Here is a 72,089-nt window from a genome sequence, read left to right as displayed (position 1 = left end):
CCAGCTACGTGCCTGTTCCCCATTTGTCTTATCTCCTCCCTCTACACTACCTGTTCCCACTAAACTCTGCACAGTGAGCAGCAGACTCCTCTGCATATTGTTGATCTCCCTCAATGTTTCGATTTGCTTCTCGAGATCTCCAATCTGATCTTCCAGAAAAAACACTTGCACACAACCGTCACAGAGGCATTGACCCTGGACGGGTACATCCAGGCATCCATACATGCAACAAGATGTGCATTGAGTCAAACCACCAATCTTGCTAACACGCATTTCCCCAGATACAGAACAATAAAACAATTACCTTGTTAGTTTAAACCCCTTGTTAGTTTCAACTCCTGGTTTCTGCTTTCAAGCAATGTGAGCAGGCTCAGTGAGTTAGGGGTAGCCTTTATGGGAATACAATCCCACACAGGTGCAATTAATGAACACTCCCCCAATCAATCAAGCAGCAGCACAAAAGAGGGGGGAAAAACATAACACAGCAAAAAAAAAGTAAAAAAGTAAAAAAAACTCTGCTAATAAAAACAGATTAAACAAAAATAAAATACCAACCACTCTCCACAGTATACAAACCACTCCAAGTAACTCCTGGTTTTCTAACTCCTACATGAAAGAGTCTACTTAATAGAGTCTGCTTTCAAGCAATGTGAGCTTCATATAGATTGAAGTAAGTTGTTTTGGTGCCTGCAGTGTCCCTTTGTTTTAAAATAACAATTAGGTATTAACAATAAATAAACATGGTCAAATAAAGCACGTATGAATAATGATAATCCACTGTCAGCTTTTGGAATGCTGTCTCCTAATTTTACAACAGGATACACAGCCGTATTGCTGTATGTAGACAAAATGCCAACATATTGTGATTTAAAAAGTTCCTAGAACCAAAAAAAAGTGTTTTTGCATAAAACATTTGTTTTGGTTAAAGTAACCATTTCTGAGGTGGTCTGCTCCCAACAAACATTAAAATAAATAAATAAATAAAATGTAAAAAAAAGCTAAAACTTCTGTTCCATCGCAAAGTTTAAGTTCTCCCCTCACACTAATTCTTCTTGGTTAAAGGAAAACTCCAGTGCCAGGAAAACAATCCATTTTCCTGGCACTGCAGGTTCCCTCTCCCTCCCACCACCCAATCCCCAGTTACTGAAGGGGTGAAAACCCCTTCAGTCACTTACCTGAGGCAGCGATGATGTCCCTCGTTGCTGCCTCCTCCTCCGCACCGCTCCTCCTACTGACTCCGTCGGCCGGTGGGTGAGACTGATCCCGCCCAACGGCCGAGGAGACCTACTGCAATGCCGCCCATGCGCATTAGGTCTCCCCATAGGAAAGCATTGAAAAAGATTTTCAATGCTTTCCTATGGGGAATTGAGCGACGCTGGAGGTCAAACATAGATCCTGGCTGCTGCAAAGTACACGGATATGCTCATACCACAGTCACTATAAACAGCAAAACAAAGACTGACAGAACTGTCAACTAGACTGACGCAGATACACTAGAGAAGCTGGGGCTAAGAGAATCAATGCCCTCTTTACCAAAGAGCATTCAAGGTGTATGCACAGCTACACTAGGCAATTTTTTTTAAAATAAATTCTTTATTTTTGACATGCATCATAAGAATAACATTGATACAAGTTGGTGTCTCATCAAGCATCATGTTAGGTAACCTTTGCCTACTTAGTAGGCTGTAAACCCAACAGGCTAAAAAATTCCTCAGGGTCGTCAGGCGAGGAGAGGTAGCATTGGTTGCCAGGATGGGTGGCTGTAAGGCCTCTGCGGGGCCCCCATTCTGGCATTCCCCTGTCTTGGAGTACTGCTGTAACCACAGCAGGGCCGGACTGGGGATACAAAGCAGCCCTGGAAAAATATCTATGCCAGCCCCATAAGTCATTGCGCCATATATTGTCGCATGTAATATGTAAAGCTATGTCTTGCCACCCCAGATGATTAAATAATATATATATATATATATATATATATATATATATATATATATATATATATTGTCAGGGTATTTATATCGGCAGACATTTTGTGCTATGATAGAAATACAAAGTGTATATTCTGAAGTCAATCTAAATAGACCAGACTCCATTTTGTATCTTCAAGTTAACAAAGAGACACAAAATTTCTATCCTTTCTCTAAAACTGACCGCTTTGCCCGAGCTGAATGGAATGTGTAACATAAGCAAACCAAGTGATAACAGACCGTCTAGGTACTAATGGAATATAATAAATTCTAAAAACCCAGACCTGGGTGACAGAGGATTAAATAATTAAATTTTACTTTCGATATTGTACAACGTCCCATTATAGTTTAACCCCTTAAGGACACATGACATGTGTGACATGTCATGATTCCCTTTTATTCCAGAAGTTTGGTCGTTAAGGGGTTAAGGTGAAACTTAGTTCACAAACTATCAATTTTAGGAATTATAGCAGAATTTGCAGACGCATAGTCTGAATAAATCCTCTTGATCTGACAGAAAATATAAGTTATAGGCCACATATAGATAACGTAAATGACGTCAAAAATAGCCACCAGGAAAAGTTAACTCTTTCCTGGATAGGTATGTGTAGTGGAACAATACTGCCATCTAGAGTCCAAATACGAGAATGGTTACCTAGAAGGCAACCACACCCCACATTTGTGATTGGCTATCACTTAGAGGAATTTCCCCTTTAAAAAGTTAAGACAAGGGAAGAGTCGGGAATTCAAAGATTGAAGAGAGAGACATTACAACACTCTCGGGAGATTCAGGGAGATTCAGAGAGATCCAGGCAGAATCGGACACTCAGAAAATCAAGACACTCCATGCAGAGAAAGAGACCCATGACACTTAGCTACCTGAGAACATCTGATGAGAAAATATCTACTTAACTGGTAAATATACAGGCATTTAATTAATTAATTTAAATTAATTAAATTAATAGCATGATATATGACTGGATAAATCATGATTAGATTTCATATTTAGAAATCTTAATTATTAAAGAATATATATATGGTTATAGCATCCTATCTGCAGCTGGGATTAATATAGCCATTAATGTATTGGTGTGATTAATATCACGTTAGCATATCATGACCATTTATCCAGCTGTATTGATTGGCTCTAAAATAAGATAAAATATCTATTTAGACAAATTAATTAAAATATCAGCTTATGTAACATAGTAAGATTTCTCATTGGATGCAAGGAAATGATTAAAGACTATGACTATTTAAATATTATTTTTATTTAAAATCACACAAGAGTAGATCTTAAATCCCTAGAAGAGGTCTAGCCAGCATTGCAAGGGTTATTTCTAAACTGCCAGCAGAAAGTCTTTATGGCTTTATTGCTTTACGCTACACGCTGAAGAATTCTCTGTCTCCCAGTGAAACTTTCACATTCTCTCTGTGAAGCCTATCGTAAATCAATCTTGACACCTAATGCTTTAGATTTTAAACTACGTCTTGGTCATTAGGAAATGTTTGTTTTAAATTACCATATTGTATTGCATATTCATGTTATACTCGAATTCCATTGATTATTATCACGCATGTTACTTATATTATTATCATTTGAATATAAAAATAAATAAATTATCTATTTTTATAACAATTTGTGATTTTAATTACCGGTATATATATTGCCTTTTCTAATATAAAATATTGGTCCTTTCAGAGTAAAACGTTTAATTATACAGTAAGCATACTCAAATGCGGACACAGACAATCTCACTTACACACACCAGCTCATTGATACACAGCCTCATAGACAAACAATCTTACTGATATACATAAGCTCATTGACATAAAAACACAAGCTCACTCACTAGCGGCACACACACACACACACGCAAGCAAGCTCACTCACTAGCACTTCCTAGTGACACCTCTAGTGACAGACACTCAGACGGTCACTAGAGGTGCTCCCTGTGTCAGTGCGGATTGGCTGAGATTATCAAGCTTGATGATCTCAGCCATAGAGGCAGGGCCAATCGAAGGGAGACCAGCACGACGTGGGGGAAAAAAAGGTGCGTAAAAACACATACACCATGACAGACACAGACACAGACACACACATATACCATGACAGACACACACACCATGACAGACAGACACACACACCTTGACACACACATTCCATGACAGACATACACACATACCATGACAGACACACACCATGACACAGACAGACACATACACACACACCATGAAACAGACAGACACACACACATCTTGACACACACACCATGACACAGACAGACAGTGACAAAGACACACACACACCGTGACACAGACAGACACACACATACACCCCATGACACAGACACACATACACCGTGACACAGACAGACACACACACCATGACACACACAGCATAACACAGACACACACAGCATGACAGACACACACACAGCATGACACAGACACACACATATACTCACACTGATAGACTGGCACACATAATTGTGCTACCTGTGGGCAGACAGCTGGGTGTGCTGGCGGCCGCAGGGGGAGCTCTGATGGTGGCCGCCGGGGATGCTGGCTGTTCTGTCTCTGCTCCCCCGCCCTTGCACGCTAATTAATGAAACCAGGGGCCGGAATATGACATCATATGCTGGCCCCGGTTTCAATAAGTAGCGGGTGAAGGCGGGGGAGCAGAGACAGAAAAGCCAGCTCCCCCTGCAGCCGCCATCAGAGCTCCCTTGCGGCCGCCAGCACACCCAGCTGTCTGCCCGGCCCCAGGTGCCAACGGCCCACCAGGAAATTTCCCGGTATCCTGGTGTGCCAGTCTGGCCCTGAACCACAGAGGAGCCTTTGTGCCATTGCACTGTTTGAAAGAGTAAGTCCCTGTAGATTATGAGCTTGAAGTTTTTATATTCGGCCCTTGTTCAGGCCTTTTGCAGTATCGACATTTTGTATGTTATACAAATGAATTGTGTCACCACATCCCGGGGAGAGTAAACTGGGACTGCAATGGCCCTACATATTCTGTATACCCGATCCACCGCAGTAGCTTCCGTCATCTGGGGCAGCAAGTCATTTGGTGCAATACTCTACGTCATTCTCCTGATCCTCACATTTCTATTTCTCTGCTGGAGGAGAAGGGACTCCACCGACAACTCCAGACCCGCAATCCTATCCAGGACCTTACTCTGCTGGTCGGGTGAAAACCCTGAAGGTGGATGGTGCTGGTGTGGGACAGACTCCAGGGTAAATATTCACTTGGATAGATCTCCCTCCTTTTGTTGGAGGCCTCCCAACTCAACTTGGAACATCTTCTTAAAGTCCTGGAACAAAGACTTGATATACCCATTAGTAGATGGGGTAGCATCATCATCCGAACCTTTGGTTTCATAGGAGGAGGGCCTTGGATTCGATACAGGCTGTCCCTCCTTGTAGTCATCTGAGTATTTTGATTCAGAGCATTCCTTGGCCGCCATTTTAGGTAAAGCCTGTGAGGACCTTCGTATCAGGAAGGACTTCATAGCAGCATGTTTAGCGGGCTGATTAGGAACAATTTTCTTGTGTCTCTGGCCCATAGTAATTGTGGAAGTAGGTGTGAGCCAAATGAAATTGTTTGGGTGCAAAAGGACATAAAATGATTATAATATTGTCGGCTGTTAGCAAGCACCATGCGTCCTTCTGCTAGCTCAGTCAGCTCCGCCCCTGAAATAAAGCAGTTTTACTGCAGATAGAGATGGACTTAGACAAAGTTTAAAGTTCACAGCAGTTTCAGAAAATAGTGGATAGCTGCCTATCCCCTCCAGACTATCTTCTTGTAATTTCTCTATCATCTACATAGTCAATTTTTTTCCTGGGACAGACTTTAACAAATGTCTGGATTGTTGCGGGAAAGAGCTATATCATCACTAGATTCATCAACACCACCACCAAGATAAGAGTTTGAGGACATTACTTGGGTACTCTACACTACTTTACCTCTTCAGTAAAGAGTGACACTGGTGGTGCCAACAAAGTTTCTTCTGAGCTCTCATTTAGTTGCTTCTTGGGTAGGAGGGGGGTAGAAGAAATAGGCAACACAGGAAATGTCAACAATACCACTGATCCCATCCTCCAAGCACCAAAAAGCACATAAACTGTAATGCTTGAACTAGCTACGGAACAATGTGATGCAGTGCCAGTGGAACAAGCAGAAGACGTTTTTGTATCATGTAAAAGCTATGGAAAATCCAATTGCCTTCTGGCTGGTGAAGTGGATGTAATGGACATGCTGCTAATCCCACTGTCCTGATGCTGAATACTGCTAATAGTGGTGGTGGTGATGGAGGCAGCAGTGGAAGAGGTGTCAGTTTAGCAGTCCTCATGACAGAGAAAGAAGTATTCAGACTCTATGGCACTACTGCTAATAGTGCATTGGGAACAGGACTTTATTCCCTATCCTTCCTTAATTTCTTCTTACGCTTATAAAGTAAAATTGATGACTGTGGGTTTGTTTTTCTGTTCAAATATTTTTTATTGATAATACATTTTCAATGACAATGACAGTATAATATAACATTCGTATCATACAATGAACAATAATGTTAAAACTGTGACTGTGGATTTGTTTTTCTGATGACAATAAATTAGGTATATGAATAAATATGTATTGTGTAAACTAACAAAACTTTATTCAGCATAGCTAAGTGTTTGTGGTTCAAAACGGGTTGGTGCTTGGTGAAGCAAACCTGCACAGTGCTGGCCACTACACTTCACCCCCCAAAATATTTTTTTTCTCCAAACAGTTAATGGAAAAAAACAAACAAAAACTTTTATCAACTGTACATTAATAACCTAGTTTCACTTAAGGATCAGTGGCAAAATGTTAATCTCCTATCTCCCAAACACGTGCCCTTGGCATTACCTAGCAATCAATCTAGATAAAGCAGTAAGCTAAGCCTACATACAGTAGCAAGCTACATTTGGCATGTTTTCCTCAAACAGTTTGTCAGCTTCTAACTTTTTCCTTCCAGCTCTGCCACCTGGTGCCAATGGTGAGGGGGCGGTGGAACCAAATGAAAGGAGGTGAAAGCAAATGTGAGAGAGCGGAGCCTAGCGCTGCACATCTTGCCGTTCCACCTCATTGCACCCACAGTTGTTTCAATTGCCCCTAGATACAGCAGAAGCCAAGCCTGTGTCCCACTCCCACAAAGACAAAAGTTAAAACACTCAGAGTTATTCACCAAAGTGAGAAATCAAAGTGCATTTCAAAGTTAGGGCCAGGGTAGCCAAAGTGAAAGCATAACAAACTTTTAAATTTTCCATTTTTTCCCATGGTATTTTGACCTTAAATGTAAAATTTACTTTGAATTCACTTTACAGTCTAACTTTAGTTAATAATCCTGATTGTATCACTGCTTGTTTGAATACCTCAGTAGCTGCTGTCAAAGTGTCTGTAAAAATCTGCTTGAAAATATATATTGTTTTACTGCTTCTCCTTTTTTCTCTCTATTGGTCAGCTATCACTTGGTCTATGAATGAAATCAAATTTTTTTTTTCAATGTTTAGTTTTTATTGTTTTTTCACAACGTAATGAATATGACAATGGGGTACAAAAGGGAAAACGGGGCGGGTATTAGTTACATTCTGTTCAATACCATTACATGTTCATTCAGTTCAATCGTTTTATACAATCGTTTTATACACTGTTTTATACAATGGTTAGACCAAACATTTCGTGTTGTACAGTGGAATACGTGTCTAGGTATTAACAGTTGTTTAGATAGTTATGCATATGACATGGACGTTGTCCTCAGTCGTTATCCTCGTTTACTGCTAGAGCTCTGATGGATAATAGATGTAACTTGGTTATTTGAGGTGGGGGGGAACGGGGAGAGGAGGGGAACTGGTATACTTAGGCAGCGACCCTGAATATTCTTTGTGCAGCGGGGGGTAAGAGGAAGAGCACGTAAGAGCTCACTCGTACCCTGGCTTATAGGATAGTATTACTCGAGTGTGTGTTCTGAGATGTATGGCACATTACATTGTAGTGTGACGTGTTTACCGTGTTTTAGTGTGGCTTAATCACTCTCTATCGTGCGTGTTTGAGTTTTTTCACTTTTGTGCGATGCATCTGCCAACTCGCCCATCTTTTAGCGTGTGTCTCTGTTTGGCCTTTCAACCTGTACACCATACACTCATATTCAGAAATAGCATCAATTCTGTTCCACACTTCTAGAGGGGAAGGAGTATGCTTGCTTTTCCAGTGACTGGCTATACTGTTCTTCGTTGCTGTCAGCAGGTGCATAATGACCCATCTGTTGTTGTCTAAAAGCAATTCTGGGGAAAGATGGAGTAAATAGCATTTTGGCGTAAACGGTATTTTGCGTGGTGTTAACAGTTTGATAGCTTGTTCTATCGCTTGCCAAAGTTCCCTCAGTAGTGGGCAATCCCAGAATATGTGCCTCATATTTCCCATGTGGAGATCGCATCTCCAGCACGTGTCAGGTACCGATGGGTAAATGTTCGCCAACTTGGTAGGTACGAAGTACCACCTCATCAGTATCTTACAGTACGCCTCCCAATGGGTCAGGCTATGGGACACCTTTCTCGTAGTCTGAATCATTTGTAACCATATTGGAGTGGAGACACTGATGTTTAGTTCTGATTCCCATTGTTCTATGTATTTGTGTTTGTGGAATGGGTCAGCATTGTTCAGTGCTGTGTAACATAGGGATAGTGGTTTTAGTTGCGGTCTTTTCCCTATGCAGTATAGCCCAAAATTAGTTAGTTGTGACTCATCGCATTGGCGTGTTTGTAGGGATTGGAGAATATGCTTGGTTCTGATGTATGTGAAGACGTCCCTAGGGTGGAGTTCAAATTCCCGTTGAAGGAATGGGAATGGCTTGATACCTTCCCTTGAGTATAGTTTGATACTGAAATTATTCCCTGTTGCCTCCATGGTTCTATATTGATATCTACTGATAGTTCTGAAATTGTGTGTATCGGGGCAAAGTACATGATGTTGTCCGTGCCTGTGAGCGAACATGCCCATTTCCTCCAGCTATCTATTAAGAATCTTGTACTGGCCAGGGGTTTGTGTTCGTTTGGGTCCCATGGTTTGTATGATCTTAGCATAGAGTTTACTGTGTACGGTCAAATGCAGGCATTTTCTAGGGGGGGTCCAGATTTGGGGGGTAGTGCGTGATAGTGCGTCTAGCCCTAGTGCCAGGACTGCCGCTCTGTAGTAAGCTTTAACGTTTGGGGTACCTAGACCGCCTTTGTTTGGAGCCATGTGAGGCGTCTGGCTATTCTTGTTTTTTTTTTTCATATATATGCATTGAACATGTTCTGGAATCTTTGAAGTAGTTTGTCGCCTAATGGTATGGGTATGGTGCGGAATAAGTATAGGATATGGGGTAGTGCCATTATTTTAACAGTATTAACTCTCCCTAGCCATGATATTTCAAGGTTTTGCCATGCATCCAACTGTGCTTGGAGCTTGTAGGTTAAAGGGATATATGGTTTTCTTGAGGCAACTGGTTGTGTGATTTGGTCAGATTGATTCCTAAGTATTTCAAGGAGGTTTTCCTCCAATCAAAGGGGTGGTGCACCTTAAGAGACTGTAGCACAGTTGAGGTGATGTTTATGGGTAGTGCTTGTGTTTTTTTAAGATTGTTTTTGTAATATGATGCTTGTCCGTATTGTAGAAGAAGTGTCATCAGGTTTGGGATGGAGGAAGCAGGGTTTGTGAGGAAGAGACGTACGTCATCCGTGAAGAGAGCTATTTTGTGGGTCCCTGCAGGAGTGGATAGACCCTCTATTCCCTGGTGTTGTTTAATGTGTAGTATAAGAGGTTCCAGACATAGTATAAACAAAAGTGGGGATAATGGGCAGCCTTGGCGTGTGCCGTTGCCAGGGCCGGCCTTAGGGGTGTGCGAGCTGTGCGGCCGCACAGGGCGCCATGGAGCAGGGGGCGCCGTGGATTTAAAAAAAAAAAAAAAAAAAAAAAAATTTTTTTTTTTTACATTTGCAGCGGGGGCGGAGCTTACCGTGCGGCGGGGGCGGAGCTAAAAGCGCCGGAAAACTGCTGCAGGGGAAGCAGGAAGGAGTCCCTGCTTCCCCACCAAACAGTCACCAGGAGCTGCACTGCCTCCACAATGAACTCCACAGGTAACTGTGGGATTGTCAGGTGAGTGTGACTCTCTGCCTGTGTTTATTACTGTCTGTGTGTGTATGACTGTCTGCCTGTGTGTGTCTGTGTGTATGACTGTCTGCCTGTGTGTGTGTGTCTGTGTATGACTGTCTGCCTGTGTGTGTCTGTGTGTGTGTGTATGACTGTCTGCCTCTGTGTGTGTCTGTGTGTATGACTGTCTGCCTCTGTGTGTGTCTGTGTGTATTACTGTCTGCCTCTGTGTGTGTCTGTGTGTATTACTGTCTGCCTCTGTGTGTGTCTGTGTGTATTACTGTCTGTGTCTGTGTGTATGACTGACTGTCTGCCTGTGTGTGTCTGTGTGTGTGAGACTGTCTGCCTGTGTGTGTGTGTGTGTGTATATGACTGTCTGCCACTGTGTGTCTGTGTGTATTACTGTCTGCCTCTGTGTGTGTGTCTGTGTGTATGACTGTCTGCCTCTGTGTGTATGACTGTCTGCCTCTGTGTGTATGACTGTCTACCTCTGTGTGTGTGATTGTGTGTATGACTGCCTCTGTGTGTATGGCTGTCTGCCTGTGTGTGTCTGTGTGTATGACTGTCTGCGTGTTTGTCTGTGTGTATGACTGTCTGCGTGTGTGTGTGTGTGTGTGTGTATGACTGTGTGTGTCTGTGTGTATGACTGTCTGCCTCTGTGTGTGTCTGTGTGTATTACTGTCTGTGTCTGTGTGTATGACTGACTGTCTGCCTGTGTGTGTCTGTGTGTGTGTGTGAGACTGTCTGCCTTTGTGTGTCTGTGTGTGTGTGTATGACTGTCTGCCTGTGTGTGTGTGTGGATGTCTTCCTGTGTGTGTGTATGGCCGTCTGACTCTGTGTGTGTGTGTGTGTGTGTGTCACATACAACCAATACACGCATATCACACACTGTTAATACACCCATTACAAATATCACACATAGCATACATATCACACACAGTCATCACACCTACTATCACATACACAGACAACACAAACATTACAGCATACATGGATGACGGGGGGAGGGGGGGCGCTGTGAAGATTTTTCGCACAGGGCGTCAAAATGCCTAAGGCCGGCCCTGGCCGTTGCTAATGTGGAATTTATCTGATATGAATCCGGAGTTGAAGATCCTTGCCGACGGGGACTGGTACAAGGCCATAATTCCCCTCAGGGTTTGTGTTGAGAGTCCCATTTTAAGCAGTGTAGCTTTCATGTATGCCCAGTTCAGGCGGTCAAAAGCCTTCTCGGCATCGAGCGCCAGAACTGTTCCCACTTGTTGGCTGGTTTTTGACCAGTTGATTAAATTTATAAAGTGTCTGGTGTTGTCACCTGCCTGCCTCCCCGGGACAAATCCCGCTTGTTCTATTGATACTAAGTCTTTGAGATGGATTTTCAGTCTTAGCGCCCAGAGTTTCGCATATAGCTTGATGTCTGCATTTAGTAATGATATAGAGTGTAAGTTTTCGCATTGTATGGGTGGCTTGCCGGGTTTGGGCAGAGTGACGACATGTGCTTCCAACATTTCCATTGGGAGGGTGCCCAACATTTTTATGGTGTTAAACAGGTTGGTGAGATGTGGTGTTAGGAGCGGTTCTAGTTTATGATAATAGTAATTAGATAGTTCGTCTGGGCCTGGAGCTTTGTGTTTGGGCAGGGAAAGGATGGCCTTGCGAATTTCATCATTTGTAAACGGGGCGTCTAATTGTGTGCTTGCTTGAGATGATAATTGTGGCAGAGATATATCTTTCAAGAAATCATCTATATCTCTGATGGTTGGTTGTGGCAGTGTGGAGTCGTTTTGAAGATTGTATAGTCGGTCATAGTACTCCGCTAGTTCATTGACAATCTCCAGCGGATTGTATAGCTTGCCTTTTGTGGGAGATACAATGTAGGGAATTTTGGATTGCAATTGTTTAGTTTTTAGTTTGTTGGCTAACATTTTACCTGCTTTATTCCCCTGTGTGTAATATTTGAGTTTGAGTGATCGCATTCACCTTTCGGTAGTTATAAGGTCGAATGCGTGTAATTCCTTCTGCACCCCATTGATGCATGCAGTTAAGGATTTGCGTGGGTTGGATTTGTTTTGTGTTTCTAAGTGTTTTAGTTCTTGTTGCAGGGATCTATGGGTGTCAATTGTGTGTTTTTTGCGTTTTGAGCCTTCCCTAATGAATATGCCTCTCATGACTGCCTTGTGTGCGACCCAAATGGTTTGGATTGGGGTGGAATCAGTCGTGTTGTGCATGAAATATTCGGACGCCTCCTTGGTTACATTATCTAGCACTTGTGGGTTGTCTAAGAGACTTTCATTTAGTCTCCACTTCCCTCTACCTCTAGCTTGGTGTAGGGAGCAGAATGTGATTGTCAGTGGAGCGTGGTCTGACCAGCTCCTCTGGCCTATGTGCACTTCCTCTATGTTCATCAGTGTGGCTTTGTCTACCAGACATAAGTCAATTCTGGAGTACGTTCTATGTACCTGCGAGAAATAAGTGTAGTCCCTCTCTCGCGGGTATGTAGATCTCCAAGCAACATATAGGTTGTTGGCGAAGAGTGTTTTGCTTAATTCGCTACAATTGGAGACTGTGTGTGAGGTTGGGGGTGTGTTTTGTTCCCTTTGTATGTCTAGTGTCTGGTCCAGGGTACTGTTGAAGTCTCCACATATGATTGTGTGGCCTATTCGGATTTTGTCTATTAGTTTCATGGATTTGCGTATAAATGCGATCTGGGCCTCATTTGGGGCGTAGAGGGAGACGATTGTGACTAGCATGCCATTTAGGTTACCTGCTAGAATTAGCAGTCTACCCGTCGTGTCCGTATGTCTCTTTGTTTCCTGAAATACCCAGTCTTTGTGGAATAGGATGGCAACAAATCCCCTTGGATTTGTGAGGTGAGTATGCATGGAATACCTGGGGGTAATAGGTGGAGCGTATTTGGGGAGGGTTGCAGATACAGAAGTGTGTCTCCTGGAGACATATGATAGCGGCTTTTGATTTGTGCATAGCTTGGACAGCCAGATGTCTTTTGTGCGGGCTATTGAGGCCTTTTACATTGAGGGAGTAAATTTTGAATGTGGCTACCGCCATATTGTTATGTGTGAGGGATGATGCTCATGTAACATATGCCCACTGTTCTCGCATGTTATGTTAGGGGTGTCGCAATCCAACCCAGCATAGGGTTCTCGGGTTGGTGTGTACTTATCTGGGTTTGTTATACAATGCCTGCTTGGCGTTCGTTTCTCGTGTTGGCGGTTTTTGTGCTCTCTCGAGTGTTGCGTGAGTGGTAATTTGGGGTAACCACGTGTCGAGTAAACCTCATGTGTTCAGGGGCTGGTGTTGTGCATATACCTTCAAAGAACAACATAAAACATATCAGTACAAACTGCAAAAACGGGGTTAAACTTAAGGGGAAGGAACTAAAGTCGACCTGCCTAATGCGCAGGGACAGAATCTGCCTCTTGTAGGAGAATGTCATCTCTCTGGGTTTGGGCAGTGGGGGGTGGCAGTCCCCGCCAACATTTAGCCTCTATTGGTAGATTAGCCTTTCGAGCCTTCCTATTGTAAAGGAGCTCAAGTGCGCTATATGGGGTGTCCGAAAATAAGTTCTCAGTACCATTAGGCCTTCCAAGTTGCCTAGATGTCTATCAACAGTGGCATACAATCAAACTATTTGGTAGTCGTTATTCCACGTCCTTGATAGTGCTAGTGGTAGGGTTTTAAGGAAAAACGGTTGTGTGAAAGATGATGCTCCCCTACACAGTGTAATATTACGTCTAGACTGGTTAACATCATACAGTATTATAACGTGCCCATATTAACAATTGAATACATAACATTTTACAGTGGTGGTTTAAAGTTATTACTTGTAGGCTTTGCTAGTATTGCCGATGCAGAGTAAGGTCTTATACATGTAAACACAATAGCTAAGTAAATGGCAGCGCTGACATGGTTATTGCCACATGAGGCTTAACAAACCACCATTGCGCTGTAAACAGATCTCGACTAACCCTGCACAATATGGTAAGCGTTCAGTTGGTACCTCTGTTATGGGAGCTATGGGGTGAGGCTTAGTGCATCGTTGTTATGTTGTACATTAATATTACAGTTTTTGCTAGCATTGTATGGTAAAACATTGTGTTTACAGCCCTATTGATACTTAAGTGATCGAAGCCACTCTGGTACTGCATGGTAGTTTCAGATTATTAGTCCTCGTGATGTGTTGGCGGTCTCGAAGGTGATCCCACCATAGTCCATTTTTCTCTCATTTTCTTTGGGTGTGGCTTCTGCGGGGAGTTTTGGCCCAGGTTGTGATGAAGGCCCCATTCTTTGATTTTCGCCATTCCAACTTCTGGCTCTAAGATTACTTCTGTTTTTCCTTTGTGCCATACTAGTAGAGTTTGGTCGGGTATCCCCATCTGTAGGATATTTGGTGGTTGCGCAGGGTCTTGGTTATGTTAATAAACTCCCTTCTTCTTGCCATGGTTGCTGCAGACAAGTCGGCATACACGCTGATATTTTGGTACGGGTCTGGTAGTTGGTCCAGTTTTCTTGTCGCGGTTAATATTGCTTCCTTAGCTTTATAATAGTGGAAACGCACTATCACATCTCGTGGTGTGTCAGCTGTGAGTCTAGCTAGCCTGGGTAGCCTATGTACCCTGTCCAATGTCCAAGAGGTAGCCTCGAGGTGTGGAACCAGAATGGCGCATAAGGCCTGTAGGTACTGTGGGAGGGCCTCTGCGGATACTGAGTCTAGTATGCCTCGGAATCGCAGATTGTTCCTGCGAGATCTATCTTCCATATCTGCCACCTTTAATTTTAGGGCGGCCTGTTCGTCTTCTAATCTCTGCAGTTGGTCTACCACATCGTTATGGGCTGAGCAGATTTCTTCCGTTTTGGATTCTAAACGGCTTGTGCGCTCACCCAGTTCTTGGATGTCTTTTCGGATTTCTTTGTGATTTGTTTGAAGTCTGATCTCAGAGATTCTTTTAAGACTTGCAGCATGGTATGTAAGCTTTGATTAGTGACAAGAGCTTCTCCCTGGGGGATTTGCACTGTCTCCTCGTCTGTGAGGCTGCTCGGGTCTGGGGATTGCACGGCTATATCGTCGCCATCTTGTTTTTGCCGCGGGCGATCTTTTTTGTTGGGACGGATCGATTCCGCCAGTTTGAGCTGCTTGGAGGTTGCCATGAGGGTTAGGATGGATAGTGCTCCCAGTGGAGGTATATTTTGTGCTTGGTAGGCTCTTTATTTGTTGCTTTAGGCTCGGCGGTTCACGGAGCTCGCTCGTCTTGCAACTACTCCATGTGGTCGTTGGCCACGCCCCCCGAAATCAACATTTAGTGGCTGTCCCATTAACACTGATCATTATTTTTTGTTACCTCTTGATTGGGCCAAAAATGCAGCCCCCATGAGTGGGAAGACCTCTTTTCCATAATGCCATAAGCTGCTTATTAGCTCCACAAAACAAGAACACAAACAAAAAATAAACAGCCTCTTCTCCATTCCATCAGACCTTTTCCTGGTGACACTAAAGGCACTGCAACACAAGTACTGTTCATTCTTGCACAAGTTGGTTTCTCTGAGATTCTAGTATGTGGCGGCTCGGAAATCTAAATTTCAGCCAATCACCCAGTTAGTCCGAATTTGGCCTAATCTTGGAGTTTAGTGGAATTGTAACTTCTCAATTGTCTGAGCACCTGCAGAGGGTCCATGCTTTGAGTGTTGGCATTAGTCTCTGCTTTGGTCAAACTGATCCAAAGGAAAATCAACAGATGTCACTGAAAAATTGTGCCATAAACACTATAGTGAGCTGTAGTGGTTCTAGTGCTGAAATTTAGGGTTCCAAATTTACATTTTTTTCTTATTTCAGAGAGTTTACAATTTAGATAAGTAGTTTGTAAAAATTAAATGCAATGTGACTTCTAATACCATAGATCAGTGATTCCAGGCCTCAAGGCACATCATCTTGTCCAGGTTCTGTCACTTCCTCATTGAAACAGAATTGTGAATTGCTTAAATCCTGGACATTGGTGTGCCTTGAGGCCTGGGTTGGGAATCACTGCCATACATGTTTTATAGTTGTTAGATTTAATGCTAGAGGCACAAGTGACATATCAGTCTTCGCAGGTCAGTGAATTCATTATGAATGAGATAGGTCCTGGCAGCCATTACGTGGGCTACCAATATATAAAGGTATAATTGCTGGCTAAAATAAGACGTTGAAACATTTAAATCATGTTTGTTGGGAATTTTGACGGCTTTATAAAATACCAAGTTAGTTGAAATGTCATACCCTTCACTGAAGTTTAAACATTTTGTGTAATTTTTGCAAATCTCTTTGAACCAAACCCAGATTAAAAAAAAAAAAAAAACATCATATCTGTTGACTATATCCCAACGCACTATATGTAGAGTAAAAACATTAATAGCCAAATATAAGTACAAATCGAATAGGATTTTTTTTAAACTACAGATCAACCATCTAGTAATACTAATAAAAACATCTGTGTATGATCATATTTTAACTAAAATATTGTGAATCTGAAAAACTACACTTTGTCAGAATTCATTCGAGAACTCACTTTTTCAAGACAGATATTGCTGTGATGGCTGCCAAATTGATTTGAGCATCGTTCATGAAGAGTGGGTTGCTGCAGGTACCCACGTCTAGTACAGACTACTATGCTCCTTTGTGAACAGCCCTAAAGCCATGAATTTTATGTGATCTTTGTAAAGGCTAACATCTGTCTGCTGTCATTTTACTAGGATTGATGACAGGCACGAAAAAGAGGAATAGTAGATTTTTAAACAACTAGAGAAGTGGTTCCCAACATTGCTAAGGGTAGCAGTACAGATCCGTTAACCTTTTCAGTTCCAGAGAATCTGAAATACATTAAAATACTGACCATCAAACAACCTTCTAGAACTCAAATTTGACAGTTTGACAACAGTATAGGAAACAAAAACCATAAGTATGTCAATTATTAATGTTGCAATATGGTTGAAATACCTACTTTGTATATTAAACCAGTACGTATTATGGAAAATATATTAAGGTACGTCTAATGCTGTAAATGGCATATAATGAAGCTAAGTGAAATTGTTACTTTTATAATTTGATTAAAATCAGGGGAAAAAAATGACGATAAAGAATAAACTTTTTAGTACTGTCTGAAACAGCGATGATTAATCTTTGCACAGATGTTGGTCAAATATGATTCCCTTGTTCCTAAGTAATTAACTGTAATACTTTACATTAAATGTGTATATGATTATTAAAGTGATGTTAGTTACAGGAACTGTTTCAGTAACTCAGAAGCATTTATCATTTAAATTCAAGTACACAATTTAAAACAAGAAGAATAAATAAATAATTTAAATTAAGACTATAATTTATATATATTTAATATATATATATTTCTAATGAACATACTTTGCTTTTGCACCATATATGAAACATGGACATCTACAAAACACACGTACAGTATTGCTTCTGCTTCACATACATACTTTACTGTGTGAAATAAAAGCATTTAAGCAGCATATAGGTTACCGGAGGAGCTAGAGTCACACATATGACCAATCAGGAAGTACATTGAGTACTTTATAAATAGGCAACACCAGCATTGGAAAAAAAGGTTATTTAATGGGATACTATAGAAACCATAACAACTTTAGCTTAAGGAAGCAATGTTGGTGTATAGTTCATGCCCTTGCAGTCTCACTGCTCAATTCTCTGCCATTTAGGAGTTAAATCCCTTTGTTTAGACAGCCCTAGTCACACCTCCCTGCATGTGACTTGCACCACCTTCCTAAACACTTTTTGTTAAGAGACATCTAATGTTTACATTTCCTTTATTGCATATATTTTTTATATACTGCTCTGTTAATAGCCTGCCACAGCCTGCAGGAGCCTCCTGTATGTAATTTAAGTTCAAGTTACAGAGCAGGAGATACAAACTTCTAAAGCAAGTTAACATCTGATTGTAAATAAAACCATTTTTTTCATGCAGGCTGTTCCAATCACAGCCAGGGGAGGAGTGGCTAGGGCTGCAAAAACAGAAACAAAAGTGATTTTTTTTTTTTTTAATTCTTTATTTTTGATGTGCAAAAGCTTGACAGACATGTTTAATTTGCCACGATAATAGTTACAGGCATTTCAAAAGACATATTTCTGTGGCAATTAAGAAAAGGTGCACATTTTTTTTTTTTCTTTCAAGAGTAATAAACAAGCAGAAACACGGTATGTCAGATAATGAGATGGTAGTAAGCACAAGTTAAACATATCGAGAAGACTAGCGATAACAGTGGTTAAAATAAGTGCATCTATGAACATGTTAAATTATATCTATTTCTGTAGCTTAGTAGCCGCTGGGTGTTATTCAAAAAATGAAGGCAGATTTTAAGTTGTCATTGTCGTAATGTGCTCAACGTGAACTTGCTAACTAAAGAGAGGCAAAACAGGCAGAACCGTTTCACACAAGGACACACAATTCAAGAGATTATATTGTTTAGGTACTGGTAACCGGCTTGGCTAGACATTAAGACTATCATATCAAGTAAAAACGAAATAATATACAGAAACACTCTAAGCATCACCAGTGAGTAAAAGCAGGGTAGCGTTCGTTTCTGTATGGTTACACACTGAGTCTCTTGCCTATAATTGGTGGCCATAGGGTCATCACATTGGGGACAGTTAGCCCGACATCCATCTGATGTTGCTTAGAGTTCAATGGCCTTGTGGTATGCTGCAGCATGTCTCAACCTGCACCGCGTCCGGTGTGGCTGCAGGGAAGGGTGTGCTGCCCGTCTGCCGAGGGATTAGCCGATTCCTTTAGGTGAGGCTTGCACTGATGGCGTCTTGTAGTGCGGTAGTTCGTGCTGTCGGACCCCTCCGGTGCCTTCTGTGTGGTCGAGACCGCTCCGGTCGATCCTATCTCCCCGAGTGGGGGTTCTGGAGCTGGTGAGCGCCATCCGGAGAGGGGCACCAGTGCTCTGCTGCGCGGTTCCCTGGATTGTGGCTGGAGCGTGTAGGGGCTGAGGTGCAGCGTATCGGGCGCCAGCTCCCACTCCAGGTGAGGCTATTTCGTGTGCGGTTTGGCTAGCGGTCCCGCTCTCAGGAGTGTGGGGGCAAGCACCGGAGTCTGGGCTACAGGGCTTCCTCGCCTGCTTGTGGGAAGGCTGGTGCGTGTGCAGCCCGGTGATTTTTCTGGGCGACTGTGGCGGGTATCTGTAATGGCGGCGTCTGCTTGCAGGGCGAATCCACGTGGCTACTATTTTCACCGCTCGGTGGAAGGCTGTCCCGCGGTTATGCAGGATGGTCCATAGGCCCGCACAGAGTCTATCGAAGTCCCCCAAGGGGTCCGTGGGTGGTTGGGCTTGCGTGCTCCACTTCTTGGGCCCTTGCTGGGCGGCCATCTTAGGCTGCTCTACAGTAGCTTGGTGCATCCGTGTGAGCCGCGTCTCGGGTAGCCGAGCCCCGGTATAGTGTTGAGGGACCACTGGTGCTGCAGTAGTGATCCCAGCGGGGACCGGGATATCCCCCACCGGTCCAAAGGGGGGGTGACAGGGCGCCCAGAAGGTCTATTCAGGGTGTTCGGCACCCGGCTGGAGATCGGCCGCCTCTCCTAGGCCGGAGGCCTGCTGCCCCGGTAGGTAACTCGTCAGATTTGCGTCTATGCTGGTTCCTGCGGAGATATTTGGGCTGCTTAATGTCTCCTCTTGATTGCTAGTGGTCTGTGCTTGGTTTAGAGCTTTTTTGCAGGTTTTTATTCCCGTTATTTTAGTTTTTCACGCTTTTCTTGCAGGAGCTCCAAGCAAACACGTCTGGCCTGCTTGAGAGTCAGGCCCCGCCCCCCGAAACAAAAGTGATTTAACTCCTAAATAGCAGAAAATAAAGCAGTGAGACTGTAGGGTACTAAAACTGCTTCATTAAGCTATATTTGTTTTTTGTTTTTTGAATTCTTTTTTTTTAGTGGACATGAGGTATTCAGAGCAAAACATAAGAAATAGATAGACTGGTATACACATGCTGTCAACGTAGTAGTAAGAGGTACATATGTTGAACTGTGGATTTTTGTTTGAATGCTTAGTTGTGGCTCAGTCAGTAATAAGTAAGCAACAGTTATAGAGAATTCAAAATGCATAACATTAGTTTAATAATAATAATAATAATAATATAGAAAGAAAATCACAACTATGGGTTAGTTTGTGGAGTATATTTCTTCCAGTAAGAGACTGACATAACTGACACTTGCTGTTATCTATACATTAAAACACACTCCTAGTCTAAGTCACCCATAGGCATGGGGGGAAGGAGGGACCTGCTAACAGTGAGCTCTTCGGTCATAAGATGGTGGGGTATCTTTCCTGTCCCATGAATGTACAGGGATTGTAAAAATCTGGTATGGATGGGGGGAGGGGGTAAACTTTTAAGTCATAGAGATCCCGTACAAGGCTGGTAAGAGACAGACCAGTCTGCGTTCAGACTGTGGGGTAGGATTCCGATGTGGATGGTCTGGGTACAAATTCAGTAGCTGCCAGTAGCTTCCATTGATGAGGGGGTTTGGGTGCCATGGTTAGGTTGTCCCTACCAAGGGAGTCCCCGGTGAGACCCATGCGTTGTAGGACTGCTGTGGCTTCCTGGAAGTCTTGGACTGTAGTCATGTCTCTGTGGATGATAAACAGGGAACGGGAGAGGCACCAGCTGTAATGAATTTTGTGTTGTTGTAGGAGAGAAGTGAGTAGTTGCAATTCTACTTGCAACGCCAACTAGCACTAACAGATTTTACCATCTCCAGCATTTCTTGCAATTCAGTAAATGCATGGAGTTAGCAAACAGATCGATAAACAAAATTTCCTTTGTAAAGTCTTACTATAGTGAAAAGCATTTTCACAGTATATACAGTCCTGACAAAAAAACTGTTTAGGCGATATACATTTATTGTTGAACTTACTTTCTGGATCATGGCACTAAGGTAAGTGTTGCTAATAAATACTTATATTTGGACAAGTTGTATCTATGCTCTTCATGTTGCTCCAGCAATTGTACACTTTATTGGAACATCAAGAAGTTACGTTAAATAGCCCTTGCACAGTTGTAGACCGTACCATCATATGAGACTTTAGAATCTATACAAAGTAAAATATACATATCTTTCTTTAGGTCTGTTCACACAGACATTCTGTCTAAGGACATTGTGTCTATTGGTTTAATATTCTTTTTAATTTTATATATCATCTCTTCTAATTCCCTTATCACGTAGTTAGGTTTATATAAGCATGTTTTTCACTATTATTATCTTTTATTTTTTCTATTATTAAAAGATATGTTTTAAACTATCCCAGCATAGGACAGTATTTCTCTCCTTCTCTATTTATATTCCTTAATCAGGGTTAACCCCTTCACTGTCCTAACGATTTATTCTATACCAAGCTTCCACTTTTTAATTCTGACATTCTTGTGCCATTGGATTCTAAAAGGGATTGGATCTAGATCTGCAAGTTTTATGGTGGTTTATGTGTACTTGGCACCTCAGGCCAAAAGTTACTATTTTCCCTTTGACTTGCACAATTTTTAACTAAGCAGTTGAACACGTTTCTACCATTCTATAATGCTGCCTTCTGTATCTTTCCAGGTGGAGTTTAGAAGGACTTTTGTTACATTTACTATATCTGACAATAATAGTAATGGTATTTCTGTTTTTGTGCTAATATGCCACACCTTCACTGAAATATTTAAGAGAAGGGTTGCTACTTTGTCAACTTTCTTACTGCATTTTTTTTTTTTTAAATTCAAGTATAAATTAAATATTCCAACTGCGTGAGCTTACATTATTTAAATTCATGTATGAACAAATGTTGGGCAAATTTCCATATGGTATGTTATGGGACATTAAAGGATTATTTGGTTAAGTATCTAGCTTTCGTAACAAAAACAAAGTAAACAAAGAACCAACCAAAAAAAAACGGTAATGGTAAAGGATGGCATGATGGCATGAAGGATTTAATTGAAGGGAGAGAACAGGGATCTTTTAGAAAAAAACAATAAAGAGGTTTCATATTTGGAAGCAACAACTAAAAGGTGTCTAATCTATATGATTCAACAGTAAGATTTGCAGGGGGAAATATCTGATTCCTCGCCTCTTGTTCATTATATTTTGCCTAAAAATTCCCCAGGCAGATTTATTGAAACAAAACAGACAGCAACGTTTCGACCCACCAAGAGGTATTTTCCAAGCTTGAAAAAGACCTCTTGGTGGGTCGAAACGTTGCTGTCTGTTTTGTTTCAATAAATCTCCCTGCGGTTTTCACACTTTGAGTGCCTGGGAATCTTTCTTGCTGCCTTAACGTGTTGGGATTGCTTGTCCTGTTCCAGAGCACCCGTGGCCGCTGGGAGTGAGTGTGGTTCCTGTGATCAATTTTGCTAAAAATTCCCCAGAACATTTTTCATAGCTTAGCATGAAATGGGTGATGTGTGGCTTTGTCCCAAGCATCTAAATGGGTATGTAGATAAGTTATTTGACAGTGCAGAGGCCTCCCCCTTACAGCTCTGTGTACTCTACAATCATGTTAGAGCAAAATAAATATCATATCCTAAAATTCAGCATCATTGTCAGGCTGTGAGTCTCTGTAAAGTGGTTGTTCTAGGTCCAAGCTAGTAAACTGCACAGATTTAGACACATTGCATTCATACTCCATCATACACAGGCTCATACCCTCAACCAGTAATACAAAGTACCCCTGGATATACAAAGAACTCTATAATATGTGCTGGTTATCCAGGAAAGGGAAACTGTCAGATATCCCCATCTGACTCTTTGCTGGACATGCTAACAGGGCTCCATGCACCTACAAGTTTTCAGCTTGCAGGTAACTTGACTCTTGTCATTCACATATATTTTATGAACTATTGTAAATATACTTTGCTTAAATTGAAATAACGTATCTCTTTAAAATTAAGTCAACATAAAGTGAACCATTACGATTATTTTAAAGTAGAAATTAACATACATTTACTATATCAGATTACTTCTATGTGAGGGTGTAAACATATTGTGATATTTTTAGAGATCATACATCTCACTTGTTACCTTTATCAGTATATAAGCCTACTGTACATAATTAATTCCAATTTTTATGACTACATTTGACAACATTATAACAAGACAAAGCATTTTTAATTCGTAAACTCTATCCGATCATTTTGTTTTTTTTCATTTAACTTACAATAGTAAGGTACATTTAATAAGCATTTGCAGAACTTTGGGAAGATTTTATTTTCTAAAAATCTTTTGATAAAAAAAGTAATATATCATGTAAACATTAAAAAGACCTATTAAATGTTCTTTTAATGCCTGGCCTGTGGCTACTGGAGCAACTGTTTTACATCCTTCAGATGAACTTGGTGTAATCCTCATTGACCTAGCAAGCTGTTTTTCTCTGATGACAAGCAAGGATCACGTCCCATTATGACTGCGGCAAGATTGTCTTGTTAGGCAAAGGGCTAAGGTGGGATTTTTTTTAATGACAATGAAATCATCTCATAAGACTGACTATTCAGGTTTCCCGTCCTATCTTTGCCTTACTTAGTTACTAAATCAGTCCGTCAAACAAATGATACCAATTCAATTTCAACATTCTGTGCAGACCCACAGTCCAAACTTGTAGGTGATTTTGAGGGCATTATGTTAACATTATAATTGGTCATTTGAATTCTAGTGACTATGGTTTAATTGCCTGCAGGTTACTGAAATTTCTCAACAGGTAAATGTTCTTTGACATCTGCCACGCTTTCATATTCCTTTCTAGTTTAGCATGGATAAAAATGAAATTTAAAACTATACCAGCAATGAATCAGAGACTTAGGCATTTACCTAACGGCATAGAACTAATGAAAACGAATAGGGACATAATTCAGAGCATCAACATAGCAAAAGAGACTGAAAATGAATAGATGTGCACTATATAAGTGATTCTATTCATCAACGTTTCAGTTTTTTTGTTTTACATTTACACAACTTTCTTTGGATAAAAAACACAGATGAAATAAAAACTTTGTTTCCGTAACTATAAATAAAAAATTGCCATTGAAAACATTTGCTCTGGGCACAACTTTAAATCTACGTGCAAAACTATTTGAACTGTGTCAATGTTATTTACTAAGGGGTGAATTTAAAGTGCATTTCAAATGTAAAGCCAATAAAGCCGAATTGAAGAAATTCTCTGAGTCAGGTATGTTTCCAGCTTGGCTAATTTGGTTTGAAATTTAAAATTAATATTGAATTCTGTTTGAATTCTCGATTTAGTCTACAGGTGTTTGTCTACATAATTTGAAATCCCGCATTGCAAGGTTAAATCATCCTTACATTATTCACTGTAATGCACGGTTTGACTGTCACCATACAGCATGGGATCCCTAAGGGAAGTCCCAGGATATGACTAGCCTTGTCTGCTAAATGCAACTGCTGCCATTTTATTTAAGCCCTTTCTTGAGCAGAATTAATGGTGGCAGGTTTATTATGAAGTCTCCAGAACCCCTCGATAATATAATTTACTTTTCTATAAAACACAATTTACTGTTATGTATCCACTATCTTTCTTCAAAGCTTCGAGATACATAAATGCAACATGTTATCATCATCATTATTATTATTACAAACAACATAGAAAACATTTGTGAGAAAAAAAAATATTCCGCCATTGCAATCTCCCCTTTCATCACGAGTGTCTCCCAATTCCTCTCAGAGTCTCTGTCCAGTCAAACACATACTCTACTAAGCTGTCCATCGTTTTGTTACCCCTACTATGAATCAAACTTTTGACTCTCAGGTGCAATTTGGGGATTTGTCAACAAATGTGTGTCACGCTATCTCACTTTTGTAACCTGCTATATACCCTGGTATCTCAATAAACAGCTATTCTTTGAGTTTCTGTCAGTTTGCCCTTTTACCTAAAGACCCAGTCCAATATTCATGTTTCATCTTAACACTGTGACTATGTGACCATTATCTGTCAAACTGTTAAAATGTGTATTTCTCCCTTCCACCCTAAGTGACTTAGACACATATCATTCACTATGACAATCTGTTAGTTTCTGTTTGTGTTTATTTACGAGATAAAACAATAGCCAGTGATAAAGTAAGTATTGTAACATGTATTTAAGGAACATGCCTTAATCCAGAAGCAGTCAGTTGGAGAACAAGGTACAAAAATAAGGACTTCATGTTCTGGGATTAAAAGATCAATATCCAAGCATACAGTACAAAGGTATTTCATGTTATGTATGTTGACATATATGTAGATACCTTTGAAAGGTTTTATTAACAGTGTCTGCTAATGGCATTTGGAGAGAACATATAGGAGGAAAATGCTCAACAAACCAAAAAACTATGGCTCCAATAAAACAGCACACAAATAAAGGTTAGGGTGATAGAGTTAAGGATACATATTCTGCACCAGCCCCAGCCTCTTCCTATCTAACCATCCCCAGTTTGCTCTCAGTGGACCACATGGAAACCACCATCTTGCACCCAAACAGTACAGAAACAGAAGCGTGATTAAAATTTGTATTAATTTATTTCTGTAATTCTGCATTTGTGATTCAGCGTGTGAATATGTATATGTCGGGGGGAGGAGGTGTGGCATGGTGCATGTGAGTGTGTTGTAGCAGTGTGCATCTGTATGCATGGCAATGTATATTTGTGTGTGGCACTGTATATCTGTGAGTTTGACAGTGTATATTTATAGGGGGGTGTCTACATGCATGTTTGTGAATGCAAAATCTGCTCTGTAGCTGGTAATTTGTACCTGTGAGTGTTCACGTGTGTGTGTGTGTGCATCTGGGAATTGTATGTGTCTCTGAGTTATTATCTGTGTGCATGTCTGAGAATAGGCAAGAGGGTATGGAGGGTGGTGTCTCTAATAGTTGTCTGTCACTAATGTGCAATGTGTGTTGATGAAAGATGCCCAATATGCAGAGAATTAACGTTAGTCAGTCCAGAACTCCCGCTGTCCAGAACACCTATGGCAGCAAAGTGCTTTAACTCTAGATGTACAACATTTCATATTATTACACTTACAGAACCCAAGCACCATATCCAATTGAAATCATTAAAGTGGTCATGGTGCTCAGAGTAATAGTTTAAGTACTCCTACCCAGTCTGTACACGGAATATCCAAACTCTCTCCATATACAGAACAGACAATGCCATTATTTCACCCAAATGTATAGAGCCATATAATTCTAGTATGTATTTTGAATAGTCAATGCATGCATCCTAACAGACACAGTAAAAAAAAATCATGATGCTCAACATAATACCTCTGAGCCTGTATCTGGCAGTAATAGAAAAGCAGGAGAAGAATTAAGAAAGGTTACTAGCCTTCAGACCCCATTTTCAAATGTGTACATATTGGCCATAAGTATATATTTAAAATGCTCTAGAGAAAGCTTTAATTTATCAGAAAACAGCTAAATGACATTCTTTAGGCAACTATCATGTTCAGTGAAGAATAAATGCCAGGTTCTCCATCTCCCTTATTGATTGGCACACCTAAAGTCCAAATGTCCCCAGTAGCAATGATCCAGGATCATCATGGGGAAGCCACTTGCCAAAATCAAGATTTATCAATATCCAAATTTTGAAATACAGTTGAATGATCTTGAATGCTATTTGGATCACAGCCTGTCTGAATACTGTGAAACAGCTGAAATTTGGAAATAAATCAAGGGCATAACAACCAAATGACTCGAAATATTGAAACAAATTACATTTTTAAAATGTGATTTAAAATTTGCAGGCAGTCACTTGCCAATTATGCCTAATCAAAACTATCAAAACAAAATACATATAATTAGCGCCATTGATTATCTCTCAGGGAGAAAGGGTTACCTTTATAGTGGGTTCAATATACCCCAATAAGTAAAGCATATTTATTTTAAGTATTTTCTTTTAACCATTTGCCTACTGACTGCCAGTGGGAAAATAATGCAAATTTCCACAGATTCACCTATAAAAAGAATGTGAATTTATTTACCAACATTGCTTGCTCCTGGATTTGTTTATTTTGAATCCAGTAGAAATGCAGTGCTTGATATATATGCAAATCATATACAAAATACAAATGTGAGAATTACTGATTGTAAACCAAACGCTAGATAGTACAAAATAAGATCAAATTGCAGCTAGATTTGTATTTAGTTCATCTAAGATAGGAAAATGTCATGTTTATGTGAAAGGAATACTCTAAGCACTATAACTACTACAGAACAGTAATTAGATTGTAAGCTCATTTTGGCAGAGCCTTCTTTATCTAGTGATCCCATATGTCAAACATGTTTTGATACAATTACTTGTTTGTCTTGTTTTACCTATTGCACAGCGCTGCCACCATCTAAATAATTGTAATAATTGTTCTCTAAAGCTCAGTGAATACTGGAAGCACCTACTCAGCAGCTTTCATGAGCTCTCCTGAGCTCTAAAGCATTTTGACTCATAACAAAAGGAGAAGGGTGCCAGGTCATCCCTGCCACCATAACCACTACAATGTGCAGTAGTGGTTATGGTGCTTGAAGTATTCCATTATCTGAATTTTGCTATTCTAGAATACATTCAGTCATTAGCAAATAACTATGTTATAAATGCCCCTTTGAAGACTACAGAAAACTATCCATAGTTCTTCAATTTCTTTATTTTTTTCTGCATGGGACATTTTTTCAGGACACAACTATCTCACATTTGCGGATTCCTACGCCTGTTTCCTCACCATTTAATTTAAATGACATATTATTGAGCTAAATTTGCTGAGTATGAACTGATCTTGTGATTACATAATCTAACTAATTTTTATTAGGGCTTCCCTGATCTCTATTAAGTATATACTTATAAAAAAAAAAAAACTATGTAAAAGGTAAATTGCTAAAGCAGGAGGGCTCTTCATCTGTTCAAATTTAAAAAAAGATATGCATACTTGCTAATTATATGAACATTATAAATAGCAGCAAGTGATATTTACATTTTAGAATGCATTTGCAAGGTTCTGTGATTGCATGACATTTTTTTGGCAGGAGAACAGATAAACATTAGTAAGACTAGATCTAGAAAGAATATCCTTAAATAGCAGTACAAGGAATTAAATACCTACAAGTATAATGTTAATACAGGGACTGATTGGTTGACAGCAATGAGATATTGGGTAGCATAATCCCACATGAGATTTATGTATAAAAAGCACAAGGCACAAGGGGATATTGTGAGTAATGGTAGCACAGAGCAGAGGAAGGGATAATGCTGCCCAAATTAGATGCAGCTATGCAGAAACAGCAGCAAATAGTCAGAAATTGGGACAGCCCTTAGGCTGACACTTCTATGTGCCCATGGATGAATGTGAGCAAAAAAAAAAATGGTTTTGTTAAACCTATCTTCCATAACAGAAATCATCTGTATACCCATATATGTGTCAAACCATAAATATAGCAAACGGGGGCAGGGGATGGGGGATCAGCCCCCTTAGATAGCAAGAACTGATTCCCCCAGTCCTTAGGATCTTGGAGTTAAAGGAAAACTACATTTAAAAAAAAGGTGATATAAATAAAAATATTAATAAAGAACAATGTATAAGCTATACCCCCAAAGGAAAACTGCACACAATTTTTTCTGCATGTCTTTGGGAGTATTTGATATCTTGGCTTGCAATAGCTGCAGGCAGCTCTAGTATGCGCAACTACTCTAAGCCCTCCACTTCTCTACTAGCTCAAGAATTCTGTGCCTGTTCGATCACAGACTTCTTCAGCAGATGTAGCTCTGCTGAGCTAAACTACCAGGAACTCAGGAAGTAACAGGACAAACTGTTGGCTTGAATGTCGGAAAGGTGTCATAAGATTTCCTTGTAACAGTGTTCATTTCTATACAGCCGGGAAAGTGTAATAAGATTCCCTTTATAATAATTGCATTGTGTTATTAATATTTCAGAGTATTCCTTTAAGATAGTATACTTTATTGTTTAAAACAATTGGGGGGAAAAAAACCCAATATATTTCACAACATATTTAAAAATAGTTAGGCATCTTCTTCACTTAGCTTTTAAAACAAGAACATTCAAAGCAAATTCAGTAGAAATGATACTTGGTTTGCATTTTTGGGGAAAATAAAGACACAATTAATTGTAATATTTATTTTGATGAGAAATCAAATTGTTTTGTAGCAATTTCAGCCTAAACTATTGTGGAATGTGATCTTTTGCTAGTAGTCTATTTTTTTTTAGACTAGAAACCATTAATTGCTCCAAACTGTAACCATTATCCAGTTCAGAATTTCATCCTAAATTGTGTTTATGGAGTGTATCATTTGCAATGTTGAATCAAATTCAGGAAGTGTCAAATAGTTTGCAAATTAGAGCTACATTTAAACCTTAGTAAATTGTTCAGAATACCAGAAATAAATCACAGTGCTTCTAAACTTCTCTGTTTATTGTTATCCTAACTCCTTACTGTATACAATTTTAGAAAGAAACAGAAGCAACCCTATGTGAGCCTTTGTTTTTACTGGAAATATGGAATTTTTTTTGTTGTTGTTCATTTTTGTTTAAATAATAATGTATTTTTTACTTGGTCCCCTTTAGTGCATGTTGTTGACAGACATACAAACAAAATCCAACATTAGAGCCTGGGTAGCCAGAGTAGATTCCATTAGAACAATGGAAGAACTATCCTACTCTTTTACTCTTAAATATGACAAATACCACACTACCTGGTCTCCTTGGCTCCAATTCCTCCAGGGGAACCATGGAGAGTAGCCGGATACCGACTCCGAAACCCAGTGCAGAAACCCTCCCAAACACGCACAGCATCAACCTCCCACCATGTTGGGCCTGATAACCTTTTAAAACTAATGTATGTAAAAAGCTATCGTACCAAATACTGTTTGCATTCTCACATTAATGTTATACCACTGATGCAATGTTTTACTATCTTCAAAATACACTATTTTGTGGTATTGCACTTTATCACTCAATAAAAGTAAAAAAAAAAAAATTCTAAAACAGAAAAAAAAAAGAAACAAAATCCAAGTTATGTGAGGCACAGTTTTTTGCACTTGTTAACGTCCCTACCTCTTACAGAGGTTTCATATCCTTGCTAAGTGGCTGATTATTTTGGATTAATATCATGTGCAACAAAATATAAAAAACCTGCTAAATGACACTTCCATGAAATAACAGTGCATATACAATATGATGTGGTAAAACTTATAGCAGCTGCATACTTATGTACTTCACCCCTAAACATAATGCTCAGCAGTGGATGTTGGGAATAATACACTTTGCCTATACTGACCCAAGGCTCAAGCTACAGATGACAGGATGTTCAGTTTGTTTAAAATTGGCTAACTTGGAACATGTCAGCTGTTTGAAATAATATACTTTATCTATATCCAATGCTTAGTGGATATACCCCTAGACAAGAGCTGCAGAACATTGTGTAACAAGTGTTAGTGTTATATTCTGTATGTTTCTGCTGTTGGCCTTATTTCCTGTGTTTCTCCCTTTGATCATAACTGCATAGTAATGTGATTGCGTAGTAAATATCTTTAAAGGACCACTATAGTGCCAGGAAAACATACTCGTTTTCCTGGCACTATAGTGCCCTGAGGGTGCCCCCACCCTCAGGGACCCCATCCCGCCGGGCTCTGGGGAGAGGAAAGAGGTTAAAATGTACCTTTCTCCAGCGCTGGGCGGGGTGCTCTCCTCCTCCGATCCTCCTCCGATCCTCTCCTCCCATTCGGCTATATGCGCACGCGCGGCAAGAGCTGCACGCGCATTCAGCCGGTCTCATAGGAAAGCATTATCAATGCTTTCCTATGGACGCTTGCATGCTCTCACTGTGATTTTCACCGTGAGAATCACGCAAGCGCCTCTAGCGGCTGTCAGTGAGACAGCCACTAGAGGATTTGAGGGCTGGATTAACCCATTTATAAACATAGCATATAAAAATGGGTTAACCCTAGCTGGACCTGGCACCCAGACCACTTCATTAAGCTGAAGTGGTCTGGGTGCCTATAGTGGTCCTTTAATTCTAACTGCATTTGCATATTCATTTTAACTGCGTAGTTATAGTGGAACTTAGCTTTGAGCAAGGCCCGAACATAAAGATACACCTGCAAGCTTGCTATAGGTTAAGATGTTAAGATAAGATAGATAATTTTAAAGACCACCCTTGCTTCCTGCTGTATATAACCTGTTACACAGCCCATTAAATGTCAGAAGTCACTTTAAACCTTGCATTGTCTTGTCTCATCCATGGGGGCTCCTCACCATATGGTTTGGGGACAAGGAGAAATACAGAGAGTTGCAAATTGATTCAAAAGACCATGGCTAGGGGAAATTCCTGACAGAGAAAATTCCTCACTATCAGTGGAGCACTTTTTTTCAGAATCCAATGGGTGATGACATGCATACATAAGTTCCAACAAGTAATTTGACTCTTTCCCTTTATCAAGTAGTTCCACATAGTATACCAGATTTACTAAAATCTAATGCACACCTTGTTTGGAAAATAACGTTTCCAAAATTTGAATTTGCATTAGATTCAATGGCGAATTACATTTGGAGAAAAATTAGAAATTTTATTAAAGACACGGAGGCTCCTATTATGCATTCTCTTTCTTTATTATACTCCCAGCAGCAAGAAAAGGGAAGTATGAGAGAATCATAGAAAAAATAAACCATAACAATAGCCTGGTAACAGTAGCACCAATCAGCATACAGTATAATCCATATAGGTGTAGTGTTCCTTGACTCCTCCTCTTTCTTGCTGCTCCCTCAGACAAGTTAAGTACCTCATCTTGCTACTCCTGAAATTTTATACATTTACTTGTATTTAATTTTTACACATTAATTGGTTATTCACTAAATTGTGTGTAATACTTATATTGTGATATCATTATTGTTTGCTCCTGTGGTGTATCCCCTTCTGGTGTCAGGAGAGTGCTTCTTGCCTGCTTCAGAGAGTGATTCCTCCCTGCCCTCACCTATTGTTTCCCTGTTAGGTGTCTGGGGCTTTTTATTCTACCTTCTGGTGCTTGGCTTGCACCTCCGGTTTATGTCCGCGGTCTTTCCGCGGTTTTGCGGGCGGCCGCGCATGCGCGGTCCCTGAAATTAATTTTCCCCTTTCAGCCCGGTCGCGCATGCGCAGTTGGTAGCGCGGCGGCCATCTTTTTGGTTTTATGTCGCCGGGAGTGTAACTTACACTCGCGGCGGCCATTTTACCGCAATTTCGGCGGGAATCTGCTGGGTTTTAGCTCCTACCGGCTTCTCCTACCCGCCAAGCACTCTCCTAAGACCCAGACTGGGATGTTATTACAGGTTATTGGCTGTAATATCTCTACCAAACTGTAAGTGTGGTGTGGAGGATTAATCTATCCGGACACCCTTCTTTTGTGCTGTTTTTTCCTCAAGCTAGTTCCTTTACAGGCTATATATATTGGCTAGGTACCAAGTGTATAGAGGATTTTACTGGGCCCAATATTTTCCACTATTTGAACTAGGGTATATATATTCCCTGTAAGGATTTATCTGCTATGCAGGATCAGAGTGACAGACCCTCAGGGTCTATGTGCCCCACATCAGGCGTTTCCCCCTCTAACAAGGGAGGTTTAAGTGACGCCAGCCTCATGGCATCCGAGGAGTTTCAATCCCTCCTGGACGCTACCATGGCACAATCCATTAACAGAGCTTTAACCTCTGCGATGGGGGTAATGTCGTCCTCTATCACTCAGTCTATAACAGAGGCACTGATACAGACACAGACTAGTGGAATGCAGAACACACGCAACCCGATACCCACTAACGTGGCACAACCGGGACGTAAGGCGTTGGCAAAGAGCAGACATGTGACCTCCCCTCCAGAACTGCAGGCTCAGCCTGCATTGAATGACACGCCTCAGGCTGTCAAAGATGGCGCGATACCACCGCGCACTAGAGCCCCTGGCCGGGCAAAATCGGCCAGAACTTGGAAACGGGCACGTGCCCATGGGGATTCGTCCGATTCGGACCGGAGTGTGGAGGAGGAGTATGAAGACTCCTATATGGATCACTACAGCGCGGAACTTTCAGATTCCGGGTCTGACATCCAAACAGGCGTTGCTACCCAAAAGAGTACGGCTCAGGGCACTGCGCCTCCTGACTCTGGCGAGGGCGACCATTTGCGGGACCCACTGGGTAACCTGTTATTTGACCCAGATGATCTCCGTCACCCTCGCTCGGCAGCATGGGAGCCGCCTTCTCACATTGCGAAGTATCTCGCACTTCGGGTGCGAAAACCTTTATCCAAAGAGGGGCGTAATAAGCTACGGGCAGAATGCCCACGTCCCATCCTCCCAGACTCGGTGGAAAAGACACCAGACGTGGACCCTCAGCTGGTCCAATTCTTGAACAAGTCTGGTTGGAAACCAAGGAAGGGATTAGATTTTTCCCTCAGAAATTGTCAAGACAAATTCCTTGATACTTTGGGACCCATAACTAAACTATACGAACTAGTGGAGTCCGCCCAATCGGGCGAAAGCGAATTTGATTTTGAAGTAGCGATAGGCTGGTTGCAGAGATTAGTCTGCATGGTGGGTAACGCCAATGCGGCTATGGCTACCGAACGCCGAAAGGCGATTCTCCTAAAAATTGAGCCCAAACTGACCAGCATGGCAACCAACGAGCCGGGCCCAGCGGCTAAAGGCTTATTATTTGGCGAATCCTTTATTAAGGATCTGGGGCTGTACGTTAAGACGTTCACGGCAATTGATAAGGCTCAGACATCTCTTAAGAGAGTTTTTGCACCACGGGTTTTTGGAGGGGCCGGCAGAGGAAGGAGCCGTCTACCCGGCCGTGGATTTCGAGGCTCAACCAGAGCCGGCAGAGGCTCCTTTAATAATCAGAGACCAGTACCAGAGAGGCACTATACCCCTTTCTTCCCTTCTCGGGGTCGGCCCTGGAGTTCCCGTGGACCACGGGGGTCTGTTTCAAGCAGACGACCTTATGGTGAGTACCGAATATCTCCGTTTTTCCAATGTAAAAGTGGGGGGCAGACTGGCATTGTTTCAACATGCTTGGAAGATTTTAACCGCAGATGTTTGGGTTTTAAATATGATACAAGGGTACATGCTGGAGTTAACCTCCCACCCGGTTCAGACACAGTTCCCTCGAGAACTAAATATGGCCAGCCAACACCAGATGATGATCTCTACAGAGATCGCAGAATTAGCGTCCAAGAACGCCATTCAACAAATCCCATGGGACACAGAAGGTTTCGTGAGCAACTTGTTTCTGGTCCCCAAGAAAGGAGGCGGGGTACGTCCAGTAATAAATCTCCGGCCCCTAAATGCGTATGTCCAGTACCACCATTTCAAAATGGAGGGTATTCATTGCCTTCGGGACCTCCTCATACCATCGGATTGGATGGTCAAAATAGACATACGGGACGCTTATCTGACAATCCCGATCGCAGAAGCGCACCGAAACTTACTACAGTTTCAATGGCAGGGAACGAAGTGGAGGTTTGTATGTCTGCCGTTCGGCCTATCCTCCGCTCCATGGTGCTTCACAAAAGTGCTAAAACCAGTGATTGCTTTCCTGCGCACACGAGGGGTCAGATTAATAATTTATCTGGACGACATCCTTCTTCTGTCCCAATCTCAATCCCAACTTCGCATTCACCTATCCTGGACGATCCACCTTATCCAAAACTTAGGATTCTTGGTGAATTGGGAAAAATCAATTCTACAACCCTCCAGGCAGATGGAATTTCTGGGTTTCCAAGTCGACTCTGTTCAACAGAGGTTGTGTCTACCCAAAGACAAAATGATTTCGATCAAGAAGGAGATCAGACGGCTTATGCACCGTACAACTATTTCCCTCCGACAACTGGCGAGGATCATAGGACTCTTGGCATCGTCCATACAGGCGATCTTTCCAGGACCGCTACACTATCGTGCCCTACAACGACTCAAAGCCTCATATCTACGCTCTGGTCACTCATACGAAACCTGCGTCACACTGGACGAAGACTCCAGGGAGGAACTAGACTGGTGGCTAGCACACATGGAGGCATGGAACGGACGGGCGATATTTGGATCGACGCCGGACCTGGTCATAGAGTCGGACGCCAGCTTACACGGCTGGGGCGCGCATTGCGGGTCAGTTTCCACCGGTGGCAGATGGTCGAACGAAGAGTCTCTGTTTCACATCAACTGCCTAGAACTACTAGCAGCGTCCTTTGCCATTCGCAGTATGACCCCCACAGGCATTTCATGCTCAATCTTAATCAAGATGGACAACGTCTCAGCGGTACGTTATATCAACCATCTAGGGGGTACAAAATCGAAGGTTCTCGCTTTGATGGCTCGAGATTTTTGGCACTATTGCCTGAAACACAGCATTTCGGTAATAGCAGAATACATTCCGGGGCAGGACAATACAATGGCGGACTGGAACTCCCGATACCTTCGAGACGCAGGGGACTGGCACCTCCATCCAATGATTTTCCAGCGCCTCTCGCGGCTCTGGGGACCTTTCAGTATAGACCTCTTCGCGTCTCGACTGAACACCCAGCTTCCTCGGTTCTTCAGTTGGAGACCGGATCCAGATGCTCTGGCAACAGATGCATTCCTGCAGGACTGGACCAAGGACAGGAACTACGCGTTCCCCCGTTCAACCTCATTTCTCGGACCCTGACGGTCCTTCGATATTCCAAGGGGACGCTAGCACTGATAACCCCGTTATGGAGGTCACAACCTTGGTTTCCTCAATTATTGGAAATGTCGATAGATTTCCCACAACTGTTGCCGGACATTCCCTACCTCTTAACCAACCCAGAGGGAATGAGTCACGAACTGGCCAACCAAGGCCTACTGCAACTGATGGCATGGCTCATTTCAGGAGATCATGGAATCTCGAGGAGGTTTCGCAGACGACACTCAGTCTCTTGGCAGAGTCATGGGCACCAGGTACCAGACGTGCCTACGGATCGGCTTGGAGAAAATGGTCTGATTGGTGCATGGGACAGTCAATGGATCCCATATCAGCTTCTACAGAAGCAGTCCTACAATTTCTGACTCTACTCTTTGAGGCAGGGAAAGCCTTTCGTACTATAAATCTGTACAGATCAGCTATATCGGCAGGACATATGGGGTTGGATGGCACCCCAATAGGTAAGCATGCCCTTATCTGTCGTTTACTCAAAGGCATCCGTCTTACTCGTCCTCCTCAAACTCGATATTCTTCCTTTTGGGATGTCAATGTGATGTTGCGATTGATCGAATCGTGGCCAATGAACCAGGAACTTTCACTGAAACAATTGTCGGCCAAACTGTTGATGCTGTTTTGTTTACTTTCATGTAAACGAGTCGCTGATGTCAGGGCGCTAGACTGGCATGCACGTGTTTTTACCCCAAACGGAGTATCCTTCAATATTTCACGGAGAACGAAATCCTCGACTAAGGAAGTTTCCTACCCAGCATTGCCGGACAACCCAAATTTGTGCCCGGTGTTATGTCTGAAGGAATATGAGCATCGCACGGCTTCACTCCGCCCAGGACAAATCCATCCACTGTTCATCTCATTCAAAAGACCTCACCTACCAGTATCTACTGCTACTTTAGCTCGTTGGATCAAGTGGTTGCTGTCAATGGCAGGCATAGACACCTCGATCTTTTCTGCACATTCCGTTCGCGGAGCTATGGCCTCTAAAGCGTCCATGTTGGGTTGTAAATTGGAAGGCATACTACGGGCAGCCGACTGGTCGAATGAGTCTACATTTCGTAATTTCTATTTACGCCCAACACATTTCGAATACAGTGGTTGCTCAGCTTTGAAAATAGCATAATAGGAGCCTCCGTGTCTTTAATAAAATTAACAGATTTTACTATTAACATGACGTAAAGTCATGATTTTATTAATGACACGGAGGCGAGTATTATTCCCACCCGCCCTACCCAGGGTGGTGAGTGGATTACAACCCAGAACATGAAGCATTTAGGATGCCTTAATACGGTAAGTACAAGATCATTCATGACACAGGTGAGTGAGTAGTCTATGAATAGGACTTATGTGATACATTTTGATCTAGCAATATGGCTGAAAAAATTTCTTTTATATAGTTACATCGTTTGATTAACATGGTTTACGAGTTGTTGATTGCGGAATGACAGTCACGAGATTTCGATATTACCATATTTCTCCTCTCTTTTAGCTTGAATACAAATGGAGAGTTCACGGTTGAAACGGTTCTAGATTGAAGTTCCAGTTATGGTTTTTTGTTTGTGGATTCGTATTTATGGTTGGAATACTTAAATTTGCACTAATGGTCTTCAGGATCTACGCAGAAAGAGGAGGAGTCAAGGAACACTACACCTATATGGATTATACTGTATGCTGATTGGTGCTACTGTTACCAGGCTATTGTTATGGTTTATTTTTTCTATGATTCTCTCATACTTCCCTTTTCTTGCTGCTGGGAGTATAATAAAGAAAGAGAATGCATAATACTCGCCTCCGTGTCATTAATAAAATCATGACTTTACGTCATGTTAATAGTAAAATCTGTTAATTTACCGGCAAATTCACACAGGCGAATTAAAACTGGTGAATTGAAACTGGTGAATTGAAACTGGTGAATTGAAACTGGTGAATTCAAACAGGTGTATTCACACAGGCGAATTCACACAGGCAAATTTCATTCTGGCAAATTCACACAGGCAAATATGTTACTATGGTATATAGCAATAAACATTTTCATTGTAGCACAATGTTGTATAGTAGTATCTTCTTGTATAATTGCACATTACATTCACCAGCAAAATAATTTCTCAGCTTCCAAGTTTAAAAAAAATTGAGGTGCGCATTAGATTCAATGGCGCATTAGATTCAAGTAAATACGCTATATGCTACGTGAACCATTGTCAAAGGCAAAGAGACAAATTACTTGTTGGTATATATGCATGTGTGTTACCTCTCATTGGATTCTGAAAAAGGGAGTTCCACTAAAACCTGTTTATATATGTTTCTGCAAAAATAGATAAAGCCCAAGGTTTTACTCATTCATCCCAAACTCGCCATGACTTTCTCAGCTATAACAATAAGTTCTTTAACCCCTTAAGGACCAAACTTCTAGAATAAAAGGGAATCATGACGTGTCACACATGTCATGTGTCCTTAAGGGGTTAATGCCAGAGCGCATTTTCAATTGTTTAATATTCAATGTTCACGGACGAAAAGTCAAACAATTAAAATGCGTATTGATTTCAACTTTCAGTTATTAACTTTTTTTAACTTTTTACTGTTTGTTCTGAAAGTGCACTATAGTGTCCCAGTTGACCTTTCTCAAACAAAAATATAAATGTTCGAAGTACAATAAAAAACACAATTGCATAAAAATGTTGGAAATATTCAACAGTGCTAAGGACAAAGAATAAAAAAAATAAACAATTAAAAAAAACAAAGATTTCAAAGGCTTTAGAGTTTACTGTAATTAAAAGTGAAAGAACTTATAAAATATGTATAAGCATGAATCAATAGTTAGAATGAAACAAATCTGGATAAAGCCTTAATAATCAGCTCAGTTTAGTTTTAATTAAAAAAAAAAATAGATTTATCATTAATGCATTCAGAATTTCCTAAACAAAATAAAGAGAAAACAGTACATAAAACGTAGATTTTTTAAAGTGTAATTCTTTTTATAACCAACACGCCCCTCCCCTCCCACCCCCCCACCCCAAAAAAATATATATATTTTCAAAATGTACCCTAAAAACAATAGATGCAATAGATGGAATACAAATGACAAATTAGTGATTAACTGATTTACAGTAATGGCTGTAATAATATAGAAATATTATTAATCAATATGTACTTATTTAAAATACTGTAACCTCGTGCCTGCAAGAACTTATTAGTCTTGTCAAGTTGAGCTAAACTAAATTAGAGAAGCACATATCTACTCTTTGCCCAGAGCAAACTGTTATATTTGGTATCTATGTAATTGTTATAATTTGAGTAACATTATGAACAAAATTGAATGTCTAGTTTGAGCCTCTAGAAGGGTAATATAAAAATAGACTGAAAACTGGCGGCAAATCGAAAACGAATTTTAAAGTGACCAGGCTGCAAAAAAAAGTAAAAATGCCATGTAATACAAAATATACTGAAATGGAGGGGAGTGAGGGATGCTTTGCTCTCTTCCTTTGTTTTAGTTTAAACTATAGACATGCTTTTATCATTGCAAGCAAAACGTGGGTCTATTCACAGCAAGTTTCAATGATTTCCAATCAGACTTTTTAAATTGAATGTTTTTTGTCCTTATTTTGCAAGGATTTTTCAAGTTCAGCTATTTTGGCCTATGACAGTTCACACTTTTGGAAAATAACATTATAAATGTTTTGTAAGCACATGGGCAATATAATGCCTTACAAACGTGTGAGACTGGAGTAAATGTGCATCAGTCAACAACATCATCAAAGTGGCCTGTATGGGAAAATGGCAAGGAAGAAGCCATTACTGAAACTTGCCTGAAATCTTTGGACAGTACGTATCAACTAAGACATAGGAAAATGTTTTGTGGTCAAATGAGACCAAAATATATATTTTAATTCAAACTGTTTTGTTTGTTTGCGCAAGCTCGACACTACTCATTTCTAACAACTGTCCTTACAGGGAAATATGGTGGTGGAAGCAGCATTATACTTTAGGGGTGTTTTTCATTAGCAGAGCAGGGAGTCTTGTAAAAAGTGAAGGAAGAGTGGTTACTGAAAAATACATGGCTATGCTTCAGGAAAACTCTTTTCATTTTGCTAAAAAGCCTAGAAATTCACCTTTTGACAGACAATAATTCCAGGCAAAGCCAGAGCTAGTGGGAATCTAAGGTACTATTTAAAAACTGCAGTGCGCATGTGCCACCCAACCAAACCGAGTCACAAGGACCAAACGAGCCAAGAAGAACGGGTTCAAAATTATTCAAAACCAATGTGCAAGCTTGGCAGATATTGCCATCTAAAGAATGAACATGGTTATTACAAGGAGGCTTGACTAAATATGAATATGAGGGGTTTGAATACTTATGCAATCAACATTGTTCAGTTGCTCTTTTTCATTTAACTATACTCAAAAATACATCATTTTTAATTTAAAATGAACTTTTAGAGCTGACACGTTTGAAATAAAATGATTGTTTGGGTGTTTATGAATGTGTAGCATTTGTAATTCCTAAAAAATATTTTAGCACAAGCCAAAAAAAGTTTCTAGTGCACCGAGGCTCAAGTATAGGAACACCTGTTGGGATAAAATGAACAGAGCAATGTTTCAACCCCACAAGTAGGTCTTTGTCAAGTCTTTGTGAGGTCAAAACGTTGCTTGGTTTATTTTGACCCAAGAAATCTCCATCTACTTGGGTCTTTTCTTGGATTGTTTAATGAAAAGTATTGGCCACAGGTGGGTTTTAGACCCAGTGTATGGCACTTCTGGAGGAGCTCAGTCCCATGATTTTCTATTTTTGTTTGTTTGGGGGGTGGTGTGTTGGTTCTAAAAATGATCACACACTTTATTTTTCTGTTTTCATTTTTTACTTTAAAACTGAACTGAGCTGATTATTGACTTTATCCAGATCTGATTCATTCTAACTATTAATTTTCATATTAATGGAAGTTCTTTCACTCTTAATTATAATACATTTTAAAGCCTTTAAAATGTTTTTTTTTTTTTAAATCCTTTTTATTACCACTGTTGAATATTTTCAAACAATTGTATACAATTATATTTTTTATTGTACTTTGAACATATATATTTTTGTTTGAAAAATGTCAGCTGGGCTACTGGAGTGCACTTTCAAAACAAACAGTAAAAATGTGTAAAGCTAATAATTGAAAGTTGAAATCAATATGCATTTTAATTGTTTGACTTTTCAGGCGTGAACATTGAATATGAAACATTTAAAAATGTGCTTTGACTACCAAGAACCTATTGTCATGGCGAGTATGGGATGAATGAGTAAGATCGTGGGCTTTATCCATTTACCAAATTTTTGCAGTGCCTTTTTCAGAATCCAGAGGCAGGTAGCACACATGCCTAAATACCAACAAGTAATTTGCCTCTTTCCCTTTAACAATAGTTCTATGTGGTATATATACTACGTGGAACTACTTGATAAAAGTAAAATAGTAAAATTCAGAGTCAAAATGTCAGCTGTCTTTTTGTTAACTAAAAAATATTTTTAAGGCATCTAAATGATTTCACAAGGTATTGTATGCTACTTGCACTGTATTCTCAACTCTTTAATGTAACCTTTTCACTAAAAATATAATGTTACACATTTTTGCATTCTCCATGTAATGAAAATACAAATCAAATTTAGCACTAGACTTTGAGATTCTTTTTTTGGTAAGAGCTACGATTCATTGGAATTTGGGCAGATCAGGTGTTTACAATGGGTGGACTAACAGACACGTATTTCTAACTAGACGAGTTGGATTCACTGGAACAAAGGGATTGAGGGCCCTGCTCAATGAGCTTACATTCTAGCGGGAGTGGGGTATAATGACACAAATGTTAAAGGATCACTATAGTGCCAGGAAAACATACTCGTTTTCCTGGCACTATAGTGCCCTGATGGTGCCCCCGTGGCGCTGAAGGTGAAGGAAGGGGTTAATCCCTTACCTTTTTCCAGAGCCGGGCTCCCTTGGCGCATTAAGCCAGTCCATAAGAAAGCATTCTCAATACTTTCCTATGGACGCTGGCGTCTTCTCACTGTGAGAATCACAGTGAGAAGCGCGGAAGCGCCTCTAGCGGCATATTGAGACAGCCACTAGAGGCTGGATTAACCGTAAAGTAAACACTGCTATGTTTACAGCAAAAAGGGTTAAACCTAGCTGGACCTGGCACCCAGACACCTTCATTAAGCTGAAGTGGTCTGGGTGCCTATAGTGGTCCTTTAAGGGTATGGTATGAGAGGTGATTGATGAAGAAAAGGATGATTAATTGCTAGGGGTCAGTTACTTAATGTTGTTTGAATTCACCTATTAAGAATCAGTGTACTCTAATTGTTGCACCATTTTTATTTGTCTGATTCTTTTTGCTGAATCAGAAATTTAATAGTAAAATGTGTTAAGCCAAACTGACATATGGCTGAAATTTGTCTATAAAATTTGTTTTAGAAAAAAAATGGTTTGTCTGAACCAAATTTTCTCACCATGCACACAAAGTCACACTTACCTTTCTTGCCACTGCAGAATTGTAATTCCAATGGTAGAAATGAAATTGAAAATATTTTTCAGGGACATAAAATGACAGGCTTCTCTTCACTGCTTCCATAGTAGGAACGTTTGAATAAGCAGCTTTATAAAAGTATTTTACCTATGCCGATCAGTAAAGATATTTTATAGATTATTTTATGCATTACTATGGCTGTTTATAATTATACTGCCTGGACTATTGCATGATAAAAGATACCATAGGGATACCTATGATATCATTAAGAGATGTTTGACCAAACTGTTTTTTTTTTTTTATTTATTTTACATCAACCACAGAAACAGATGCTTGAACGTGACAAACATGAATATTTTTTCAACCTATATTACTATCCAGATACCTCTAAACTTATCCCTCACGATATTTCTGTTTATTGGAAAATAATGAGTAAATAGCATCCGTCACAATATTTCTATTAACAGTGAATGAATAAAAAGTTTTCTAGACTGTTTTTTTTTATATCACGTGGTACCTTTACATCCCATATTTCAAATAAATGTTATGCTAATATTTTTAAAACAAGAAATGTAAGCTGTTATACATATATATATATATATTTCTATGTGTGTACAAAACAAAACACATTTAACAGTTTTTCCTCATTTCCTTATTTTATCTCTTTTTCCAGGAGACACATTCCTCATTATTCCATTGATTCCCAAAATATTACACAAATTGTGTGGGTTATTTTGATACCGCATTCTTATTCTCTTCTAACGTTCTCGCATGTTAGTTCTCTTCTAAAGCTTAACTTTGTGAAGCTCTGTATTAATTCCTCTCTATTACTTGATTTAAATATACATGTCCATTCATGACCTTGCTGTTACATAGTTGCACAGCTAAAAAGAAACATGCGTCCATCAAGCTCAGCCTTTGTGTAATGATTTATTTTTCAAAAACTATCGTTGCTACTCTATAGCATCTGATTTGATTTATGCCTTTTGCTAGCTGCCCTCATATCTCTTTATGTCACTTCTATATAATGATTAGGGTGTGATTTATAAAAAGTGGTTTGATTGATTTCATGCATGCGTCTTTTTTTCTGCTGACCTGCCACATACTTATGTGTAATTCACATACCCTAACTTTTATTTACATCACTTTCCTTATGAAAAGTGCAAAGAATGTTTGTGAGTGCGCCACCCATGGTGTGTCCAGGAAAATCTGATGAAAAAAGGGACATAGTGATTTTTAAATAAATAGCAAGTGTAATTCTTTTGTTCTGAACGTCAGATGAGATGACGTAAGAAAAGGAGGCAGAAGAGGCACAGAGCAGAACATTCTGGCGAAAACAGGGGAATAACTAGTCCATAGTGGCAAATAATAATAACAAACTAACCAGAAAAGATTACACTGGTTTCCAAATATATCCTGGGGATGTTACTTGTGTCTACCATCCAGCAGATGTTACTATTACCCAATTTAATCGGTAGTAGTAACATTAAACAGATAACTCATTTTATCTGTTTCAGAAAGATGAAGGGCTGAGTCAATGCTGCCAGGATTTGAACCTGTGACGCTCAAAGGTTGGACAGATTTTATTGATGAGTTGATGATGCATTAGCCCATTGAGCTATAACACCTACCCTACTTGAGAAATGTGTTGAGTAAACTGCCACACCACTTGATACACATCTCCTCTATATATTCTTATTTAATAGCTAGAGCCTTCTATATTACCTCAATGTTTTTCTCTTTCAGTTTTGAAAATCCTTTAAAACTCATCGAAGTTAGTTGATCATGCATACCACCTAATCTTCATGGTCTTTATTTTTTATCTATTTAATAAATTGCTGTGTTACATCAAAATAAACATAAACATAAGCTATATACATTTTTTTTATGTTTTAAGAATATACCATATTTGAGATTAGTTATTGTGTGTAAATATATTGTGCTATACAAGAATTAAATTCATATTATTTTAAATTGTGTACTTGGGGTATTATACACAAAATCTAAATAGTCAAAAAAACTAAACCTCACTAAACGCAATATGCTCTTTTAAATTTAACTTCAAACGGCTACAGTATATTAGGCATTGATTGGATTAAAGTATAAAATATAATTATAGATCAGTTGAAACCTTTTGCAGTGCATGATTGTTAGTTTTAATATGGCAATTTGATTTATGATACATTTATTGAGAAATTTCATTTAAGGCACCATATTTTTCTTTCTTTTTTTTTAGCTGTTTCTTGCATTTTCAATGATATTCTAGCTTTTTAACATACAGCTATTGCCTTGACCTAGATTTATATGGAAATAGGGATGCTGATGTCTGTAGTCTTTGGACAAGACATGGACAGTTTGTGATTGCATGGTTTAAGTGCCTATAAAATATGACCCTTGTTTCTAAAAGGAAATGTGCTGACAAATCAGTTTTTTTCATACTTTAGGCAGATTTTAAATAAATGCACCTAAGATTATAATGTTTTCTCTTGAGACAAAGGCATCTGTATTCTGAGAACTTTTATTACTATTCAAGGAATAATAAATTGTCTTTGCAGGACTTTCACTGGTAAATAGAGCTATAATTTACTCTTTGTTGCTTATGTAAACAAGAATATTTTTGATGTGCATTTATGACCATAAACATAGGTACATAAAGAGAAAAGAAGGTATAAATCTATCTGTGCATTTCTGCCCTCTCATTTGCTTTCCCTGCTTCCTAACAATCTTGATATTCTTTCTCTCTATTTATATGTGTGTGTATATATATATATATATATATATATATATATATATATATATATATATATATATATATTTATTTATTTATTTATATAACTATCTATATCTATCTATTATCTAAGTAAAGTAGCTTATTGTAGTATTTGTTTTATTTAATTTTTAATCAAATGATCTCTGATTGGGTGTTTTATGTTATATTTGTGCTATAACTCACTTCCCTCCTCTGTTATATGCTCACCCAGTCTCCACTCCTTCAAAAAAATCATTAAAAACCCACTTCTTCATAAAAGCGTATCAATTAAACTGTTAATAGCTCCCGACTGATTCTTCTTTTGCAACTGTCACTAGTCTAATAATACCCCTACCTTTTGTGTCACTTTACCCCACTCCCTCCAGCATGTAAGCTCATTGAGCAGGGCCCTCAACCCCTCTGTTCATGTGTGTCCAACTTGTCTGGTTCCATCTACATGTTTGTTTGGCCACCCACTGTAAAGCGCTGCGGAATTTGTTGGCACTATATAGATAATAACATAATAATAATAATATAATTCAAAGCACTGGAAGAGTTGATATGACCGAATTGCTAATACTGGGAATGGGGAGCTATTGCTGAACATTTGTTTGGTGTCAACATATTGACCAACTAAACTTAAACTGCTTGGCCATGTTTAAAATGAAACATACAGATTTCCAGTGAAGAAACTAGCCTTAATGGTAAATTATGTATTTTATCTACGTTTTTTTTTTTTTCTATTGTTAAATATACAATTCTCTACAGTTAATCATAGAAATAGAGATTAGGTCTTCTATTCATTTTGTATTGGTTTGTCTATACTTTACTGTCTTTTCCCCCCAACTGTACAGTTCCCTGGAATATAATAGCTAACAATAGTAATAATAATGGGCAATGCCATAAGATGTTGGTAAGCTATTGCACATATGCTATAAATGTGTAAAAGTGCAAAAGCAAGCAGTCAAATTTCAATGAATAGCCAAAAAGTTTATAAAGCTATATGCTTATAGATACATATCTCTCGTGCATTAGGTAAAGCTTTAGCATTGCCTTTTTTTTAAAACAATCTAGATTGCAATAAAGCAATTACATTTAGTGTGATAGGGGCAAGGCTGGCCTTTTGCCATAAGGCACCCTGTGTGAAAAATCTTCACAGCTCCTTCCCACCCAAGGTCATACACCTTCATCCATTCATGTGTGTGTGTGTGTGTGTGTATATAGGAATGTAGTGTTTGTATAGGGGATTTATTAAATTAATAATGATTTAAAAACAAATATTCATTCCCCCTTCCCTGTTACCTTGCAATGAGAGGGGAATGCTGATATCTCCGGTGATCCAGTGTGCTGGGAATCTGGTCTGCCCCTTCACCAGGTGCAGACTATGAGTAACTGTCTCGAGAGCTCAGGCATTTACAGTGTCAGAGCTTTCCTCTGGTAATCCATTGCAATCAGGGCCGCCATCAGGGGGTGACAACCATAACGGTTGTCACGGGCCCGGCGGCCCTGGGGGGCCCGGCCGCCCGGGCCCCACATGTAGCGCATGCTGATGGGGCCCATCAGGTGGCCCACTCACTTAGGGCCACCCCATGGGCCCTGTATCTTCAGGGGCCCGGTCAGCGCTGCGGCCGTGATATAGCGCGACCGGGCCCTTTAAAAAAAAATCCCAAACGCAAAGTACTGCTGGGAGGAAGTGGCCGTCACTTCCTCCCAGCTCCCTCCCCTCCCCTCAGCGCCGCGCGGGAGGCAGGAAAGACAGGACGCAGCCCGCAGGAGCCACGCCGACTCCCATCAGCCACAGCCTTCCACCTGCAAAAAAAGGTAAGAAAAATTAGCTGTATGTATGTCAGAATGTATGTATGTCAGAGTGTATGTATGTCTGTATGTATGTCAGTATGTATGTATGTTAGAATGTCTGTATGTATGTTAGAATGTCAGTATGTATGTTAGAATGTCAGTATGTATGTTAGAATGTCTGTATGTATGTTAGAATGTATGTATGTATGTTAGAATGTCTGTATGTATGTTAGAATGTATGTATGTTAGAATGTATGTATGTATGTTAGAATGTATGTATGTATGTTAGAATGTATGTATGTATGTTAGAATGTATGTATGCATGTTAGAATGTATGTATGTATGTTAGAATGTATGTCTGTATGTATGTCAGAATGTCTGTATGTATGTTAGAATGTCAGTATGTATGTTAGAATGTCAGTATGTATGTTAGAATGTCTGTCTGTATGTATGTTAGAATGTCTGTCTGTATGTATGTTAGAATGTATGTATGTATGTTAGAATGTCTGTATGTATGTTAGAATGTATGTATGTTAGAATGTATGTATGTATGTTAGAATGTATGTATGTATGTTAGAATGTATGTATGTATGTTAGAATGTATGTATGCATGTTAGAATGTATGTATGTATGTTAGAATGTATGTCTGTATGTATGTCAGAATGTCTGTATGTATGTTAGAATGTCAGTATGTATGTTAGAATGTCAGTATGTATGTTAGAATGTCTGTCTGTATGTATGTTAGAATGTCTGTCTGTATGTATGTTAGAATGTCTGTATGTATGTTAGAATGTCTGTATGTATGTTAGAATGTCTGTATGTATGTTAGAATGTATGTATGTATGTTAGAATGTCTGTGTGCATGTTAGAATGTATGTATGTATGTATGTTAGAATGTATGTATGTATGTATGTTAGAATGTCTGTGTGTATGTCAGTGAGTCTGTGTGTATGTCAGTGTGTCTGTGTGTATGTTAGTCTGTGTGTATGTCAGTATGTCTGTGTGTATGTCAGTATGTCTGTGTGTATGTTAGAATGTCTGTGTGCATGTTAGAATGTCTGTGTGCATGTTAGAATGTCTGTGTGCATGTTAGAATGTCTGTGTGCATGTTCGAATGGCTGTATGTATGTCAGAATGTCTGTATCATGTATGTCCGTATGTCTGTATGTATGTCCGTATGTATGTCTGTATGTATGTATGTATGGATACACAGATAGGGGAAGACGCTGTCTGAACCTATAAAAAATTAATAAAACATAGTGAAGACTGTTACAAATATGCAATCACAGACACGTTCTCGAGTACACTCACAAGATGTAGGTAGGAAATTCACTTTGAAATTGCCACCACCTACTCCTGTAGGGGGGTCACCCACTAAATCCACTGGATGTAATGGATATGGAAAATCCGGAAACTTTTCTGCACAGACTATTAGAGTGTGTGTATTGTTATGTATGTATGTATGTCTGTATGTATGTATGTCAGTATGTCAGAATGTTTGTATGTCTGTGTGTATGTCAGTATGTCTGTGTGTATGTCAGTATGTCTGTGTGTATGTCTGTATGTCTGTGTGTATGTCAGTATGTCTGTGTGTATGTCAGTATGTCTGTGTGTATGTCAGAATGTCTGTGTGTATGTCAGAATGTCTGTACTTATGTCAGTTTGTCTGTGTCTATGTTAGAATGTCTGTGTGTATGTCAGAATGTCTGTGTGTATGTCAGAATGTCTGTGACTGTCTGTGTGTGTGTATGTCAGTATGTCTGTATGTATGTATATATGTATGTATGCCAGTATGAATTAATGTATGTCTGTGTGTATGTATGTAATGTCGGTGTATGTATGTGTAAGTCCTCATGCATGTGTGTCTGTATGTATGTTAGTATGTGTCTGTCACTATGTATGCCTGTGTGTCTGTATATGTGTGTATGTCTCAGTATGTGTGTGTCAGTACGTATGCCTATATGCGTGTATTTCTGTTTCAGTATGTGTGTCTGTTAGTATGTATTTTTGTGTGTGTGTGTGTGTGTGTGTGTGTGTCTGTGTCCTTTTGTATCAGTGTGTGTTTTTGTGTCTGTGTGTATTCCTGTGGGCGGGATTTGGAGGCGGACCCTGTGGGCGGGATTGGAGGTGGGCCCCAGGGGGCCCAGACCCTGAGCTGAGTTAGGGGCCCCAACATTTCTGGTGGCGGCCCTGATTGCAATGCACACAAACAGCCATATATATATACACACACACACACACAGACAGACAGTCATACACACACAGACAGCCATACATACTCATACACACACACACACACTCAGTTACAGACAGACACACACACACACACACTAAGTTGCAGGTATACAATCATACACACACACACACACACACAGTTACCAGCAGACCATCACACACACAGTTAAAAGCAGTCACACACACACACACACACACACACACACACAGTAACAGGCAGACAGTTTCACACACACAGTTACAGACAGACAGACACACACACACACTAAGTTGCAGGCATACAATCACACACACACACAGTTACCAGCAGACCATCACACACACAGTTAAAAGCAGTCACACACACACAGTAACAGGCAGACAGTCACACAGACAGACACACAATTACAAGCAGACAGTCACACACACAGTAACAGTCATACAGGCAGACAGTTACGCACAGGCAGCTAGTGACACACACAGAGAAACAGTGACGCACACAGACAGACAGTGACACACACAGACAAACAGTGACACACAGGCAGACAGTGACACACACAGACAGACAGTGACACAGGCAGACAGTCACACAAACACACACACACACACACACAGGCAGACTGTCACACACACACAGGCAGACAGTGACACAAAGGCAAACAGTCACACACAGACTGACAGACACACGCAGGCAGGCAGTGACACACAGGCAAACAGTCACACACACACACATACAGGCACACATACAGGCAGACAGTGACACAAAGGAAGACAGTCACACACACACACAGGAAGACAGGCAGTCTCACACACACACACACACACACATACACATAGGCTCCACCCCCACTGCTTGGTAAGCTCCACTACCACTGCCTCGCTATTTTCTTTCATAGAACCGGATGGAGAATAATGAAATCCTCCACCTGGGTACTTGCTTTAGCTTCCCTGCATCTCTGTCACCCAGCCATATGTGAGCTGTGTCAGCCACATGGCGCCCCCTGCTCACATGGCGTCACACAGCTCGCACACCCCTAAGGCTGGCCCTGGATAAAGGCTATTTACCAAAGAAACTTTCATGCAAAGTGCATTACTTAACATTCTGGAAATCAGAGCAAAAGTTACATTAAATAAAGAAACCAAAAAGAAAAAAAAGTTTAAGGCACTCCAGAAAATTGATGAGGCAAAGTTTAATGAAACCCAACAGTCAGCAACATTTCAACTTAAATGGTATTTTCAAAGCCATCTTTTCCCATGTCAATATCTGCTATCATGTTCTCACTTGCATTAATCCTATGAAACACCCTTCTACTGTACTAATGATGTTTAAATACATGTTTCCCAATGTATTTTGTATTTTTCCTTGAGTATCTTTTCTTGAGGTTATATACCTCACCAATGTCCTCATTCATCATGCTATGAGTGGGAACTTGTCTGCTTAATAGTGACCAGTCAGAGGCTATTACTGCCCAGTCACTAATAACGTACAGGGTTTGACAGATTATTGTCCATACCATGTGCCCACAAATTGGACTATCATTTGAAGAATTAAAGCATGAGGGGCATAGTGTCCCCTAATGCCCCTATAGTAGGTCTCTGTGTAAATAAGAATATGGGGGAACGTGTGTTACCCCCATGCCCCTACCTATAGCCAGCAGTATGGGCTAAAATAGAAAGAATGTGAGTGTTCTAATTTATAAACCAGAGGCTTATAATGTACCCCCACCGATGGGTGGCAGATGGGGGCTCTATTTATATATACTGAGGTGGACCTGTTATTGTCCACCACCCTCCAAAAATTATGTCACCCCAAATAAAAAAACATTTTTACTCCCCTCACCCAATATTCAAGGGGGAACAAAAAATGAATACCTGCTAAAAATAAATTTTACTTAAAAGCAGACATATTTTTTTCCCTTAAAACTTGTTTTAGCAGTCCCAAAAAGCCAAATAAAAATACATAATAGCTGGCTTGACTATTAAAAATAAAAAAGACCGGGGCGTGGCCTGACGGCTAATAGAGACGGACGTCTGAAAGATCAGCTCCGTGCGGGAGTCCGCAAATAGCAGCGACTAGACAAGAGATACTCACCTACTCATACCCTACTCTATCCTAATCCTCCTTGATCTTTCTGCCGCATTTGACACTGTTGATCATCAACAGCTTCTTCACATTCTTCGTAACTTTGGTCTACGGGATACTGCTCTCTCCTGGTGCTCCTCCTACCTCTCCCAGCGCTCTTTCAGTGTTTCTTTCTCTGGTTCTGCCTCTTCTCACCAACCCCTCTCTGTCGGCGTCCCCCAAGGATCTGTCCTCGGCCCCCTATTGTTCTCCATCTATACTGCCTCCCTTGGTAAACTCATCAGCTCCTTTGGTTTCCAATATCATTTATATGCAGATGACACGCAAATCTACCTGTCCTCCCCTGATCTCTCTCCGCCCACCTTGACTCGTGTTTCTGACTGCCTCTCTGCTATTTCCAACTGGATGGCTGCTCACTTCCTTAAACTCAACCTGTCCAAAACAGAACTTCTAGTTTTTCCTCCCTCAAGTGCTGCTACTCCTGTTGTCTCCATCCAAGTCAACGGCGCTACTATCACCTCTACCTCGCAGGCACACTGCCTAGGGGTTCTTTTCGATTCTGACCTCTCTTTTACTCCCCATGTCCAATCGATAGTCAAATCCTGTCGCTTCCAACTCAAGAACATAGCGCGCATCCGCCCATATCTAACGCCGGACGCGGCTAAGATATTGGTTCATGCTGTTGTTCTCTCTCGCCTCGACTACTGCAATCCCCTTCTGACCGGTCTTACATGTTCCCAGCTTGCACCGCTGCAATCTGTAATGAACGCGGCTGCGAGGCTTATTTTCCTGTCCGGTCGCTCCTCCCACGCCTCCACGCTCTGTCAGTCCCTGCATTGGCTTCCAGTTAGATATAGGGCCCAATTCAAAATTCTGTCACTTGCTTACAAATCCCTACATAATGCTGCTCCAACATACCTATCCTCCCTCATACACAAGTATGTCCCGTCGAGACCCCTGCGCTCATCCCAAGACCTACGCCTATCCTCTGCCCGGATCCCCACCTCTGACGCTCGCCTTCAAGACTTCTCTAGGGCTGCACCTATTCTGTGGAACTCCCTTCCCTCCTCAATCAGACTTTCACCCAGCCTCCACTCCTTCAAAAAATCTTTGAAAACTCACTTCTTCGTTAAAGCGTATCAATTAAACTGTCAGCAGGCTTCTCATCCCACACCCCATGACTCCTTTCCTGCAACTGTCAAAAATGACCTACCAAGCACTCAATAAACCCTTCTCTAACAAACTATTTAATTCCCCTACTTTAACCCGTTTGTGTCACTATACCCCACTCCCTCTAGCATGTAAGCTCATTGAGCAGGGCCCTCAACCCCCTCTGTTCCTGTACGTCCAGTGGTCTGATCTCAATTATGTGTCTGTTAGTCCACCCATTGTACAGCGCTACGGAATTTGTTGGCGCTATATAAATAATAAAATAATAATAATAATAATAATAATAATACCCACACACAATGGGAAATTGCCTGAGGTGATGGCACAACGCTCCACGAAAAAGACCAAACCAAAAACAGCCTCCATGCAAATCACGGCCATGCAATCGCCGCCACGCCGTACACAAGATGGCGCTAGGAGGTCTACATCGCCAGCTTCCAGCTCGGACAGAAGCGATATCACATCTGCATCAGCCAAGGTTATTCCGGCCACAGATGCCTCTATTTGAAAAATGGTCAACGAATTGCAAGCATCACTAAATGCTGATTTTGCCAAAATAGCAAAAGAAATCCAGGCAGACCTACAAGCGCTTGGTGAACGCACCGACTACCTGGAGAACAAGACGGAGGAGATTATTTCAGCACACAACAACGTGACTACAGCCTATGAAGCCATTGATGCAAAAGTGTCTTCAATCATTACTAAACTGGCTGATCATGAGGATAGAGACAGACGGAATAATATCCGAATCCGAGGCATCCCCGACGACATCAGCCCTAAAGATCTGGGCACATATGCTAAAAAGCTATTCCAGATATTGGTACCAGAGCTCACAGAAGAAGCATCACTGCTAGACAGGATTCACAGGCTGCCGAGGCCCAAACATCTCCCGGCCTCCATGCCACGAGACACAATCACCAGATTACATTACTACACCACTAAGGAACAGATAATGCAGGCATCAAGACGACAACCAGCACTCCCAGATGACTACAACAAGATCAAACTATTCACTGACCTCTCGGCCACTACACTGGCATCGAGAAAGTCATTCCAGCGGATCACTAAAGCCTTGAGAGATGCTGAACTACCATACAAATGGTGTTTTCTGGCGAGAATCATTGTCCGACGCAATGGATCTGAACATCATTTGCTTACTCCAGAAGACGGGGAGCAACTCCTGGCTACGTGGAACATCCAAGTGGGAGACATCATACCCAGGGACAATGTCAAGACTCAAGCTATTACTCCGCGGATGAAACTTACCCATGATTGGCAGTCCGTTGCTACAGCTAAGTGACTCCCCCATACTGCCCCTGCAGGGGCTACCTAACATTCAGTTCACCCAGTGGACTAAACATGGAGATTACTCCACCCTAAATGTGGTATAACCCATCCTTGCCTTGTTAAGTTGTTTCGTTGTTCTCGGCAGGGGGTGTATGGTAGTTTAATCCGGAACCTAACTTAATTCACTGTCCTCCGTGCAGACATAAAGACCAGTACGAGGACCTTGGGCTAGCTAGGGTACCCTACCCTATACACATTGTATACTTCTTTTTCCCTAGACAAGGATGAGACACCCGACTCAATTTTCCACTTCGGGGGAATTATATAATGTTGGGAGGCAATTATGTAATCATCACGCCAGGTTATGTGCAGATCGTTAACTAACCTGCCCGAGCATTTTTCAAATTTTTTTTAATTTGTTTTTTTTCTCTACTTAATCCTTTATGTTGCTCGTACTCTTATGTTGAAATGCTTTATTTTAAGGCTTGCGATTTGAGAAATTTGTATAATCACAACAGTCAGTATAAGCTGCTTATAGCGGTTCCCCCGTACCTATATGACCGAGCACGGACCTTTTTGGGAGAAACGCTATATTCCTAAGCCTTCTGTCATTATTATAAGAAAAATCACTCCCCCCCCCCAAAAAAAAAAAAAAAAGAAAGAAAGAAAGAAAGAAAAAGAAAAAAAAAATTATCAAGGGTACGGACAGAATACCAATGTTCTCCCTGAGTACCTATAAGATGCACGCAAATTCCCCACTAGGGTTTACTCCTCCCATTACACACGAGCAGAAAGATTATTCTATGTGTACCAAGAAATAATTGATGTTTATGTTTTTATACTTTGTTATTTTGAAATACAATTTAGCAGGTGAAATGACTAATCACGCAACAAGTTTACACTCAAATATTCAATCTCTAACACGGGATAAGTTATAAATCAAAGAATTGTTTTCCCCAATACACAGAAACCACGAGTCACCTCTTAAGGAGTTCAGAGAAGGACTCCCCCCCCCACACGAGCTTCAATGCTCAATTGTCTCTATGACATTTAGGTCCCGCTATGGAGACCACTTCAATGTATATAGTTCTACCCAAGTTACACACTCCCCTCCCCTCCTGGTTCTTTTCTCCCCCATGTCAACATACCGGGTACAAGAAATGATATTACGCATTTTACAAATTCTAGATGCTAGTCTTACAGTGTACCCACAGCTGTCCTACCACGAAACACATAGGACACCACTGCCAGCTTTCAGCCTAATTACGAGGTTGCAACAATCCCTTTATCACCAAGCATATACAGAGGCTCAAAGAATACAACAATACATACACTCATATAACCCACCATTATGACTCTTAATGTCTTCTCTTTAAATACCAAAGGCCTCAACTCTCCTCACAAACGACGACTAGCACTCAAGGAGGCCAAACAGCACAAAGCACACATTGCGTTCTACCAAGAGACCCATTTCCAGACAGCACATCAACCCAAATTCATGTCCAAAAACTTCCCGATAGGATACCATAGCACGTATAGGAAGAAGAAAAGAGGAGTCACAATCCTGATAAGTAGTGAAGTAGCATTCCAACTAATCAAAAAAGTGAGTGACAAAAAAGGGAGATACCTCATTCTCCAATGCATAATCAACAATGCTCAATATACACTAGTCAACTTCTACGGTCCGCATAACAACCAGCATACCTTTTTGGACCATGTTTTAACTCTCACAAATGCTCACAGATATGGCGAAATTATAGCTGGAGGTGACACCAACTTCCTTATAGAACCAATATTAGACACTACTTCATCCTCCCAAGTAGCACAGACAACCACACGCCGAAGACAACGCACCACCAAGCTAATAGAAAACACCCTTCTCACCCACGGATACACTGATATATGGACGACCCTTCACCCTCTCAAGAGAGATTATACCCACCATTCCCTGGTCCATGATACGTACTCAATAATTGATTGCTTCCTCATCCTGACGGCACGGACAGCACAGATCACTAAGGCAAATATAGGCGACATTACTTGGTCTGATCATGCTCCAATTACGGTATCAATCATGACTCAATATCCAATATCTGGTAACAGGACTTGGCGACTCAATGACACACTTCTCATGGACCATACATTTGTTGCACAGATCAAGGGTGAACTGGAGGCATATTTCGCCACTAATGACACAGGAGACATAGGAGTAGACACGCTATGGCAAGCACACAAAGCGGTCCTCCGGGGCCATCTCATCAAACAGGCCAGCCGCAACAAACGGCAACATATGAAAGCTTATACAGACACGATCACCGAACTTGCAGAGCTTACTCGCACAAACAAATTATCACCATCACACTCTACCACGAAACAAATTCTCCACTTACAAGCAAACCTCAGAGACATGGAACTAGCTAAAACAACTTACTTATTGACAAGAATGAAACATAAATTCTTTAAAGAAGGTAATAGAGCAGGCAAGATTCTGGCGGCCCAATTGAAGTCGCGAACAATGAAGTCTAAAATAGCATTTGTACACGACAAAGAGGGACGAAAACTCACTAATCCACAAGACGTAGTGGAGGAATTCAGTAGATATTATAGTGACTTATACAATTAAGCCCACAATAATGACTCACACCCTCCCAGACAAGCAGACATAGATGCTTTCCTTCACAATATACGCCTACCCACCCTCTCGACAGCGGAATGCCACATGTTGACACAACCATTTCAAACCAAGAAATTCTAGACACGATCAACCAGTTGCCAAAAAAAAAAAATCACCTGGACCTGACGGATTCACTAATCTATATTACCATACTTTTAAAAGCATTTTAGCACCACACATGGCCAACCTATTTAATCGCTGCTTTCAAACAGGCAATATGCCCGCAGATATGCTGAGGGCACACATATCAACACTGCTAAAACCAGGGAAACCCCCTACCCACTGTGCAAATTTTAGACCTATTTCTCTCTTGAATTGCGATACAAAAATCTATGCCAAACTGATAACGAACAGGTTAGCACCGATACTACCGAGACTGATAAACAATGATCAATCAGGATTTATAAAAGGTAGACAGGGATCAGACAACACTATGAAACTTTTGAACATACTCTCCCACATAGAAGAGAGAGGCACAGAAAGCCTTCTGTTGGCCCTAGACACCGAAAAGGCATTTGATAGGCTCCACTGGGCATATATGTCTTCAGTGTTAACTAAATACAATTTCCCACCAGGGTTAATCCAGGGGATCATGTCATTATACAATAATCCGTCTGCCCAGGTGTCCCAATCAGGCTTTCTCTCAACATCCTTTACCCTCACCAATGGAACTCGTCAGGGGTGCCCCCTATCCCCCCTCCTATACATACTCGCATTGGAACCACTAGCCGAAAAGATTAGACAAGACCAAATCATCACGGGCATTCAAATCAACGCTACTGAATACCGTATGACCATGTTTGCAGATGACATCCTACTATCCCTGAGCAATCCGGAGTCATCTTTTCCACGACTTATGACTCTACTACACGAATTCGGACTCATTTCATAATATAAACTAAACACCACTAAAACAAAGGCTTTACCACTACATATACCCACAGCACGCATACAACAATTATGCGTCACATTTCAATTTGATTGGAGACAGAAACATATCACATACTTGGGAGTGAAATTGGCTCTACACACGCCGACAATAGTGTCCCTCAACTATGGTCCTCTCCAACACACTTACATCTCCAGCTTTCAGAAATGGAAACAGGTTAAGCTATCTTGGTTGGGCAGGCTCCACACAATTAAAATGGTGTTGCTACCAAAAATTTTGTACATATTTCGATTGCTGCCTCTGCAGGTCCCGCCATGCTTCTTTAAATCACTACAAACTATCTTGAACAGGTTTATATGGAACGGTAAAAAACCTCAACTGCCTCTTTCCTTACTCCAGATTACTCAGACGGAAGGGGGTTTAGGCCTCCCGAAAATAAGCACATATTACGAAGCAGCCATTCTCGAATCTGCAATACGCCTTCACGCTCCTCAGCGCACATTCAAATGAGTCGATATGGAAAGAGATAGAGTTTCCACATCTTCCCTGAAGAATATTATGTGGTCACCGAAGATAATTCTGAAAAAATGGTTGTCATTATACCCTACCACGTCACTAACGGTAAAGATCTGGGTTAAATTCCTTGCCGCTAAAATCGAAAAAGGGAAACATAGTGCACATGCCCCTTTGGAGGCGATAGAAGAAATTTCACAGTGGCTCTCACTAAAACTCTGGACGTCACATGGCATCATTTTCGTTAGGGACGTATGTTCACAGACTATGATCATGGCTTTCCCGGAATTGCAGGAGAAATATAGGCTACCAAACTCTCTTATCTTTCCATACCTTCAATTGAAAGCATCATACAAGACAAAGTAACTCTGCAAAATCAGACACCAAAGCCACAAGAGAATAATGCAACGTCCCTTATCGAGAGATGTCACTTGGCCCCCACTAAACCTAAGTCTTTATCCCTATGTTATAAAACCCTCCTAGGCACTCTATCATCCAGATCCTTAAATTATGCGATCCAATGGGAAAAAGAGGGCCTGTCTGGACTTTCAAACGACGACTGGCTGCGAGCACTCAATGCACTTAAAGGCCTCACATCCTATTTCTCCCATGTAGAAGCTCACAAAAAGGTAATCTACAGATGGTACCTCACCCCACAACGGCTGCAGCAGATTTACCCTGAAGCAAACCCTGACTGTTGGAGATGCGGATCTCATGTAGGAACGATGATGCACTTGTGGTGGGACTGCAAAGGAATCAGACCCTTGTGGGAACGAGTTACCTAACACACAACCTCTCACACCACGAGAGGGCCTTCTGTTGCTATTCCCAACTATATGGAACATAGATGCAAGGAAATCTATTTCAATTATCATTTTAGGGGCAAGAAACCTTCTATTTAGTCACTGGAAAATGACCTATTGCCCCTCGTACAAAGAACTGTCTGACAAGATCTTCCAGTTCTATAGATACGAAACGCTCTCCACAGACTCCCATGTGTCAACAAAAAAAGTAGAACAGCTGTGGGGACCTTGGCTTACACACCTAGGTAAAGCGGGACCTGACGATAAACCGAAGAAATAGTAAACGACTCACATAGATAGGAGTGGTGCAGCACAATGTTCACACACTTAGGCCACTTGGAGAGGGCAAGGGTTAATGAGAACAGGTAATATAACAGATGTCCCGGCTATACAAAAAATCATATATCATACTTATAACACAGCGGCAGCGAACATTGGCCTACAAGGGCATCCACAAGAAGCCTATCAGGACCAAACAAAGACTTTGTCACCCCCTACCTCCCCCCCGGACTGAAAGTGAGGAATGAGAAGGGGATCTGTACACTCCCACATAATAGAAGACAAAATGAACGAACAAAACAAATCACTCGGAAAGAGCGCAGGTGTAACACAGCATCCCACCATATCATATCCCACATGACCTAAACACAACTCACAAGATTCAATATCTTACAACACAGACGCAAATACATTATTTCTTAAGTAACATATTCTTAGAAAACAAGACCTGTAATGAAATACCGTTTGATACACACGTTGTACACCGCTGGTTGCATGCTTAACCCTGTTTTATTTACTGTTTAATATGTATAGCAGGGATGACATGTAATCCCATGCCAGAGAATTGTATTCTGTATGTTACAACGTGGATAATGATGACGAATGGTCCTATGATCTTTTTGCCCCCCCCACCTTTCTTCCTTTCTGTACCCCCATTTTCCTTTTTATTTTTGAAAACAATAAAAACCTCGAATTTAAAAAAAAAGACCTTATTTGCCAAAAGAAAAAAGTAGTGACATATAAAATATAATTCTTCTTCACCCATGCAGGGTTCCATGGAGTATAGGATTGCATAGCATAGTGGCCCTTACGTGGGCTTTACCATGTTATTCAATGGGCCAATCAGAGTGCTTTGACTGATATTGCATAGCTTAAGGATGAAAAAAGAAGATTTAAGAAAAAAAGAAGACCTCAGGTCCTCCCTGTATGTTACTAGTGACTGGACAGCATGATGAGTGGGGGCATCAGGTAGGGTTTAAACCTTTTTCACAATGACCCCATAGGCTTTTAAAAAATGTTTATTCTTTTTTATTTCTTTTACTATAACAGTTGGTAAGAAATCACTCACCAGCTACCTCATCATTAATCCTTGCACTGAAGAGCTGTCCGGTTCTGTCGATTTGCGGTTTTCCAAACAGACACATCCCCGAATGCCAGAGTAACCAAATTTTTTTTTCCATTCGGACAATGTTGCTCAGAAGAACCCAAATTTCTCTTCTCTCGGTAATAGTGTTTATCAAGTACACTTTTCTATTTAATGCAATATCTTCAGTGTTGTTAAAAGTAATATCTAAAAGACTGTAAAAAACAAAAAGGTGTGCAAATTTGCAGTGATTGACACAACGGTTGACTAATGAAATATAGGTTAAAATGCATGTTTACTATAAATATTGTTTCTGCACTTAACTGTATTATGAGTGCATTATCATTACTATATTATATTTTCTAAAACCCGAATCTTCCTTTAATAGCAAATAAAATGTATTCTGAATGTTAGGCAATCATCATTGTGATAAATATAAAACATACAAAAAATAAAGAATATCTCTTTAATGTATAAAATACTAACAATAAGTATAAATTGTTGTAAAATGGATGATATATTTGTGTTATTTAACAGCACCTCATGTTTACTTATTTATTTAGTATATATATCTTAAACTTGAAAAAGAACAGTGTTTTACATTCATTCCATGGACATTTTTGTCAAGCAGATGGTCAATTATAAGCACTAAACAATGACATTGTTTCTTTTGCAAACATTTTTTTCTAATAGTCAAACAAATGAGAATATGTGCTGCCATGCTGCTGAGTGCCATCTTGACTGTCTAATTACAAAACACACTGCCTTGATAGTTACAATTACAGCTATAACAATGATGCTTGTTGTTGAACAGTGAATTTAAAGGCAGCATGCTTACTAGAATGTTAAAAAGTACAGGACTCAAATTGGAACCAGATCTAGGTTCTAGGTCAGACAAAGACACAGAGACATTAACATTTTTAAACTAAAGATGTATACATTTTGTTCAATGTTTTTTTTATCATATTATATTTTTAAAACATTTTTAATGAACATTGCATAAAGAAATTCATTCTTTAGACTTTACAACTTTTTTTCAATATATGTTACCTTTATTATCCTAATTTATTTATACAGCTAGCAGTTCTCCCCAAAAACTGCAATTTGTTTGATTTTCAGTTTTATGTGTATCTCCGTACAGCTGAGTTGAGTTGGCTCTTTGCATTTGTTTTTGTGGCTGAAGAAAAAAATTAAAATCGTATAGCAAGGCTTCACTGTGTAATTCTCATTTTTTTTTATCTTTTCACAATAGTTTTTTTTTTTTTTTTATATAATTTACGTCTCCTAAACGTTTTGCAATTACCATATTCAATTTGTCTTCAGAGTAGAACCTAACTTTCTACTGGTAGCCTAATCGATTTTTGTTCCTATTATCTGGATTTTGAATTGGACATCAGTACGAGAGCCGGATAAAGCGGAAGGAAGCTGGTACGGCCAGAGTGTTGAAGGAATCTTTACTGAAAGGAGGGGAGGGTACCCAAAACTACTCTGCAATGAGAGCACTATACAATATAATACAATAGGTTTGAACTCCTAATTCTATAGTGTTCCTTTAACTCAAACTATGGTGGGGTGACATGTTTGCATGTGTATGGTCTTGTTTTGTTCTGCAAAAGAACCTTCACTAAAATATAGTGAGCAAGATCTACCTAAATTGAGTTGTAGAGATATAGGCAATTACTCTTGGTTCCACTTTGTAAAAGCTCTAGAAACTGAACCATCTGGGGTTTTTTTTGTGTTTGTTTGTTTTTTTTAACTTAGCTTTTTGCGTTTTTGTTATGCTTTTACAAATTTACAGACAAGTGACCACCTGTGCTATAATATTCTATTATTGTTTTGTACTTTATAATGGGAATTAGGACTCTTGGAGAATAACCAGCTTCTGAGTTTTTAAAAAAAGATTTATTAAAATATTTATTAAAAGGTTTACCTGTGGAATATTGCAATAGCTGTAGAAACAGAAGTGATATTTTATTTAATTTTATTTAACAGTTGTATACATTTGGTTGCACTTTTAAGACCTACTAAGTTCTTTATCAGTGATTTAGTTTATTCAATTAACTCAGAGTAATGGGGGTTATGTGTCATCTACCCATTAAGAAACGTTGTCTATTGCCATGTCTTTTCAAATTAACACACAGAGTAGGAAAGAAAATATTTACATTTTTTAAATTAATGTATATGCATTTCTTAGCAATGCTGTCTCTAACAACATACACGGAAGTAATTATGCAAATATACCATATCCCCTTATTTTATGTCACCTTTAAACCTTTCATGTACCATTCAAAGCAATTAATGACTCAACCATTGAAATAAAAGGACATCATATTAACCTTATAGAGAACTATTTTAAAGATCAGTAGCGGTTTGATATAGTTTATTGTGTATTATTTTCATCCATTTTAAGTTATAAACCACAATCATGTTTTAGGTTCAGTTTAATAGTCTACTCATTCTTTCTATTGATAATTTTGTTCATATTTTGTACAATCACTTTTGATGTTGAGGTAAATGAAAAAACATTACCAGGATAAATATATAGTGGTGGAACAATTATGTAATAATGCAAACCATATCATTACTACTATTTCTGTATCTGAATATATTTAAATATAGTAACAGTCTGGCATCCTTAAATATCTGAACAGACAACTGTCTAATTTACCCATTGCTGGATCTCTACCACAATATCAGGAACGTTTTTTTATCTTTTTGCGCTTTTTTTTTTCTCCTGCAAGTCATTCATAACAAAAAAACATAAACACCCCCACTCCCCCCCCCCCCCCCTCTCCCTCCAAAAAAAAATGACTGGGTAAATAAGAACTACCCAAATTATGAAGGTTTTTTAAACAACTATATAGCTGCCTAATATATCATCACTTAACAAATGAATGAACTTCTGACTGGATACTTTAATAGCCATATAACTCCCTTAACTTCGATTATAAAGTAAAAGGGACACTTGAAAGCTAATATTCAAATGATTGTGCCTTACTTAAAATATTTAACATCAGATAATTACAATCTTGAGAAAAGTAACACTACGTCAACCACTCCAATCTGACAATTTTTGAAAAGGAGAAAGGGATAGATAAAGAGAAATAAAGAAGAAAAGATAGACCATATTGGTAGCTACAGAAGACCCTGATTCTGAATTATAGTAAGATTTGAATATCTTTTGGAAAATCCTTTCTCCCCTCTCCTTTCCTTTTTTTTTAATTTCCGCAATGGGTCCAAAGAAGGATAAGGAAAAAGAGAAGGACACATAAAAAGATAGAAGTACTCAGTCTGAAACTCTTTAACAACACTACGGAGTCCAGAATAAAACAATTGGAACACAAAATTGTGGACATTAAAGATCACTCAAGGCTAAAAAATATTAGAGTCCGAAACAATTCAATATGATCAGCTTGAGACATAAGTTACACGTCAAACTCTTGGATTAAACCCCTTTGACAGGTATCACAGGATCTATAAATCAAAAGAAGTCAGCAACACACTACCTAGAGATGTTATAGTTAGATTCTCTCGTAGTTCCATAAATGAGCTAATCATGAAGGAAGCAAGAACAAATCCTATTAAAGAAGATCAATATAAAGAAATATGTCTGTTCCTGGATATGTCCGCAGCAACTAAACAAGGGAGAAGGAACTTTTCTAACCAGACCACAATTCTCTGCAACAAAGGAATTAAATATAGATGGATCTTTCCTCCAGCAATATGCTTCTTCTATGAATACCAACCCTACTATTTCAAGACTCCTTCTAAGCTAATGCATGAACTACGATATTGGAACTTAGTAAACTAAGCTTATTTTTTTGGGGGGCGGGTTCTCCCTTATATTTAATTTTTTTTCTCTTTTCTCCCTACCTTTTATATATTTTTTTTTTTTCAATATTTGCTAATGATCGAGATATCCAGCTAATGTCGGGCAGGTGCACTCATATGCATAGAAAACCAAAACAAACATGCGTGATACGGCTGGACAAATAAGATTGAATAAAGCGCTCACAAATAAATCACAGTATTGAACTGTATGAAAAAACATATCCTGGATATGTTTTTTCATACAATTCAATACTGAATTTTATTTTAATGCTATTGCGGTCCCTGAGCAAGTTCCTTCTGGAACGAAACGCGTAGGACCAATTGTTCTCTTATTTTATCCTATTTTAACAAAATAAAATTGCTTATTTTTATCCTTATCTACTGGAGTCCTTGAAGTGGAGAGTGAGACCAATAGCCCCCCACAACCTCGGGAGAGGCACCTTGTGAGCGCTTTATTCAACGCAATCTTATTTGTCCAGCCGTATCCGCATGTTTGTTTTGGTTTTCTATATATTGTAAAAGGTCGTCCTTTGCGTAGCGATCTTGGGAGGCTTTTTTTTATTCTGAGCTAAGTATTATTTATACTTAATATTTCACTACACTTACTGAAACTGTGGTGATATACTGTTTTTTTAGCACTCATATGTATACCTCACTCATATGTATACCTGCGCGCAGATCTGCTTGAAAATGTAAGCACTTGTGTTCATGCATGTGCACAGGCACATTTATTATATATTGTCTCTATTTTTTTCATTTTATTTATTTATTTATTTATTTTAAAAATGTCCTCTATTTCTCTTTCCTTCCCATATACAATGTACCACAGTCTGTATATTCGAACAACCAGTAATGGGAAAAACCTAAATACCTATAACCGCATGACACACACAGTACCATTAACGCATACGGTATAGACTTGAATATTATCTTAAAACAAATAAGGAAGGAGAGGGAAGTGGAAGGAGAATTATTTTTTGATTATACATGAATTCATCATATTTACTTATCTATTTTATTTTTTATTTTAACTGAGATAAGATATAAGCACACTCAGCAAGTAATGCTAGCTTGTAATTAATATATTAGTTACACCTATTTGTCACTGAAGACATTTCACAATAATGTTTGAATAATTTTGACAAAATCCACATGCACTGTGAGCATACAGGCGTATTTAGGCAGTCACTGGAAATTTTCAGACACCTAACTGTACGGGAGTACTCCCATTTATCTACTTATTGACCAACCTCACTGAAAATATGTCACAATTTTCACATTTATTTTGACACACCAAGAGCATGTGTAGCTGAGGGTCTGCACTGTGGATGTGAGTATACCTATGCACATACATCTATATTCTTTTTATTCATTATTAATTGAGACAGAGGCGGCTCTAGACTTTATGAGGCCTTAGGCGAAACGCAAACATGAGGCCCCACTAACAAAAAAGTGTCACATATACACATTGATGCACTGTCTACCTGTGTATGTGCCTGAGAGTGTGTCTGACAAACAGTATCCTTGTGTGTGCGAATGTATGTCTCTGTGAGCATGTTTGCGTTTTTGTCTGAGACCCTATGTGTATGGGGTAGCTGATGGTAAGAGGGAGTGGGGGGTGATGGTGAAAGGGAGCGGGGGGTTGATGGTAATGTGAGAGGGAGCAGGGGGTTATGGTAATGTGAGAGGGAGCGGGGGTGATGGTAATGTGAGAGGGAGCGGGGGGTGATGGTAATGTGAGAGGGAGCGGGGGGTGATGGTAATGTGAGAGGGAGCGGGGGGTGATGGTAATGTGAGAGGGAGCGGGGGGTAATGTGAGAGTGGGGGGGCTAATGTGAGAGTGGGGGGGCTAATGTGAGAGTGGGGGGGGCTAATGTGAGAGTGGGGGGGCTAATGTGAGAGTGGGGGGGCTAATGTGAGAGTGGGGGGGCTAATGTGAGAGTGGGGGGGTAATGTGAGAGTGGGGGGGTAATGTGAGAGTGAGTAATGTGAGAGTGAGAGGGGGTGATGGTGAGTGGGGGGAGGCTGAGGGTGGTGACAGAGGGTTATGCTGAGGGTGGTGATGCTGAGGGTGGTGGGGGGTAATTCTGAGGGTGGTGAGGGGTGATGCTGAGGGTGGTGATGCTGAGGCTGGGGGGGTGATGCTGAGGGGGGTGAGGGGGTGATGCTGAGGGTGGTGGGGGGAGTGATGCTGAGGGTGGTGATGTTGAGGGTGGTGGTGGGTGGTGAAGATGAGGGTGGTGAGGGGTGATGCTGAGGGTGTTGGGGGGTTATGGGGGATGGTGAGGCTGAGGGTGGTGGGGGGTGAGGCTGAGGGTGAAGGGGTAATGGTGAGGGTGGTGGAGGTGAGGCTGAGGTTGGGGAGGGGTGATGGTGAGGGTGAAGCTGAGGGTGGTGGGGGGTGATGGTGACGGTGGTGGGGGGTGATGGTGACGGTGGTGGTGGGTGATGGTGACGGTGGTGGTGGGTGATGGAGACGGTGGTGGTGGGTGTAGCTGAGAGTGGTGAGGGGTGAGGGTGGTGAGGGGTGAGGGTGGTGAGGGGTGAGGGTGGTGGGGGGTGATGGTGGTGGGGGGTGATGGTGGTGGCGAGTGATGGTGGTGGGGGTGAAGCTGAGGGTGATGGTGGTGGGGGGTGAGGCTGAGGGTGGTGGGGGGTGATGGTGACGGTGGTGGGGGGTGAAGCTGATGGTGGTGGTGGGTGTAGCTGAGGGTGGTGGGGGTGATGGTGGGGAGGGGTGATGGTGAGAGTGGTGGGGGGTGATGGTGGTGGGTGGTGAGGCTGAGGGTGGTGATGGTGGTGGGGGGTGAGGCTGAGGGTGGTGGGGGGTGATGGTGAGGGTGGGGAGGGGTGATGGTGGTGGGGGTGAGGCTGAGGGTGGTGGGGGGTGAGGCTGAGGGTGGTGGGGGGTGAGGCTGAGGGGAGTGATGCTGAGGGTGGTGGGGGGAGTGATGCTGAGGGTGGTGATGTTGAGGGTGGTGGTGGGTGGTGAGGGGTAATGGTGTGGGTGGTGGGGGTGAGGCTGAGGGTGGGGAGGGGTGATGGTGAGGGTGGTGGTGGTGAAGCTGAGGGTGGTGGTGGTGGTGAAGCTGAGGGTGGTGGTGGTGAAGCTGAGGGTGGTGGGGGGTGATGGTGAGGGTGGTGGGGGTGATGGTGATGGTGGTGGGGGTGACGGTGGTGGGGGTGACAGTAGTGGGGGGTGGTGGTGACAGTGGTGGGGGGTGTAGCTGAGGGTGGTGGGGGTGATGGTGGTGAGGGGTGATGGTGAGGGTGGTGAGGCTGAGGGTGGTGATGGTGATGGTGGGTGATGGTGGTGGGGGGTGAGGCTGAGGGTGGTGGGGAGGTGATGGTGACGGTGGTGGGGGGTGAAGCTGATGGTGGTGGTGGGTGTAGCTGAGGGTGGTGAGGGTAAGGCTGATGGTGGGGAGGGGTGATGGTGTGGGTGGTGGGGGGTGATGGTGGTGGGTGGTGAGGCTGAGGGTGGTGATGGTGGGTGATGGTGGGGGGTGAGGCTGAGGGTGGTGGGGGTGATGGTGGTGGGGGGTGATGGTGGGGGGTGAAGCTGAGGGTGGTGGGGGTGATGGTGGGGGGTGAGGCTGAGGGTGGTGGGGGTGAAGCTGAGGGTGGTGGGGGTGATGGTGGGGGGTGAGGCTGAGGGTGGTGGGGGGTGAAGCTGAGGGTGGTGGGGGTGATGGTGGGGGGTAAGCTGAGGGTGGTGGGGGGTGATGGTGGGGGGTGAGGCTGAGGGTGGTGGGGGGTGAGGCTGAGGGTGGTGGGGGGTGAGGCTGAGGGTGGTGAGGCTGAGGGTGGTGGGGGTGATGGTGGTGAGGCTGAGGGTGGTGGGGGGTGATGGTGATCGGGGGTGAGCCTGAGTGTGGTTGGGGGTGATGGGGAGGGAGAGCCTACCTTTCCCTGGTGGTCCAGTGGGCTCCCTGGTGGTCCGGTGGCCACTGCTCCCGGTCTGCAGCTCCGCAGAGCTGCAGACCGTGTAATCTCGCGAGATTTCAGAGCGTTGCCGTGGTAACCCGCGGCAACGCTCTGATTGGCCAATTCTCGGGAGTCACATGGTCTGCAGCTCTGCACACTGCGGAGCTGCAGACCAGTGTCTGCGGTGGCCGGCCTGGCAGCCAGGAGGGGCCTCGCACCCGGCGGCATACCGGGCAAGCCGCCGGGCCCCCTCCTGGAGTCAGGTCCTCGGTCACTGACCGAGGACCTGACACACTCTGCCAACAGGCGGTTTAGGCGGCCGCGAGGCCCCAGCCAGCGCGAGGCCTTAGGCGGCCGCCTAAACCGCCTAATTAGAGAGCCGCCTCTGAATTGAGATGACTGACAAAGTTACAAAATACAGAATCCAGCGCACTCGCTTATTAACTAAACAGTGATTTCAAATCTTAGAGATTGTAATAGTTTTATTTAACCTCTTAAGGACCAAACTTCTGGAATAAAAGGGAATCATGACGTGTCAGACATGTCATGTGTCCTTAAGGGGTTAAAAACACCTCACCTAGGCAACAAATGATGGAGGTTTAGTTACATTATATGATCATACATTGCATAAGCCTGCCAACTACGTCAAAGTACCCCATATTCGGCAGGTCCTATCCTACTAGCAGCCTAATGCTTGCTCTTATGAGATTAATCCACTTACCTGAGAAATACATCCTTCCTGGGACTCTCTGCAAGTCAAGGCTAAATAGGGCCCTGGAATGAGGCACCTGTAACAGGGAGGGGTGCAAAACCAAGGAGTTGGCCTGGGACTCCCAAATATATAAAAGAAACCAAGAGGGCTGCACTCACCTGAACATTCATACATTATAGGGTGCTGCTGGGGCCAAAATATACAAAATACAGAATCCAGCGCACTCGCTTATTAACTAAACAGTGATTTCAAATCTTAGAGATTGTAATAGTTTTATTTAAAAACACCTCACCTAGGCAAAACATGATGGGGGTTTAGTTACATTATATGATTATACATTGCATAAGCCTGCCAATTACGTCAACTACGTCAAAGTACCCCATATTCGGCAGGTCCTATCCTACTAGCAGCCTTATGCTTGCTCTTATGAGATTAATCCACTTACTTGGGAAATACATATATATATATATATATATATATATATATATATATATATATATATTTCTTTATTTATTTATGTGTATCAATTTATTACAAGGAAAATTACCTATAAACATTGTATACACTTGAAGGCTTGAATGTATATTTATAGAAGCAGGTGCACGTATGCATACGTATGCGTAGGCATGCACCCGCCTATTTCTTCTTTACTTCATTATTTGAAATGCCCCACAAATCTCACTAAACTATAGGATACAATTATCTATTCATATGAATACTTCACTTTTTTATAGCCTTGATTCCCTACATATGGGCGCATGATTGCATGAATGCCCACTTGTGGATTCATGGATGAGTACACATGAATGCACGTGCAAATGCACATAAACACAGATTCATTTATTAACTTTACTTTTTATTATCAAGTACTTATAATGAACATGCATTTTTAAGCTTGTATACGTGTGTAGGTATGTGCATGCAAGTGTGTGAGTTGGTACAAGTGCATGCACATGAGTGTGCGGGTGGGTGAATATATATGTATATACACGTATACATGTCAGAAATAATTACTCATAATAATGAAAGTTCAGGAGACAAAATAATATATTTGGGGATTGATAAATCTTTGACATACATCCAAGCTTATATTGAATGTTTTATTAAACTCTTTGGGTATCTGTGGTCCTGAAAGCGGATATATGGCTTTTCAAACATAGCTTCTACCATTAAATCTCAATATTTTTTGGATGGTTTATAAAGATACATAATATTAAAAGAACACAATGATTATTCTATACTCCTGAGTACTATTTAGCTACAAGAGGATTTATTTTTATTTCATTTATTTATATATATATTTTTTTATATATATTTTTTCCATTTGATTATTAAAGCGATGGATGGAGGAGAGGAGGGCTGGAAGGTGGGAAGGAGAATAGAAAATTCATTATTGTGTTCAGTAATCTTTTTTTGTGTGTGTAGCCTCTAAATATCTATTACAAAATGAATGCCTCACAGCTAGAAACGTAGTGCCTGTGGTTGGCGCAGGACCCGCCTTGTGGACTTAATAAGTATTTCCACTATGCGACAAGGTATGAATGGACTGTGCATTTGTTACTTTTTTTTTACAGAGTTTTTCCTTTTTTTTCTTCTCTTTTTTTTTCTCTTTCTGGTTCGGCTGGACTACAGGACGGGGCTGGGGACAGAGACCAGCATAATAGAGAATGGCACTTAAAATAGCAACTTTGAATGTTCAGGAACTGAAATCCCCTTACAAAACTAGGCTGTTTACATAAACTAATGAGAGAGAATAAAATTGATATAATGTTTACTCAAAAACACTCACTGGATAGACATACCTGATAAATTATGGAGATTTAAAGATTATCCAATAGTTTAAGCTTCTAATCTTATAGGGAGAGAAAAGAAAGAGTCGTGGCAGCAATAGTCTTTGCCAGAGTTAAATTTGACTATATCCACGAGATAAAGGACGCTAAGGGGAGGTACCATGTCTTAATTGCAAAGATCAATGATATCCCACATACTTTAGCCAATATTTAAGCCCCCAAGCATGCCCCAATCAAGTTCATATATTATCAACAAAATTGAATCCATATCCCAGGGTTATATTATCCTGGGAGGAGATTTTAACTGCATTTTGAATCCATCATTAGATAAAAACAAATCTGGCACCATCAGACATGATCCCCAGCTTAAACTTACATCCCAAGCTCTCCAAGACACGTTAACTAGTCATCCCTAATATGATTGCTGGATGACTTTTCACCCTAATGAAAGGGATTAAAACCTTTTCTGTACATCAATCTTACTATCATTTGGATATGTTTTTTGTTAAATCTAAATTTTTTAATCATGTAGTAAAAACTACTATAGGATCAATTGTTTGATCGAATCATGCACCGGTATTCTTAGAATTCAGTAACAGCCAGGAATTTAAGACTAGGTCCAACTGGAGGTTGAATGAGAACCTATTGAATTCTACCTCAAATTTAAATCAAATTTCTCTTGAGATGGAAGAATTTCTGTCATTTAACAATCATGGTGCATATTCTTTTACCACACTTTGGTGTACATCTAAGTGCCTTGCGCAAGAAATATTTATAAAATTGAGATTAAGATTATAAAAGAATAGAGAGAAGGATCTTTTGGAACTTCAAATTCAGCTTGCGAAACTGGAAATTAGTGAAAGGAAAGAGAAGAAAAGGAAAGGAAAGAGGGGAGTTGGAGCCTCAAGTAGCCACACCGGTTATCCCCGGTGTGAATATACAAAAAGGGAAGAGAAGGAGGATGTAACTTGGACCAGATGTAAATAAAATATAGTACAGTGCTGGATCCTATGTCCTATTACAATGTAACCTTTAATCAATCTATCCATAACTTCGAATTATAGGCCCATATCCATCATAAATGTCGATATAAAATATACTCCAAAATTCTGGCCAATCGATTAAATCTCATCATACCTAGTCTAATCCACGGTGACCAACCTGGGTTTGTGAGGGTGAGGAGCACAGCTAAAAATATTCATCAAATACTTAACCTTCTATGTAGACTAAATTTACAACAAATTAGTTCAGTACTATTAGCCTTGGATGCCATGAAGGCTTTTCGACAGGGTCAGTGGGGACTTCCTTGACCTGGTGCTCAAGAAAAACAACATAATCAGAACCTTTAAGAATAATATAATGAGCCTCTATTCAAATCCCAGTGCAAGGGTTATTGGCCCCAATTTTGAATTAGACAGTTTTCCATCTGCAATGGCACTAGACAAGGGTGCCCATTGGCACTACTGTTGTATATATTAACAATTGAACCATTGTCCATAATGATGAGGAAATCGACACAGCTTAGGGGAGTCCCGGTGGGCCCTGTCGAACATAAGATAACACTTTTTGCTGACGATGTGCTCCTCTCCCTCATAGATCCATCTGTCTTGATTACAGCTGCTTTGAGACTCATTAACCAGTATAGTACATACTCTAACTATAAGATCAACATACATAGAACACAAATCTTGCCAGCATGGGTACAAAAGGGAGAAATGGATGAGTTAAAAAAATTACAGCATTTAAATCGTAACAAAATAACTTCATAGATTATATTGGGCAATTGAGTTTTGATTTCAAAGCCCTACTTAAACAAAATCATACAGATTAGTTGAAATTAGTTAAAGAGTATCTAATTAAATGGAGAGGATTAGAAATATTGTGGCTAAGAATAATCAATTTAATACATGCCTACATACTACCAAAAGTTCTCTGTCTGTTAAGGTCCACCCCCCTT

The sequence above is a fragment of the Pelobates fuscus genome, chromosome 2, assembly GCF_036172605.1.
Source record: "Pelobates fuscus isolate aPelFus1 chromosome 2, aPelFus1.pri, whole genome shotgun sequence".
NCBI classification, from domain to species: Eukaryota; Metazoa; Chordata; class Amphibia; order Anura; family Pelobatidae; genus Pelobates; species Pelobates fuscus.
The sequence above is the reverse complement of the archived record's forward strand: the minus strand, read 5'-3'. Positions refer to the sequence as shown.